The following is a 60,948-nucleotide window of genomic DNA, read 5'->3' as shown; positions in this document are numbered from 1 at the left end:
TTCACACTGGCTGGGTGGCGTATACCTGATTGCAGGCTCTGCAAACTAGCAGCTGTGCTATCAGGTATGAATCGTAATTATTGTTCAAAATTCCTATGATAACTTGAGTCCTAGAATAACCCCGTCCCTACTCACACTGCAGCCAATCATTCACTGTAAGCATGCCTCAGGCGATGTCACTAGATACCAGAGCTTAACCATATGCTACCGTGTTTCCCCGATAATAAGACACTGTCTTATTTTTTATTTTCAGTCCAAAAAACACCATAGGGCTTATTTTCAGGGTAGGGCTTATTTTAGCCCCTCAGTCCCTGATTTTATCCACATCATGCCCCTCAATCACCTTATACTTTAAGCACAACTGACGCTTTCCTTTCCTTCTGCATTTTTCAGCCACTCAGCCTTTCCGGCGCCGCTCAGTCTCTCCGCTTCCGCCTGTGTACAGATGCCAATCAGTCCCTGAGGTGCGCATTGACGTCCTATGCCCAATGCATCCTTGCATCAGCAGAGGCTTCAGAGCTGCAGCAGCGTCCATTTCATGTGTGTGTGTGTGTGTGGGGGGGGGGGGGTAGAGCTGGTAGTTTTGCTCAGGGACTGGGCAAAATGGGGATTTAGCTAGGGCTTATTTTAGGGGTAGGGCTTATTCTGGACCGTTGTCCAGAAATGAGGGTAGGGCTTATTATCAGGGTAGGTCTTATTATTGGGGAAACAGGGTACAGATGTTGTCCAAAACCAAATCGCTACCTTCACTGGTGACCGAAACAGTTTCAGGCAAAAAAAATAGACTAGAAAATGGCAATAAAAGCAGTCGTTCGAGAAAATCAGTTTTTATTTGTCTCTGAAGTTTCTCCTTCGGTAGAATTTGTTTTACACTAAAAGAAGATGATGAACACAAAGATAGAATAACAGATTCTTGTTTTATCTTAAACGGTCTCTATATGAAGATCAGAGCCTCCATTACATTAGACCTACACCCCCGCTTCCAAGTTACATACAATTCTCTTTTGCTCTGAAAATGCACGTAAAAGTCTGTTTGGGTGCTCACCACAGCCAGGACGTATTTTGTCCATGTAACATGTATGCTTTCATGTATTTTCCTTTGATGGACATTCACAAGAAGTGTGCTGCCCTCTACTGGCCAACACGGTGCACATCTTCAGTTTACTCAAGTGACTTCAAGCAGCAAGACCGCTGGAAGGAATGGATTTGTTAATAAATCATATATACAGTAGGCATTAAGTCCTGTCCTTGTTAGAAGGGTTTGGAGGTGCATAATGTGGTCACTCACTGCTGTCCGCTCCATTTTCCTTAAGCTCTTCCTCTTCTGCTTCCATTTTTTCAATATCGCTGTCGTCGTCAAAGTATTTTTCTTCTTCATCACGGGTGACTATGTCCAAGTTATCAAAATCCGGGTTATCGTCGACTTCCCTAGAAAAGGAATGGACAGTACATACAGTGGGCTAGAATGAGATTAGTGTTCATTCTAGCACCCGCTATTTTTGAAAACCAAAATTGCTGTACATCAGCACTGATATGCAGACCAGACCTGTGCTAGAAACACCACAGCAGACAGCGACACTCCAGGCAGGGAACAGAAACTGCATGGGTTTTCAAAGATAGCGGGTGCTAGAATGAACACTAGAAATCATCTAATTAGATTGTATGCTCTTCAGGTAAAACATTTCCTCACGTCTGATTCCTTGCGCTTAATTCACTTGAGGTTTTCTTTTGTTAATGTGAAACTTTTATAATTAAAAAGGACAGATACAAAGGGGACTAAAAACCCAAAAGCACAGCTATAGCCCTTTCAGATCTCAAACACGGGTGAGACCGGGATCGTGATTCCGGGTCCGACGCATTCCCATTAAATTCAAATGGCCCATTCTACAGACGGTGACCTGGATTTAACCCCTCTTATAACCTAGGTCGAATTGCTGGGTTGCTTGACTCGGGTTGTTATGTCAGCAACATCCCGGGACTGAGGTGCGGTGTGAGAGAGGCCTTATATAAACACTGCTGTGTTTAAAAAGGGTTCCTACAAATGTTGGTAATGCTCACTACTAAACCATTTACTGAAGCAAGAGGCAGAACAGAACCAGACTGCACAGGTTGAGGATCCCTAATCCAGATATCTGGTATACAAATTATTCCGAAAACCAGAGTATCTGGAAAGTACTTTTTTGCTATTAATAGCACTACTGGGGACATATGATCCGCAACTGGCGCTCCCGAGGGAACCTGATGCGCAACTGGCGCTCCCGAGGGAACCTGATGCGCAACTGGCGCTCCCGAGGGAACCTGATGCGCAACTGGCGCTCCCGAGGGAACCTGATGCGCAACTGGCGCTCCCGAGGGAACCTGATGCGCAACTGGCGCTCCCGAGGAAACCTGATCCGCAACTGGCGCTCCCGAGGAAACCTGATCCGCAACTGGCGCTCCCGAGGAAACCTGATGCACAACTGGCGCTCCCGAGGGAACCTGATGCACAACTGGCGCTCCCGAGGGAACCTGATGCACAACTGGCGCTCCCGAGGGAACCTGATGCACAACTGGCGCTCCCGAGGGAACCTGATGCACAACTGGCGCTCCCGAGGGAACCTGATGCGCAACTGGCGCTCCCGAGGGAACCTGATGCGCAACTGGCGCTCCCGAGGGAACCTGATGCGCAACTGGCGCTCCCGAGGGAACCTGATGCACAACTGGCGCTCCCGAGGGAACCTGATGCACAACTGGCGCTCCCGAGGGAACCTGATGCACAACTGGCGCTCCCGAGGGAACCTGATGCACAACTGGCGCTCCCGAGGGAACCTGATGCACAACTGGCACTCCCGAGGGAACCTGATGCACAACTGGCACTCCCGAGGGAACCTGATGCACAACTGGCACTAAATATGTGCAAGACAATGATTGCTTAGCATTCAAATTCAGTGTCTGGGATAGTACAAACTTTGTGTCATGGTTTGCAACCTTGTTTCATACACAAATACATTTTATATTTAATATTTGTTTGGATTTCATGTGTTTATACAACATAAATGCACTTTATGTTCACACATGGGTCCCATCCTCAAGATACCTCATTGAAATATAAAAATATTGTGAAATACGGAATAATCTGTTAACCAAAATGCTTCTGGTACCAAACATTTCGGATAAGGGATACTCAACATGTAATTAGATTACGGTGAAATAAGTGATATTAAAAGTACAAGAATGCAGAGACGGGGCAGTGCGTCCGCTATGGGTATAGGTGATTACATAACATATAATGGACCGGAGTACAGACGACACATAGCTTTATCTTACGGACAGAAGCGCAAAGGCTGATGGAACAGTGCATGCTCCTTGACTACAAACCCTTCAGTTCTACTAAGGGGAAACGGTACTTGTGAGTTATCCGGGCGCCCGATTTCAAAATCGGGTCGGATCGGGACATCGCATCGCATCGCATGCGACCATCGGATGCGATGCGATGCGATGACCCGATTTTTCCATAGGAATCAATGTTAAAATGGACTGAGTCCATTTTAACATGGAATTCAATGGGAAAAAGGGGTCCTTTTCATACCCCTACTATCCAAGTGGGCATGGAGTTGGATATAAACCTGTGGCGAGCGTAGCGAGCCACCGAGCCCGAAGCGTGGCGAGCGTAGCGTGCCCCGCGAGGGGACACGGAATACCGTCCCCTCGCGGGGCTCGCTTCGCTCGCCACGCTTCGGGCTCGGTGGCTCGCTACGCTCGCCACAGGTTTATATCCAACTCCATGCCCACTTGGATAGTAGGGGTATGAAAAGGACCCCTTTTTCCATAGGAATCATTTTAACATTGATTCCTATGGAAAAATCGGGTCATCGCATCCGATGGTCGCATGCGATGCGATGCGATATCGCATCGCATCTGATTGTATGCCTTAACTTAAGGCATACAATCAAAAAATCGGGCGCCCGGATAACTCACAAGTACCGGGGAAACAAACAATCAACCACATTAATGCTGTGGGAGAAAGGACCATCGGAATCCTGCTGAAACAGCGACCACCAGACTTGGGAGCTACCGCTTGAGTTCGCTAAACTAAATAATTCTCCACTGGATCACCAGGAACACTTTGTCAACATTCTAATCATGTCAACATGAAGAATGCCAACCTGGTCAATGTTGACGTACTGAATATCAATACTATGACCATGTCGACATGATGTATGCTAAAAGACAACACCACAGAGCGGATAGTGATAGAAACATAGAATTTGACGGCAGATAAGAACCACTTGGTCCATCTAGTCTGCACCTTTTTTTAAACATGTTACCTCAAACCATATTTGATCCTTATTTTTTTGTAAGGATATCAATATGCTTATCCCAAGCATGTTTAAATTGTACTACTGCATTTGCCTCTATTACCTCTGATGGGAGGCTATTCCACTTATCTACTACTCTTTCTGTGAAGTAATTCTTCCTCTCATTTCCCCTGAATCTTCCTCCCTCTAGTTTCAGTGCATGTCCTCGTGTTCTGTTGCTCCTCTTCCTGTGAAGAATGTCTCCCACCTGTACCTTGTTAAAACCCTTGATATATTTGAAAGTTTCTATCATGTCCCCCCTTTCCCTTCTCTGCTCTAAAGTATACATATTAAGATCTTTTAGTCTTTCCTGGTACGTTCTGTGATGTAGGCCATGCACCATTTTAGTTGCCCTTCTTTGTACAGTCTCTAATGTATTTATATCCTTCTGGAGATATGGCCTCCAGAACTGAACACAATACTCTAGATGAGGTCGTACCAATGACCTATACAGTGGCATTATTATTTCTTTCTTTCTACTGCTGATTCCTCTCCCTATGCAACCAAGCATCTGACTTGCCTTCTTCATTGCTTTGTTACATTGCCTACCTGCTTTTAAGTCCCCTGAAATAGTGACACCTAGATCCCTCTCTTCCTCAGTAGTTTCCATGCTCAATAGCCGCCTGAGCACTTTGATTCTAGGTATTATTAAGTATTATACTCTGGAACCTTAATGAGCGATATCACCAGCAGCATTCCAGGCAGACACTACTGTTACTACAGCAAATGCTCATACTGCAGACCGCCATTGTATATACTGTACAGAGTCACACTACTCAGTGTCTGTCAATATACCGCAACATTATATTAAAACATTACATATTTGAAGCATTAATATTCCAGGCTAACTGGATGTAACATTACATACAGGCATATATGTTCTGTAGCAGCCTGTAAGGGACACTGCCCAGGAGGTACAGCTTTCTTACTTGTAGTCGAAATTTTGATCGTTTCCATCCAAAAACCTCTGATGCATGCGGCTGATGAATTCTTCCCGCATTAGCACCCGCTCCTCGCTGTCCACTTCCCGCTCCTCATCTGACAGAAGCTCGGACTCTGCGGGAGAGGAGATTGATGAGGTTGGAAGGAGACCTGCTGGAACTCTTCAGAAGAACAAGAGCTTTTAGGTGGTACATTTGACAAAGATGCACTTAGTCCTTATTCTGGCGGTCATCTAAAGTGTCTCATAGTCATCTACCTGAGAAAACCCACCTTCCTCTGCACTGTCATCCTCCTCTTCCTCAATGCAGCCCTCCTCCAGATCCCGCTGGGCCTCCAGCCTCAGCTGTAAAGACTGCTCCTGGCAGGAGTTGAGGAGGACATCTGATAGGCAGCTGGCTTGCGCCAGGTCTCGACTGTTCTGTGACATGATCTCCTCCTCGCTCAGGTATTGGCCCACGTAATGCTCATACATGAGAGGGTCTCGTTGCCGCATCTGCTCATCGCTGAAATATTCCCCAGCTGCAAGAAGAACACACACAAGCTTCAATTCCTGGACGGTCCAGTACTGTGCACATACCACACATTGCTATTGAACCATCATGCCTACATAAAACATCCATGTGTGGATTAGCCAATTACCCTGTTTGCGTTCACCTTAGGATACTTCCCGATCTCCCCCTTAAAATGCCTAAGGATCGCAAACCCCTTCTAAGTGTTAGCAAAGGTGTACGCAATTGCGAATGCCATTGAACACTTGGATTTGCGCATGCACCAAGAGAGTTCGAGAACCTTTCCAGTAGCAAAAAAAATGGTCTCATCTGGAAACACAGACACCATGTCGGTCTCTGAATCAGACCTGTCTGTACCGTCTCATGTAATGTGTTGGTATGATATAAGAATAATACCATTAATATTTCCCAAGTGTGGTACATAGGTGCAAGCAATTGATTTGTTGCATTCCTCACTCTCATCCGGTCGCAGAAATGTCAGTAATACTGCTTTCAGACCGCAAATGCCGGGTCGCACCTGGGATTAAGACACTGGTCCGACCCGGCATTAGCGGTAAATGCAGCTCCCAGCGTGCGTCACAGTTCATGGTGTTCATCATCTGGGTGGTGGGACGGAGGCGTGTCAGGCGGGGGTGGGGGAGGAGGTAGAATTGAGCCTACGCTGCTGCTTCCTCCATAGAAGTGACCGGGACCAGGGTTGCTTGTTCACACTGCCCAGCAACCTGGGTCCGACCTGAGTATATCCCTGTTTCTCTTTTACCTGGGTCGGATTGCAGAGTTGCTGGACCCGGTATTTTTCAAAATGCCCTTTCACACCGCACAGTGACCAGGGTCGACCCGGCAACCACCCAGGTCGGCCCCGGGTTATTTGTGCGGTGTGAAAGGGTTATAAGAGACAAACAGAGATGGGTAAAGGTGCATACACACTGGGCTCTTTTGCCCAGTGTCTATGCACAGTGATGGGTGGGGTGGGGAGGGATGGCTTCCAAAGAAGGACACTATGGAAAGTTGTCCGTCCACCCCATTGCTCATCTGCTGATAAGCGGCGTCAGCCAGCGATGATGCGGGAATACGCATCAGCGCTTACTGCCCGGCCACACACGCTGGGTGGGTTTCGAGCTGTAAGCAGCTCAAACGGTAAAGGAAGGCCAGCTGCTTCCAGCTCAAAGTCGCACAGTGTGTATGGCCCTTTAGTTTAATACATAAACCTGTTTCTCAGAACGGAAAACAAGCTAGCCTGCCTTTATATTGCTACAACTTTACATTTGAGAAAATCATAATTTCTCACTGTAACTGTCATTGTTAGTAACTCCTGTTTTGCAATTCATCACCACTTCCGATCAATCTGTACCTGCCATAACCCACAGGCAGCAATAGGGTGAAAAAGTAGGGTGCAAGCAATTTATTTATAATCAAAAAGAGGTGTCACAACATAACACAGATAACCTTTTTTTATTTCTATTAATCCAATTAAATTAAGTCTGCTTATTATTAATTTAGCACAAAGCTGGCAGCTGTAAGTGAAGGCTTGCCAAGGTGCCGGTTCCACCACTGAATTGTACCACTACTGGGTGCGAGCACCTGACTATCGCTGCCGTACAATTTGTAACATAGAAATATAGTGATTCTACACTGGAACGATTTTGCACAATTTCACCCAATTACAATGTTTAAGGACAAGTCGGCCCCTGACTTCCCCTGAGCTCCCTGTGGGAGCTTGATAAGATTTGGCACTTGATGTGCCATTATTACATATGATAAATCGGATGCGATTTTTCACATGCAAAAAACCCAGGGAAGAGTCAGCAGAGGAGGGTCCAGGCGAGCTGCTGGAGAGGTAGCGGGCAGGGTCAGTTCTAGAGGCAGGCAGGGATAGGAGAGCAGGGTCTGGTCCGGGGGATCAGCAGCGGCATCCGGCAGCGGTCCGGGGGAGCGGTAGGAGATAGAGCGGCAGACGGGGACCACAGACGCAGAGCAGAGACCAGCAGTGCGGCGGGAGAATAGGAAGAAAACCTATTCAAAAGACTGGTTGGCTGCTGATTGGCTGAGAGCTCAGCCAATCAGTGGCCGCCCAGTCTTTTGAATAGGATGGTTTCTATTCTCCCGCTCGCCGTGGGGACCAGGGTAGCGTCGGGAGAATAGAAACCATCCTATTCAAAAGACTGGACAGCCGCTGATTGGCTGAGGGCTCAGCCAATCAGCGGCTGCCCAGTCTTTTGAATAGGATTTCTTCCTATTCTCCCGACGCGCCCCCAGTCTCTGCTCTGCGTCTGCGGTCCCCGCCTGCCGCTACATCTCCTGCCGCTCCCCCGGACCGGTCCCCGAGAGGGGGGGGGGGTCAGGCTAGTGCCCGCACAAGGAGGTACCCATAGATATATCGGATCTGAAACATCGTGGGTACCCACCATGGGTCAGATTCCGATATATCTTATGTTCAGCAGGTCCGACGCCCTTATCTGATCCGATGCGTGCGGGAACGTGCATCAGATCAGATGTCACAAACTTCCGATTTCACTAAATTTATCTGCCCAAAGTGACGAAATCTGCCCAAAATCACATAGTGTATGGGGGCCTTTAAGTACGCATGCATGTGAATTTCTACATGGTAATGTGAAATCATTCTGAGAAACTAAAAAGAACCAAAACCTGCTCCCAAAGCAAAGGCCAAGTAAAGTACCTTCAGCATATACATCATGCAGTAAAGTGTGGCGTGAGATGTAAAAAAATGAACACGTCCTACCTGAGATGAGCTGCTGGAGGGCGGCATAGCGCTTGTTCCGGACCCTTGTGTGGTTCACCTTCTTGAGGGAGGCTTTGCGGATCTCCTTGAAGTAGAAGTCAGCGGTGTAGTCACCGGACAGGTGGGTGAAGCAATCAAGGTGTTCCTCTTTTAGAACTTTCGCAAAGCGCTCCAGAAAGATGACAGGCTTAGACTTGTACAGGTCCAGAAGCATAGCCATCTTCTGCTCCTGGCTAAACTCCGGGTCTCCTTTCTGCTGGCTGCGGATTGGCAACTGGCTCTCCACTATGGTGGTGAACATATCCCGAAGTTGGCCAGTTACCTGCGAAGGTTCCACGCTTACGGGGTCTTCTCGGCTACTCAAATGCCTGAACACTTTTAAGGTTTTCGCTAGCAATTTACTATCCTCTGCGCAGGTGTCCATCTCCTCCCCACACACAGAGTTTTCCCTTTTTGGGCTTTCATCCAAGACCTGCTCACAAGATTCTGCGGTGTCATCTTATAGGACAATATAAAGTATGTTACAAGCAAACAATTGCAGGCAGGAGTATCAGGGGTGGCCAAACCTGTCCTCAAGATCTACCAAGGGTGCATGTTTTCCAGGCAACCTGTGGATCTATAGTAGGAATGAATGCAGCATGTTTTAAAAATGTGACAGTTAGTAATGACTACAGCTGTGCACCAGCTAGGTAACCTGGAAAACGTGGACTGTTGGTAGATCTCGAGGACCGTTGGCCACCCCTGGTCTATATCATATATCTCTGTGTATTCTACTGCAATGTTTATTACCTGCCTTCATCTTTCTGGTAACCTTGGCACTTTTCGGCAAGCTTATTACAATCACACTGGCAAAATAGAGCAATTTAATAACTTTGCTCTGACCAAAAGCAAAAAGGGTCGTGAAGAACTCAATAAATCAAACTCCCAAGAAGGAAAATCCTTCTGGACTGGAGCAGAGACACCAAAACCGGACACTCACTATTAAATCCTGCTGCTTTAGAAAACACAGGCACACCATACAGGATTCTGCTTGCCCAATTTCAGTCCTGCCTAATACAGTCGTTGAATGATCTGTTTGAACCAGATCATTACCAGCCACATATTTTGGGAACACATACACTAAATATGCCGCCGGTTTGGCCAACTTAACTTAAGCTTTAGAACCAGCCTTTACATAAAGAGAATATGAAAACAAAGTAAAATACCACTTTTCCACCAAAACCAGTGTTCCAATCGCCGGGTTACATCTTGCGTGCTGAAGCGGGGGAGCGTAAACTCCCCCCTCCGGCGATGTACCCCTCCTGGAGACAGCACATAAGTTCACACTGATGCACTGTCTCTGCCTGCCCGGTCGGCTCACTGCGCATGCCCGAGATCTCGCTACTAACGCAAGATCTCAGGCGCAGCCTGGAGCCAGCAGCAGAGCTAGCATTGTCCCTGCAGTGGCCATAGGACAACACTAGCCCTGAGCTGGCGAAGTGGAGGGCGCTTTAACACCTGGGCAGCTGTTAATACATCACCCCGGGCTGCTAATTGCTTTGAGGATTACAGGGGTCAACGATGAGGAGCGCTACTCCGTGGCCTGTCCCTAGTGCAAGTTAAGTGCCCTAGTAATACATTTTAAAAAAACATAATCCCCCCATTTAACTAGCGTTAAGTGCAGCATATGCACTTAATGCTAGTTGATACATCTGCCCCAATGTTATTGGGTGATGAGGTCTCTGAGCAAAATTTGGGAACCCTTGATCTAGACATGGGGTAGCCAACACCAGTCCTCGAGAGCTACCAACAGTTCTCGTTTTCCAGCTCACCTCGCAGGAGGTGCACTAACACATTTTCCATCTCACCTCGCAGGTAAACAGGTGCTCTCATTACTGATTGACACATTGTAAAAGATCCACAGGTGGAGCTAAATACTTTACTTGTGAGTCTGTGAGGAGAAATGGAAAACGTTAACAGTTGGTAGCTATCGAGGACTAGAGTCACCTATTCTGAACAGGTTAAATAATAAGAATGGTGTTTCACCACAGGTGATGGTAATAATAAATTAAGAGAAAAGCCCAGCAGTAGAGCATTCTGTCCCTCATGGGTCATGTTGGGAGGTGGGTAGCTGTGTGTTATATATATATATATATATATATCAGGGTTGCCTACCCTCCCGGAATGGCAGGGAGGGTCCCGGAAATCGGGTCCCCCTCCCGGTCCCCCGGAAAGGGTGGCAATCCTCCCGCATATCCCCCCCAGCTCCTGCGATGTCATGTGTCCCTTGGCGGGGGGTCCGCAGGTAAAATGCCGCGATCGCGGCATTTTAGCCCCGCCCCCCCGCAGTGCAATGACTGAAATACCGGCATTGCACGGCGGGGGGCGGGGCTAAAATGCCGTGACGCTGTAGACATGCCCCCAACAGGGCATCATCTGTGTGGCCACGCCCCCTGCCTGACAGAGCTGGCTGCCCTCTCCCGGAGAGGGCAGCTCAAAAGTCGGCAACTATGATATATATATACACACACACACACACACACACACACATATATATACACACACACACACATATATAGACACACATACATACATATATAGACATACATACAACACACACATACATATATATATATATATATATATATATATATATATATATATATATAGACACACACACACACACATCACTGACAGAGACTTATATAAATGGTAGACATATAGATTAATAGACAGTAGCCAGGCAGAGTCACATCCTCCTGTACAATCATCGGTACTTGTGTATTTTGGCGGCGCCCATCGCATCGCATACCATAACGTATACGATGGTATGCGATGCGACGCGATATCGTACGATAGTGCACGATGGCATACAATTTTGAAATTGTATGCCATTGTACATGGCATACAATGCCATACGATGCGATGCGATTAAACATTGTATAAGCACCCTAATGGGTGCTTATACAATGTTAAGCACCCAATTGGGTGCTTACAATGTTAAATGCACCCCCACGCCACCCCCCCACTATAAACGTGAACCCGAAGCGTGGCGAGCGCAGCGAGCCCGCGAGGGGCGGCGGTACGCGTCCTACGACCTTTTCATACCCCCACTATCCACGTCGGCGTGGAGCTGAGAATAGAATAGTGTGGCGAGCGCAGCGAGCCACCGAGCCCGAAGCGTGGCGAGCCCCGCGAGGGGACGCGGATACCTGTGAAGCCCGCGAAGGGACGCGTTTACCTGTGAAGGTATCCGCGTCCCCTCGCCACGCTTCGGGCTCGGTGGCTCGTTGCGCTCGCCACACTATTCTATTCTCAACTCCACGCCGACGTGGATAGTGGGGGTATGAAAAGGTCGTAGGACGCGTACCGCCGCCCCTCGCGAGCTCGCTGCGCTCGCCACTCTTCGGGTTCACGTTTATAGTGGGGGGGGTGGCGTGGGGGTGCATTTAACATTGTAAGCACCCATTTGGGTGCTCAAAAGCACCCTTTAGGGTGCTTATACGATTTTTGGTCGTATAGGGGGTCAAAATCGCGTCGCATCGCATCGTATGCCATCGGGTGCATGGCATGCGATGCGATGCGATCTGTCCGTCGTACGACGGACATCGGGGGCGCCGCCAAAATACACAAGTACCCAATCATCTATATCTTGTCACATCCCTGACACTGACATAGATAAATATACAGTAGATAAGACAGGCAGAGGCACATGCCCCTGTAGTCATATATTTCATATTACAACCCTGACCTATAGCTACATATAGAGATACTGTAGTAGAGAGACAGACGCCTCTGTAGACAGGCAGAAGGCAGACACTGGGCCAGCAATAGGTTAGTAGTATACAGGAGAAGGGTTACAGTAGGCACTACCCCATACACACGCAGACACAGACACTGATCCCAGGTGGTAACTCTCGTTCCGCTCCTCACCCTCAGCAGCCGATGGTTCCAACTCCGATCTCCCAGGCAGCTCCTGGGAGCCCACGCAGGGCGCCGCCATCTTTCTCTACCCTTAAAACAAGCTCGCTGTTCTCACCACGACGTGAAAGACTGGAGCGGCCATTTTGCTACACCCAGTGCTCTTGCTGACTCCAAGCTACGCAGCACGTCCGTACTGCAGCTACCTTCCCCCGGAAGTAGCCAGTCGCCATATTGGGACTCCCAAGCCCGACGTCACTCGCTTATATTGTTTACTTCTACCACATGATCTTGGCTAAGTGTATGCAAAGGCCAAAGAAAATGTAGAAATCATACAACTGGTAACTGTCACAGTAGGAAGGCACCATATTTTATAATATTTAGGCACTACTATCCCACCTTATGTCACATATATTAAATTGGGTTCTATAGCTTTTGCATTTTACATCCCTCTTTTCCAGAACTATCACTGTATAGAGCCATACTTGTCTACTTTTCAAAACTAGTTTCAGGGAGATTATAGTTGGTAATATAATTTAGCAAAGTGCACCATTTAGGGGGCGTGTCATGCTCCACCCAAAGGGTGTGTCTAGTTCCATATACGGAGAGATTGTGAAAATAGATTGTGAACGTGGCACCTAGAGGCGTGGGTGTGTAATTTAAAATGACATATATACAAAAGTGGGTTAGCCTTCAAGCAGTTAGTAAGAGCTACTATACTTGGTATAGTGCTGGGAAATGGTGCTGATGATTCAATGTAACTGTATCTGTCTCTCATTCCTTTTTTCCCCATAAATGTAACAGTGTAATGTGGGCTAGGTGACATGAGGGAGATTGCTAGACTAATGAGGGAGAGAGGGAGATTGCTGCTATGTCAGGGAGTCTCCTGCAGAATGCAGGAGGGTAGGTAACTGTGATAGAGCCCAGTGTGTACACCATACATACACTAGCTTGATTTGGGCCAATTTCTCCTGTTCCCGACAGAACGGGCTGAGAAATCTGCACAAATTGGGTCAGTGTATTAATGTTGTCCCATCAGGCCTGATTCACAGTTCCGTGCGCATCAGACCTGAGTTGGAGGTTGGACAGGCATGCAGGTCCGACCTGCGACCTCCCTACCAGCGGTGGGGAACAGGGGTCGCATGTGATCCATCAAAAGTTACAGGACAACTTGTGATGGATCACATTTAACCCTGTGGGCAGCTTGGGGGTGATCGGCTGGGCATACACTGCTGTGAGGAATTGCAGTAGTGTATGCCTAGCATAAGAATAATATATTGCATTTTAAAAATATTGTATGTGCTGCTATAGTAAAACTAGTTACCAACCTGACAAGTTGATGGAACAATATTACAGTAATGTCAGCGAATGGAGCGACACTTAACTTGTTCTGTCAGACACCATCTAGTGGTTGCTGGCACACACTTGAATTCCCCCCTATACAGGTGAGCATCAGTGGCAACATTTTGTTATACAGGGCTAGTTACCAAGCCTGTCAAAATGATGGAACTACAGAACCGTAATTGTCAGTGGGTGCGCTCACCTGAATGGACCAACATTGCTCCATTGGGTGCCATCTATTGGCCACCAGCATGCACATTTGAATTCCCCCCCATAGAGACGAGGAGCAGCGTTTGCCCTTTATTATCTAGAGATAACAGGGTCGATTCCATGAGCACGCACTGGAAAAATCATTGCTATTGAGGGCAGATGAGAGGTCTTCCCTTGTTATGGGACCTACATACAGCAGACCTACATCTCTCAATGTGTAGGGGCCATAGCAATGCCCAGCGATTACAATCCAGCATGCTTGATAAATCTAGTACTATTGTCGGGCAGGGACAGCGTTCTCACCTCAGAACAGTGGCACCATATAGAACACTCAGCAAAATCTCCCTGTGTGTAGGCCCAATTACGCTTCAGTTCCAATTAGCCAAAAGATTCTTCACTGCACAGGATTTTGCAGATAAAGTTGTGGCTACATGGGCCGATTTGGTGGGTTGCTGGCATTGGCTGTCAGGAAGGGAGGGACACTGCGGCAGGGACCATACTGCATCGAGCAGCACGGCTCTTCTTTCGTTCTAGTAGAAATAGCCTGCACTGCAGCCTTATTCCTACATTCGATTCCGATGCCACGCATCAAGATAGGGTGGTGCATAGCACGGTATTGGTCACAGCTTAAACATTTTAGGGAACTCAAATTTGCCACTGTTGTTTAAACACCAGAAACAGCACCCCATCTCGCCAAATTCACACAAAAGTGCTTACAACTCTACGCCTCTTTGTAAGAGATCGAGCTGCCTTGCCACACCAGTTCCGATGGGCGAATGGTTTTCCTGGCAGTTGGATACTCATCATTTTCATAATAGAGGCACATCTGATTGCGATTAAGGCCTGCATTCCTTATCTCACTCTATTCAACTCTATATAACTCTGCAGGGAACTGTTCTGCACATGCCCTAAATCCTTGATGGCTAACCTTGACACTCCAGCTGTTGCTGAACTACACATCCCAGCATGCTCTGCATCAGATTTAGCATGGCCAAGTAGCAAAACTGAAGCAGAGCATGTTGGGATGTGTAGTTCAACAACAGCTGGAGTGTCAAGGATAGCCATCAAGGCCCTAAATCATGGGTCTTCAAACTGTGGCCCTCCAGATGTTGTGAAACTACATGTTCCAACATGCATTGCCACCTTTTTTCCTATAAGAGCATGCCAAAACTGTCAGGGCATGCTGGGACATGTAGTTCCACAACATCTGGAGGGCCACAGTTTGAAGACCCATGCCCTAAATCAGTGGTAGCCAACCCTAGCCCTCGAGAGCAACCAACAGTGCACATTTTCCAGACAACCTAGCTGCTGCACAGCTGCACTCATTAATCACTGACACATTTTAAAAGATACACAGATGGAGCTAATTAGCTCACTTGTGATTCTGTGAGGAGACCTGCAAAACATGCACTGTTGGTAGCTCTCGAGGACTAGGGTTGGCTACCCCAGGTCTAGATCAGTGGTTCTCAACTCAGAACCCCCCCAGCAGTTTACGTTTTCGAAGTCTCCACACAGAATTACAAGTGAAGTAATTAGCCCCACCCGTGGATCTTTTAAAATGTGTCACTGAATAATGAGTGCACCTGTAGGGTGACCTGGAAAACATGAACTGTTTGGGGGTCCTGAGGACCGAGGTTAAGAACCAGTGGTCTAGATGGATATTTGCAGGATCGACCACTCTTTGGTTGAAGGTGTCTAAAAGATAGTCGACGCATCTAAATCAACAGTGATGGGAGTTCTACGCAAGCATTAGATCGAAAGACACAAAGTCAACCTTCACGTCGTCAAAAGTTTTTCATGTTTTTCTTTTTTGTGCAGCCCAACTTGGTACTTGGTTTGTACTTTACTATCCAAGTGAATAGTTAGAATATAATAGTGTGATTATAATACTGTTATACAATGTCCACATGCACCTGCGACATTCAGCAAAATAAACTCATGTCGACGCGTTTACGGTCTACCTCGTGTCCATCGATTTAATACCTGCATCTAACTCCCATCACTGTCGATCTAGACGAAGTCTACTAACCAAAAGTGGGCGATCCTGAAGCTGTCTTGTTACATCGAATGGCTCCTGATAATATTGCATGGTAATCCTAATAGTAAGAAGGACCAAAGGGCGGAGGGCGTGGCCTGGACTTCAATGGAGTAGGCAGCAAATCTCCTGAGCTCCCTCCATAAATACTCAAAAAAATCCTGCTCTGCCGACACAAAAGACCCTGACCCCTGCAAAAGCTGTGGGATATCCCACCTACAGTTCTGCACCCCCGCTGCCGGATCTCCGTGGCTTTCTGTTTGCTGGACTGGAGGTGGAGGAGACCGCGGCCTGCAAACACACTGAGCACCGGGCGCTGCTGTTGATCTCCTGCATCCCTGAGGTATCTTGTGACACTGCCGCTGCCCCTCTGGGTGTCGCAGCGGACGGGAGTGACAGGTGCCGGCCGCTCTCTGTTCACTGAGCGGAGTGAGCGGGAAGCGCTCCCGTTAGGGTAGTGCTGCTGCGGACCGCGCAGGGAGAGCCGGCGCCATCTTGCCCGCGCGAATCCGGGGCTGTGGCACCTGCGGTACAATTCTCCTGTGCCCGGCTGAAGTTGATGCTTTGGGCTTCTTAACTTGCACTCTGTACAATATCTGAGGGTGTGTGCCACGATTGCCCAGTGGCTCCCTTCATACTGTGGGAGACGGCTGTATCCCACAACCATCCTCTTGTGCCACTGGTTACTTGGCTAGGTGCACTGGATTAAGGTGCTCTTTCAGATATCCTGTCTATCCTTGCTCCTTCACATATGACTGTATGCTAGGCTGTGTGCTAGCCACAGCCATCTCATTGCCGATCACCTGCTGCTATATGCTTGGATCCCCTCCGTATGGTGATATCCTTCTTTCGGAATACTACCTATACTATGGCCTCGTCTCTGCAGCAAATACTGCAGGCTATCCATACCTCCACTCACAGACTCCTCCATGAGCTGGATGCGGTTCAATGGGATATACATTCCTGTTCTTATAATCCGGAGACAGGTGATAAGAGAGTTTGCAGATGCTGAACCTGTATGTTATGACCTGGTAGCTTATTCAAATCCTGTTCCTGCACAATTCAATTCACCCTTCTCCTCATGTACCCCTGAGCACTTTGACAAATGTGTCATGGAAGCTGTACATATATGTCCTATGCCTGAAATATACTCAACTACACCAGCTTCACAGATATCTACAGTGTCACCTTCCTTTATCTCTATGTCAAGTGGGGGTGGGGATGGGAATTCTGAGCCCCTTGGTGGCCTTTACCACTACATTTGATAATCCGGATCTTGCATACCCGGCTGGAGTACCTCTCTCCTCTGCTAATAAGGCAGATCTGTTGCCCTATCCTCCTGCATCTCGAGCCTGTTTCCACTCTGGACCTGTCCACACCCTTGATACTGCCTACAGCAAAGGACTATAATCGTAATATGTCTGGCTACAGTGGGTCCACTGTGTTTTCGCCAAATATCCCCAAACTGCGTCCATTGCTGGCTAGCTATTTTGACAGTACCATTGACTAACCTAAAGTGTTCTGGGACGGATGAGAACGACACTGGTTTACTATCCTGGCATGTTGGTTGCAAGCTGGCCGGGCTAATACCATATATACATATTACTTGTACCTCATTGAAGTTTGATGCATACTAAGTTATCCTTACTATTTTTTTTAGATAACTTTTAATATCTCTAATAAGTGAACCTGTGTACTATATACCATATATGGCAGGCGTTAAAGCGTTATTTATGTTGGCGGGGAAACTATCAATCTTGATGTAACTTAATTCGAGGTTTAAGTCCACTGCCCCTGATATATCCTTTCTACAATACTGACATTACGAGGGGGGGGGGGGGAGGGAAGTTTAGTAGTTTAATATAGTCTAGGGAGGGCACAGGGGTAGTTAATGGGATCCAAGTACGCCTCAGTTGGGGGTGGGTTGTACAGGGTGGGGGGTTTTATGGTGGGTTTGCTTTGGGCTTTTGGGTGGTTTACTTTATTAGATTAGTGGGTTTAGTATAGACTTCCCGACAGATGACTATTTCCTGATTTATCTTGCTCCTATGGGGTTGTAATGTCGTTTTAATCATAATCCTGTATATGTGCTTCAGTATCTCCTGTTGAGGTGTGTGCCCGGATGGCGCCTTCGGGCCAACACATTTCATCTATAGTGGTAAAAGGAACAGATACAACCCAACTTAATTTTCTGTATACATTATCATATGTCAATTCAAGATATTGCTCATACCTATATGCTACTTGACCATTTTATCTCTGTCGAGAAATTGTTTATATGGTTCTTTTGTATAATGCAAAAATCTCAATAAAAACACTGAATTAAAAAAAAAAAAAAGGACCAAAGGGCCCCAGATTCAGCTGAGACTGACGAGCCGCAACATCCATGTGAGTGACAGTCAGCCAGCTCTCACGCGGCAGTAGGCATGGATACCATTGTAAGCCATGCCCAGCCTGTGAGTCCACTTATATTGCAGATGTAACATGTGTAGAAAGAATTAGATGCAAGATAGGTCATAACTGAGATCTAAATGGCAGTGTACAAATACAGCTGATCAGTATTTGTTGGCTACATGTAAAAGCAGCAAGTACCCACCCTGCCTGCAAAATAAAAAAATATTGTATTTGCATACCTTGTATTACAACGGTTTTGTACAGGTGCAGGCACCTGCTCCCGTGATCTAGGAACCAAGCCCAGAACTCTTTGCTTGAACATGAAAAAGGAACCCTTTCACTACCATTTGGATGAAATCAGATGTTTCATGCAGGTTTATTCATTTAAAAAAATCTGTCTCCAAAAAACAGTATTTTAAAACGAATACTAAAGAGAATTGTATTTACCATCCCGCAGCACGGTTACTATGCTAAACCCTTCACAGTAGGAAGTCAGAGCATTCTATGAGCCAAGGTTAAGGCTGCTGTTCTCTACCAACAGGCCACTGACACACAGCAGGATCACCCATAACAAAAGTAACAGGGAGCTGTGGAACACAAGTGTGGAGGGAACTGTAAAAATATATGGAATTAGACATATTCGTCCTGCTTTAGACCTTTATATTGTATTTTGTAAAGGATCCAAAAGACTCTATGGCAAAGACTCTATGGCAAGTATTCAATGCCGGTGCGAGCGGCCGGCGAGGGGGTTAAAAAACCAGTGATCCTCGCAGTTTAACCCCCGCGCCGGCCGCTCGCACTATGCAACGTTCCGGGGGAATCCTCGCAGTCACAGAACGGCGAGGATTCCCCTAAACTGCGAGAGCCGCGGCTAGTGCAGCAAACTCGCTGTAATTAGCCTCGATTCTTGAAGCTTTTGGAGGCACATTCGCAAATTCCCCCTCGCTCAAAAAACGGAGCGAGGGGGAATTTGCGAATGAGGGGGGGTCAGTTGAATACTGACAGGGTGAGCGGTGACTGCGAGCAAAAAGTCCTGCTCGCAGTCACCGCTCGCCCACGGCATTGAATATATGCCTATGGGTTACTGTAGATATTTACAGTGTCAGATTGTACACAGGACTTTAAGGCCTCCCCCCCCCCCCCAATACACTTGTCCAACATAGCTCAAACACGTCGGACCAGATTTCCCTTGAACCCCTCCGGCAGCTCCCCAGGCTTCCTCACATACGATTTGGCTTTTTTTTTTTTTTTTTTTTTATATGCGATTTATTGCTTGTAAAAGCAATCCCGGGGAGCTGCTGAAGAGCACCCACCATGTGCACCTGATGGCTACACATATGAATTCTCTCATGTGCAACAAGTCTGACCTTCGACCTGATGCACACTGGATCTTGCATTGGGTTGATTCGGATGTCAAACACATGCAATTGGCCCGACCCGCCTTTACACCGAATGTTAACCCTTTGAGTGCCAAAGTGGCTGTGAGAGACGTGCAAAATATCTGCTAAAAATACCAGGGCCAATGTCGAGGAATAGAAATCATTTAAGTTATTGCCAGGAAATAATAAAACTTCAATGAAATTACTTTAAATTAACACTCCCAAAAAAAAGAACAATAGTCGTGAGCGAAGGCGGCATTTTTAGCAGATATTTTGCGCATCTTACAGCAACATTGGCACTCAAAGGGTTAATGCTGCTTTATCTTTACAACAGCGGCACGCTGAGAAGCAAGCCGTCACTTCTTAAATGTAGGCCCTTGCAGCGTTGAGCAGAATTTCCCCCCCAACACCATCCAAAGTATATTTATAGATTTGTATATAAAAAAAAAACAGAAAAAAACAAAAAAAAACCAAGCAGACCATGTTTTTCCCTTAAAATTCAATATTCACACCGGTCCACAAAATTATACAAATGTCATCCATCACAGAATGTGCAATGAAACAGGAGAGACGGAGAAGGATGTGGCAGGTTGTAATGTTAATGGAGAAAACAGAAAAGACTGCTGGGGTGGCGGTGCACTCAGTGAGGATGGAAAAATATATTTAATTTAAAACATAACTTTTATTCAATTTTTATTAAAATAGATGCAGCGAATATTTTGAAGACATACATAAACATGTAGATGTGGAATCAAAAATAGGTAGAGGATAACGTTGTCTTTTCCTTCACACCTATCAAGGATACAGAGTATCCTAATTCCTCCACGGGGGGGGGGAGATTCAGTATCAGTGTTGTGTCAACTATGTGCTTCACTGTACTACTTAATCACACAACCTGGTGTGTAAATAGGTCATGTATTGAGGTGAAAGGTGAAACCTGTATTATCTTTATGAGTCGTTATGCTATATCAAGGCAACCAGTCCAGCCCCAGCACACTGAGACTCAATTCCACTGGGTATAGGCATTCACTTCCCCAGAAATAGTTACTTGGGCGGTATAAATTCACTATATCAGAGGACTGTGGTCAAATTAAGGGATAGAATTTCCCACTTATCCACAATCTCCCAGTGAACTGAATAGACCACCTTAAAACTATATTAAGCGCTACAGGACCAGTATGGGTTACTGACAGTATAAGAGAGATTAATCTCGTGCATGGGAGTCACTACGTGCTGAGGATTAGTGTTTGAATAACATTTTACAAATAATCTTCAATGACAGCTGTCGATTAATCCCAGCATCGTAATAGAGCTGTAATAACTGAGTCAATAGTTCTAGTACTGACTGCCATATGTAATGACTCCACACTCAGCATAGGGTCCAATCATACACAATATACTGGCTCTCCCTGTCCTGTAGCGCATATAGTTAATAACAGGTCACCAACATATTCAAACTCCCCTCCAAAATAACATTCCCCCCGCGGTTAGCTAACGCCAACGCGCGTTTCGCTGCCCGCTTTTTCAAGGCTGAACCAGACTGTCAGCCCAACCATCGTATTTATCCTCTGAAAATCATCCATTAGCATAATAGCGGGCGTGGACAGTTAATCATGCGGACCAATGTCGTCTGGTAACGTGTATATGGGCGGGTATACGGCATATTTAGCCAATCACTCGCCGCCACGTCACCGGGGGCGGACCGGAAGGAATGTGTCGTGGTAACGTATATGCGCGTGACAGTCTACCGTGTTTCCCCTCCAATCCTCTCACAACACGGATAGAGTGGGCGTGTACAAAGGCTGAGTTTGGCTGTGGGTACGTACTGGTACCGCCCATCTCCAGGTCAAATCTGTGTTGCCTGCGATCCCGTGGGCGTATACGTATACGAAGGCGGATCCTACTACGGAGGCTGTCAGCGCTGTCATAACAAACAGTGCTATGTAAACATCAGTGTGATGCCTGAGGCCATCAGTGCTTGTCATGACTGGTTTTACACTGCATTATTCAACTGATCGTCATAAGGGACGATGTTTTTACACGTTAGTGTCTACTTGCAACGGCATTGTATCGCAGATTTAAAATAAATGTAGGCATCAGTTCATGACAACGGCGATTGCATGGTATGAATATTTCGCCCTAGACTAGTAATGTCCACACATTGTATACTGACAATACAACTCTTAAGTGATGACGTTAATGGCGAAATTGAATGATATCACAGAATCTGACTTATATTCCTACACTAACGGGACAAAGGTTGAAATGATTACAATGAATCTATCTCTGCCATGACGCTGGAATTGCACAGGGGTCATGACTGTGGTTTGTTACGTCTCACTACCTGCTAGTGGGTACTGAAATGATATGGATATCTGTGGTGTTATATTATTATCTCAAAAAAGAAAAGTGTTAGTGTAAGGGGTAGGGAAAGAGAGAGAGTGTATTCCACTGTTGTTGAGAAGGATAAAATGGTCGTGACGTGCAATTCCATGGGAAACTTCATGTAAGTGTGTCTCTTAGATCGAGCTGAAAAAAGATGAGGCCGATTGGTGCTGATATAGTGATCACTATATCAGCACCAATCGGCCTCATCTTTTTTCAGCTCGATCTAAGAGACACACTTACATGAAGTTTCCCATGGAATTGCACGTCACGACCATTTTATCCTTCTCAACAACAGTGGAATACACTCTCTCTCTTTCCCTACCCCTTACACTAACACTTTTCTTTTTTGAGATAATAATATAACACCACAGATATCCATATCATTTCAGTACCCACTAGCAGGTAGTGAGACGTAACAAACCACAGTCATGACCCCTGTGCAATTCCAGCGTCATGGCAGAGATAGATTCATTGTAATCATTTCAACCTTTGTCCCGTTAGTGTAGGAATATAAGTCAGATTCTGTGATATCATTCAATTTCGCCATTAACGTCATCACTTAAGAGTTGTATTGTCAGTATACAATGTGTGGACATTACTAGTCTAGGGCGAAATATTCATACCATGCAATCGCCGTTGTCATGAACTGATGCCTACATTTATTTTAAATCTGCGATACAATGCCGTTGCAAGTAGACACTAACGTGTAAAAACATCGTCCCTTATGACGATCAGTTGAATAATGCAGTGTAAAACCAGTCATGACAAGCACTGATGGCCTCAGGCATCACACTGATGTTTACATAGCACTGTTTGTTATGACAGCGCTGACAGCCTCCGTAGTAGGATCCGCCTTCGTATACGTATACGCCCACGGGATCGCAGGCAACACAGATTTGACCTGGAGATGGGCGGTACCAGTACGTACCCACAGCCAAACTCAGCCTTTGTACACGCCCACTCTATCCGTGTTGTGAGAGGATTGGAGGGGAAACACGGTAGACTGTCACGCGCATATACGTTACCACGACACATTCCTTCCGGTCCGCCCCCGGTGACGTGGCGGCGAGTGATTGGCTAAATATGCCGTATACCCGCCCATATACACGTTACCAGACGACATTGGTCCGCATGATTAACTGTCCACGCCCGCTATTATGCTAATGGATGATTTTCAGAGGATAAATACGATGGTTGGGCTGACAGTCTGGTTCAGCCTTGAAAAAGCGGGCAGCGAAACGCGCGTTGGCGTTAGCTAACCGCGGGGGGAATGTTATTTTGGAGGGGAGTTTGAATATGTTGGTGACCTGTTATTAACTATATGCGCTACAGGACAGGGAGAGCCAGTATATTGTGTATGATTGGACCCTATGCTGAGTGTGGAGTCATTACATATGGCAGTCAGTACTAGAACTATTGACTCAGTTATTACAGCTCTATTACGATGCTGGGATTAATCGACAGCTGTCATTGAAGATTATTTGTAAAATGTTATTCAAACACTAATCCTCAGCACGTAGTGACTCCCATGCACGAGATTAATCTCTCTTATACTGTCAGTAACCCATACTGGTCCTGTAGCGCTTAATATAGTTTTAAGGTGGTCTATTCAGTTCACTGGGAGATTGTGGATAAGTGGGAAATTCTATCCCTTAATTTGACCACAGTCCTCTGATATAGTGAATTTATACCGCCCAAGTAACTATTTCTGGGGAAGTGAATGCCTATACCCAGTGGAATTGAGTCTCAGTGTGCTGGGGCTGGACTGGTTGCCTTGATATAGCATAACGACTCATAAAGATAATACAGGTTTCACCTTTCACCTCAATACATGACCTATTTACACACCAGGTTGTGTGATTAAGTAGTACAGTGAAGCACATAGTTGACACAACACTGATACTGAATCTCCCCCCCCCCGTGGAGGAATTAGGATACTCTGTATCCTTGATAGGTGTGAAGGAAAAGACAACGTTATCCTCTACCTATTTTTGATTCCACATCTACATGTTTATGTATGTCTTCAAAATATTCGCTGCATCTATTTTAATAAAAATTGAATAAAAGTTATGTTTTAAATTAAATATATTTTTCCATCCTCACTGAGTGCACCGCCACCCCAGCAGTCTTTTCTGTTTTCTCCATGTTTAATCACTGCATGGGCGGTAGCACACCCCAATATTTATGAGCAATTAATTTACTAAATATTTAATAAAGGGGTTTTGGTAATAATTTACTATTATTGTCCTGTGCGGTAGCCCTATCCCTATCTCTGTATCCAGGTTGTAATGTTACCCTCTGGATAATGAAATGAAAAACTCCAAATAATTTTTCAACAGCAAAAACCATTAAACATTAATATTCTACAATAAAATAAAGTAACTTTTCTTCATTATTTTTTTTTGTGACATAGCAAAAAAGCAAGTTAAAGCCTATGGTACAGACATTTCATTAGGGATCCATGCAGGCATGAGCGGGTACTGCTACGCTGTAAGTACATACATATAGTAAGGGTGATAAAAAGGGTCAAACAAAATTTTTAAAACTGAATAGTGCAGCCGAGTCTTCTGCTCAGTTACATAGCTTGGAATGCACGCTGGAGAAAGGGGGGGGGGGGGGTTCCCAGAGACACAACTTCCAAAAGGACAATTACTAGCTAAAAGGTATAACATTCACTTTATGTATTCTTCTTGAGACACAATAAAATGATTATATGTATATAGTACTTGTCGTGGTACCAGCAAACCATCATCCCATAATAGGCCCAAGCACAGGAGTCCATTCTTGTTAACGGATGATCAGAAAAGTAGGAAGTTTAATCCAATGTGGTTGAGGATCTCAAATCAGTCCTGGTGTGAAACCAAAACAAACGTCACTTTCCTCCAGGATCTCACGGTGCTCCACCATAAGAACCGTATCTAGCAGGCTGATCGTAACCACCGCTGCTTCCGCCTCCTCCGTAATTCCACTGCCCTTGACCTTGTGACTGACCAGGACTTTCATTCTGGGCCTGACCCTGGTTCCACTGCTGATTTCCATACGAGGAGAAGAAGAAAAAAAAAGGTCACAGGTGCACAAGACAGGAGGAGACTGCGACAGATGAAACCGCATACATATCTAAAGCACAGAGTACAAGCTGCTATAACTACTCCCAGACTCCTTTAGGGCTAGGCTGAGGAATAGACCACAGATTTCAGAATATCATTGGAGCCTGTTTAGTTGTATGTCCCCCCCAGAGCAGATACTGTAGATATTCTGCATACAGGACATTGGGATAGTTCCCTGTGATCAGAAATACAAACATAAAGCACCAAAGATTATATTTCCTGTACAGTGCTTGGAGATTTACTACGTTATATCGCCGGCCAAGTTCATTTTGAGATGCTGAACTTAATTCAAGGATTCCCCTCAAGACAACGTTAGCCCCAGACTTGAGTAAAAGGTTACGGAAAATAAGCAAGGACTTGACCCATCTTAAATCTGTTTACACACGTGCCGCAATTTACAGATTCCATTGGTCTGATGAGTACTACAAATTGTTATTTGGTTCCATAGATTAAATGTCTGGGACGAATGGTACTTACCGGCTGCTGACTGTAGCCACCCTGGTTGTACGATGACTGAGAAGAGGTGGCACTTGGAGGTGGTGGTTGGCTGTAGCTTTGCACACCACTATAGCTTTGATTGTTGCTGCTGTAGCCACCACTGCTGCTGCTACCCTGGCCGTATCCACCACTGCTTCCGCTGCCCTGGCCATATCCACCACTGCTTCCACTGCCTTGGCCGTATCCACCACTGCTTCCGCCAGCCTGGCCATATCCACCACTGCTTCCACCAGCCTGGCCATATCCACCACTGCTTCCACCAGCCTGGCCATATCCACCACTGCTTCCGCCAGCCTGGCCGTATCCACCACTACTTCCGCCAGCCTGGCCGTATCCACCACTACTTCCGCCAGCCTGGCCGTATCCACCACTACTTCCGCCAGCCTGGCCATATCCACCACTACTTCCGCCAGCCTGGCCGTATCCACCACTACTTCCGCTGGCCTGGCCATATCCACCACTGCTTCCGGTGGCCTGGCCGTATCCACTACTCTGGCCATAACCTCCACTGCTTCCGCCACTCTGCCCGTAACCTCCACTGCTTCCGCCACCCTGGCCGTAACCTCCACTGCTTCCGCCACCGCTGTTGCCGTAGCCACCTTGCCCAAAGCTTGACTGCTCAAAAAACAAATGGAAACAATGAGTGAAGAGCTTGTTACACTGTAAGGTAGTGAAGAAAGCACATATTGCAGACATGGATTAACATACCTGCCCTTGGCTATAGCTGCTGGAGGCATTAGGAGAGGGATTTGAGGAGTGTGCACCCCCACCATAACCACCACCTTGGCTGCCTGTAGTGTTGTAGCCTAGATGCTGACTGTTCTGGCCATAGCCACCTCGATGTTCCGAGCCATTATCCTGTGAGCCCCCAGACCACCGACTTTGAGAGGTGCCCCCGCCACGGTTAAACCCTGCAACATCATAGGGAAAATTAAGTAAATAAGCTCAGGAAAAAAAAAAAATAATATTTAAAGCAAAATTGTGTAGAATATAGATGTATGATAAAAAGAAATAAAGGGGAAAAAGGGAAGCATAGCGAATAAGAAAAATAGGTGCTCACCACCGCCACCTCGGAATCCACCTCCTGAGGTTCCACCTCTGCCTGGAAACCCTCCTCTATTACCACCAGGAGAGCCACGGCTGTCAAATCGTTGACTATCTCCACGCCCTCCATCGCCTCTGCCTCTGTCTCCACCAGAGGGTCCCCCACCACGGCCTCTGAACTTCTTCTCCGGGGGCGGTCCTAATTTCTTTCCTTCCTCATTGTACTGGCGAACCAGCTGCTGTGCCTCCTCCTTCTGCATCTCGATGTAGATCACCTCTTCGAGAAAGTCTCCCGCTTCTGGGAGGCTAAAATTGGCTGAAAGAGACGGAAGCCAAACATATTATAACTGGCTTGAAGAACATGGAATTAAAAAAAGGAATGAGGTGCTAGGTTATAGACACAACAGCAATATGTTCCCTGGAAAACTAAAAGCACCAAGAGCCCCTCCTCCTGCCAGGTCCTCTGACAGTGCTTAGCTTCCTTCCTGCTCAAAACATGTATCGCATGTAGAGTTCCACAGGAAGAAAGCTAACAGTCTATGAATGGCTTTTTCAGGAGCTAAAAGAACTTTACAGGCAGTGATCAGAGTACAAATGACACATGCCAGTTGCTGATCCTCATTATATAGGAGGTAACATTCCCAATCTGACACCGTGCAGACCTGTGTTGTTTTCCTTGTCTAGGAAGCATGATCTTTGGGTGGCACAGATGCCAGGTACTGACCATGGCACTATTTATATGTTCAACCCGTGTTTGCTTCGATTTCGTCAACATTTCCAAAATCCTAGTGCTAACTAAATAAAATGTTAGTTTGTATGGGTCAGAAATCTATACAGTAGGATCCAGTAATGCTGGTAGAGCTATACAATTATATAAATACTCTATAAAGTGCTATGTAGAACATAGGTGCCTTATAAAAGTCTCACCCATGGTACTAGATGCACAACACCAAAGCACCAGATAGCATATTTTGTCAGCAGACATGGCCAGAACCACCCAATTAACCGTCAGGAACCTTTTTTTTATCCAACTAGATCCCCGCTGTACAGACAAAACATATGCAAACTTTATTTTCTCTCACTTTGCCATCCTCCTGCCCCCAGGCCAACATTGCTGGGTCACCACTTCATACAGTCCACCATGAACCTTTGCAATCCCGTGTACTATTATTATACCTTTGTGTACCAATGCCTTTTTCCCTATGGTGTAAGCTTACAAGCAGGGCCCTCATAAGCACAATGAGAACTTGCTGCGCTATATAAGAGGATACGGTCATTGGGTCACCACCAAGTAGGTCGACAGGGGTCGTTAGGTCGACAGGAGTTTTATTTACTGTTATTTGAGCCAACATGTGCCGACAGGCGGTATTTCATGCCGTACCATCCACTAGGGCGTGGTGGGAGAATAGAATAGTGTGGCGAGCGTAGCGTGGCACCATGCCCAAAGCATGGCGAGTGCAGCGAAGGGACGCGGTGGTACGTTTTAGTGTTTATGTTGACTGTCGACATAAGGGTAAAAACAAACAAACACCATGTTGATTTTTTCACTGTCGGCTTTACCCATGTCGACCTAGACGCATGTCGACCTAAAGATTATCGAACAGCTTGTTGGTGACCAATTGATCCACACCCTATATAAGAACCTGTGAATAAAGGTCTCCCCTTTTTCTATATTGGCAGGTATGCTTGGTCTTTGTCTGCCACCAGATGTTATGGTGATTTGTGCTCCAGCTCCAGGAATAGGGCTCCGCTCTGTACTAATACACTAACACTAGCCACCATGTGGTACTAATATACTAGCAATATAAGTCTGTATACTGGACAAGCATAGCATGGCTACATAACAGTCTGCAGGGCATATGGAAGAGCCCAGAGTCCCTCAAATGTAGCATGCCCATTAAATTTTGTATCGACTTGGAAGACCACGATTGGTGTGCTTTAATAAGCACGGTTTTCTTGCCTATGGTGGTAATCCTGCAGTATGCAGATATAAAACTACCCCTCTTTAAAAACACCATATTGATTATATGAACAGACCAGATCAGTGCTGGTCATAGTAGCAAAAAGTGTGGCAGACAAGTCCTGAGTGATTGAGAAATATCGACAGCCTTTTCAAAAGGTAACTTCCTGCATGATGTTCCGGATAGAAAAAAAACAAAACACAGAACTACCTTATGGCCCCATATATGACGCCACTATTGGAGTAGTTTTCCGCTCTGCTCTAACTGGGGCGGGAAACCAGGAAAATACAGATGGGGCTGGCTCACACGCCCCCTGGGCAACGGAGCCTGCCTCCGGTCCCCGACGCCTATCCCTCCCCCCCTAACCCTGCCCGTCTCCCTGAAGAGGAGATGGGCAGGGACACGCAGCGTCCCCGCCGAGAGACTGGGACGCACGCGCGTCCCAGTTCAGTGTAGCCCCTGCCGCCGGCGCTCGCCAGCGGGGAGGGTCTGGCGAGCTCTGGCCAAGGATGGCAGGGGCTCCATCTGTACAACATGCTGGAACTCCCACATTCAGACCAGAAATTAATGGGAATCTTGAAATGGAGCTTTACAGTACTTGTCATACGATAAGGATTAAAAGGCCATGTTTAACGAATGTCCCTTTAATATACTAGTAAGCTAATCAGATAGGATCTAAAACAGGCATGTCCAACGTTGGCCCTCCAGATGTTGTGAAACTACACATCCCAGCATGCTTTGCAATAGTTTTAGCATTCTCTAATAGCAAAACTGTGGCAAAGCATGCTGGGATGTGTAGTTTCACAACATCTGGAGGGCCAACGTTGGACATGCCTGATCTAAAAGATTAGGAAGAGCTGGCCAGACCATTTACCTTTCATTTCCAGCACAGCGTGGTCAGGGACATCCTTCCCTTCCTCATCAGTGCGTTTTACAATACGGTCCTGTAAATCTTCATCTGTGGGGCAGATTATAACCGCCTTGCGTTGAAATCCTTCAAATGGTCGCATCTTCCGGCGCTGGGCTGTGCCGTAGACATTCGTCTGAGAAAAGACGACAGGAGAGAGACTAAGTGGCTGTGCTGATCATTCTGCGTATTTTTCCCCTATCCTGTCCGCCCAGCTTACCTGATCTAGGATGTAGTTCCGTTTCCTGCGCGCAGCTATCTGGATGAGCTGATTTAAACACTTTGTAGCTTGCTGAATGAGAACATCCCAGCGGCCGGCATAGTTACGCTGCCGCCTAAGTCCCATGACCTGCAGGAGAGCTTACAGTCACAATGGCTCAAAAAGGAATCATTCACGGTCATTAACTATATTACCAACTATTAATACGATGCCACCTTACCTTCATCTTCTCCATAATGGCATTAGTGCCAAGGATGTTGTATTTCTTTTCAGGGTTGTCCACCAAGTGCTTCATCGCCCAGGTGGTCTTACCAGCCCCAGGCAGTCCAACCATCATCAAAATCTGGGAAATAACACATTATGCAAGGTCTGTAGAATTTCATACAATAAAATACAAACGGGTAATGATCAAAATAAACTGGAGAGCAACTTCCAACCAATCAGCTCATGTCATCCAATTGAAGCCTGTAAACTGAACAGAACTGATTGGATGGTATTTTCCCTCTCCGAACTTTGACACCCATAGTCATGAATACCCCCAAAAAGGATATACTTCATTGTCGCGACTCACCTCACACTCGCCTTTGTTTTTAGGGGGTTCTGTTCCTCGTACTTTTTCAAAGGGAGGCACGTGCTGTATGAATGTAAATCCCGGAGGTATGGTGCAGAAGGGCTCAACATTTTGCCCGAAATTGAATTCAACGCAGCAGTTCTTCACCAAAATGTGAGGGAAGAAAGCCTTGTTACCCACGGAACTCCTGCTTATACGGAAGGCTGTGCCAAAATAACGACCATCCTTGGAGAAGGATATCTCGATGTCTGTTCGAGAGTCAAAATCCTGTAGAGGATGACACAAGAGTCATGACAGCGGACAAGTTGCAAACTGGCGCGTGGAAACATTAAACGATAGCACACACTATGATGACATTTCATTGTGCTGTAACTATTCATACTTATAAATAACTTCTCGATTGACAATTTTTAACCCCCCCTCTCCCACTGCAAATGTCAATTATTTTAAACAATATAGAAATCTCTTCATGTGTACACTGCATCAAAGAAAACAATGTGGTTTCACAACTTCAACCCCTGCTAATTATAACTAATTAAGACATTAGCAGTATCTGCCTAAAAAAAAAAATAACCCAGATATATGAGTGGGATACACAGGTATTTGAGAGGTGATGGTCACAATCCCAAATTTGCCAAATGACAGAAATTTGAACTTACGATATAACACCCGATGACGCTGTTCTCTCCAAAGATCTCCCCGTAAGTCTCAAACTTGCAGTTGGTGGATTTCTTCGCTGTGCCACCATAGCCATAAGAAAATGGCTCCTCACCTGAAAGTTGACAGTAGACAATGAGGAACATGAGCAGAAGCAATACAAGATTTTTTTTTTTCTAATTGTGTGAAATACTTCTAAATCTATCCGATCGGACCCATCAGTTGCACATCGCACCGATGGCACACACCTATGTGCAGAGGCTGGAAGCTAGTTGCATTTGTCGGGAGGCGGGAAGCAGCTGGTGAATTTGAAAAGATATTTTGAAAAGACTGGCCGGACGCTGATTGGCTGAGAGAATAATCTCAGCCAATAACTGGCCAGACAGTCTTTTCAAAATGTTTTTCAAATCAACCCCGCCTCCCGGCAAATGCCGCTATGAGCTCCCAGCTGCCGCTCCGACCTAGCCGTTGCCAGCTCCCTGTGATTTTTACATGCAATAAATCGCATGTACAAATTATATGCGAGCCTCAAGGGCATATTGGTCTTGGCTTGTCCTTAGGACAAGTTGGACTAATGTATGGGGGCCTTAATTTTGATCCTTTGGCAGTGGTGATGTGTTTCAGAGATCCAGAGTATGGATGGTGTACTGTTTAGCATTACTGCCTCACAGCACTGAGTCATGTGGGTATGACTTTCAGATACAGTTCAGATTTTTAAAGTACAGGTTGAGTATCCCTTATACAAACTGCTCGGGACCAGAAGCATTTTGAATAACGGATTATACTCTATTTTGGAATATTTTTGTATTTCAATGAGGTATCTTGAATTTCTGTATAAAACACATGAAATACACACAAATATATTTTAGTTGAGCATGAAACAAAGATTGTGTAATCTCAGGCACTGAATTTGAATGCCAAGCAATCATTTCCTTGCACATATTTAGTACCAGTTACATATAATGGGGCAGATGTATTAACCAGCGTTAAGTGCAAAAATGCACTTAACGCTGGTTAACTGGGGGGGGATTACGTCTGTCCCTAATGTATTACTAGCGCACCTAACGTGCGCTAGTGACAGCCCGCCGAGTTACGCTCGGCGGTGCTGTCCCTGCAATCCCCCCCAGGGATTAACGGCCGGGGCGATGTATTAACAGCCTTCAAGGCGTTAATTCGCCCCGGCCGCTTCGCCAGCTCAGGGCTAGCGTTGTCCTATCCCCCACTATGGGGACAACGCTAGCCCTGCGTCTGGCTTGGGCTGCGCTGGAGATCTCGCGGTTTTTGTGAGATCTCGCGCATGCCCAGTGCGGCCGGCCGGGGGACAGGAGATAGCGCATCAGTATTAACTGATGCGCTATCTCCAGAAAGGGACATCGCCGAAGGGGGGAGTTAACGCTCCCCTGCTTCGGCAGACAAGATGTTAATACATCTTGTCGATGTCCCTTCCTGCTTCGCCTCGCTATTGAGGTGAAGCAGGAAGTATCATAGCGGCGCGATAAGCGCTGCTATGATACATCTGCCCCAATGTCCCCAGTTGTACCCAGTAGGTTAGAAAAAAAAAAAAAAAAGGATATTTTTGTTTTCCGACTAATTTGGATAACGGATATTTGGTTAAGAGATACTCAACCTGTACCAAACTTCTGGCTGAGTTTCAGTACACCTACAGTATGGTCTAGTATACACAGAAAGGAAGAGAAATGAGAGTCTGTAGAAAAAGTCATGACAAGTAGAAATGGGGAGGAAGACCTGTGGTCTCCAACAAAATGTGGATAACGAAAGCAAGCAGCATGAAAATCCAGACATAATATAAATGTAAGAGAGCATGCCCAAGAGCACAATAAGCAGGTGAGTCCTTACCTAACTGAGTGCTGCAAGTATCTAGGGACCATCCAACACGAACTACGTGTGGGTCTGGCTCGCTGGCTGGCAGGTGCCCCACTGCAATTTCCTCCTTGACCTGAGCATTAGGGGGAAACATAGTAGTAATAAAACACATAACTGGTCATCCAATGGCCACACATTTACACAGATGCATTGGGTGGAGTATCCGCGGTAGGACTCACCTTTATCTCAAAGCACACCCGCCCCTTATTGACACCATGCGTAGCCCGGGCTCCAGACCACAGGTAGGCGAAGCCTTCCATAGTCAGTGGGAAACCCGTATTCCGGTCTTTGCTCAGCTTGAAGTGCAGGTCACTGTTATCTGAAAGAGGAATGCAGGTTAGGCTTCTTATACCACCAATACATAGTATAGGAAATATATGGAAATGCTATGAAGGAGTAGCAATTATTTATTAAATACGGCTTATGGATGTCAAATAGAACCAAGTTGTGAAAGAATATTGTTGCTGCATCATTAACTCCAATTAAAAAAAGATGGCCTGACCTGCCTGTAGCTAGAATGGATTATGGGGGTTATTCACACGCATCCCCTGTGCGTTCGCATTTCTGCGCATGAGAAGACACAGGGTGCGTGCACCAATGGTGAACAGTCTGTTCGCCAGGTGCACACACCCAGGACAGGGGGCGGAGAGGGGTGTCGGGCAGCTCATCAGCATATGGGAACCCCCAGATGTCTGTGTGCCCGCCCATTTCCTTCCCAGCATGCACGCATATGTAAATGACTTGAAGGTCACTTCTATATGCTTGCACCTTCCACATCTTTTGATGGTCGGTGACCATCGAAAGATGTGGGTGTTCCCCGCAGCATGCAAATGGATTATTATGCTGCGAGGGGGGGCGGGCAGCCTGCCATTCGTCGGGTGGGCTTTGGTGGACCCGTAAGGCTGCGAATTTTTCAGAATAACGCCCTATATCGGTTTGTTTTAACCTTCTTCTATTTAGCAGAGAATGACATGTTGTCAGCTGGTCTTTCTATATAAAGGCAAACATGGAGGAGAGTGTGGTGCATCCTTACTGTTGCTTGCGGCATAGCAGGAATCAGTGCTAAGCATCGCTGACCTCCTCCATCACCCCCCCGCTACATATTGGAACAGCTCTGCACTGGGACTTGATATTACACAAGCCACCTCCCAGACCATATCACCCAGTAACACGGTGATCTAAAGGGGTGTACACACGGGGAGATTTTGGCTAGATGCACTGGAGATTTTGACTAAGCCATTTTGTCTAAGTAATAGTTTATGATCTAGTCAAAATTGCCTTGCCAATCTATGCTAGACAATATTGACTAAGCAGGAGAAACATAGGGAGATTTTGGCTAACCTTCTAGGAGATTTTGACTATCTAGTCAAAATCTCCTGCCAAAATCTCACCGTGTGTGCACCCCTTTAGGTTCATTACTTCATCTTTTCTACTCACAGTTATCTAGGACCACAATGCTATCGTCGAACGCATCATCCTCATCGTCGACGCGACCTTGCGGTGACCTCGCTCTGCACAACATAAGGATTACATTTAACACCGGTTTCAGACAATCAAAACATCTCTACGTTCTTGCAGAGATAAGCACACAACAAGAGGAAGCCTCGATGATTGTTTATATGATATCACTGAAAAAGACATAAGCCTAACAAGCACACTTATCCAACACACACACTTAATTGTAAATTAAAAGGTTTTATTAGGTTTTCACAAACTGGTCTGCAAACATGACTCAGCACGCCATAAGCAACAGATGTAGGATTGTTAGTACATAGAATAATGAGCAGACTTAACGCCTTTACTTTAGCCAGTGTGGTTCCCTGCAGTGCCAGTATGTAGCAACAGGTAGAAGCGCGGTGTGCGTACAACCTGCACTATACATATTACAAAGATGGGGACTTGCTAAAGCATTTAAAAAACTCTGGGGGAAAAAAAAATACCCCCATTCTAAAAATGAAGTAGACAGATGAGTCACATTCATTTCTCACTATGGCCACTGGTGGATCTCTTACTAATGTGTCAGGTCCCATACTCTGGGCAATACCAGCTTATTGTAATCTCAGTAACCAAGACCAAGTTACGCAATGAGAGAATGAGCATCTGCTCACTTTGGTGTCAGTTTGCCTTCCCCACTATGCTCCATTTCCACGGGACAGTCACAATTGTTGTGACTGTCCCACATCTTCTCATAAAGAGATGGTTACTAATACCACTCAGTGAGCTGGGGGAAAAAATGTCTTGTTTTACTTAACCAGTATTAACCCCTCCCTTGCCTGCACCTGAGTAGTATTACTGAACTAATTTGAGCATCTACCACTATCTGTACATAAAGAGATGTACATGTACCTTGGGTTTAGGAGTCCTTTCAGGGGTTAGTAAGTGCTATAATGCCAGTCTAACCCAGACGTGCCCACATTTACTCACCGTCTGTCATCACGGTGCTCAAAGGACGGACGCCCTCTGTCCTCAAATGACCTTTTGCGGTTCGGGAAGGACTGTGGAGGTCCCGCAGCATTGCCCCCTCTGTAACTGGGATCAGGATCCTCCTGTTTAAGCTCTGTTTTTAGAGCTACAAAAAGAAAAAAATATTTACAAGTTATGCATACAATATACAAGAAGCCAATCATACAAGCCAATAACAATCTGACGTCAGATCTACAGATTATTCCCCTTTTGCGACCACATGAAGCTAATGCTGCTTTCACACCCCAAAACCTGCTTTGACCCCGTTTTTGAAACATTTCTTAAAATGGGTCAAAGCAAGTAAAATCCCTTTCACATCGCATGTTGTAAATGGTATATTACTGGTAAATTACGGTTTTTGTACCTATCACATTGAAGAGACTACATTATCTCCCAGATATCTTACCACCAGAACATGAGACATAAGGTTGCACACAACTGATCTGACCAAAACACAGGAATATTTCCTATTATAGTTATATTACCTAACCTCCAAACATATAATAATACGGAATAATGGTCGACCTGAGTTTATTGTGAATGGGCCAATCCCGGGTCTGACCCGTGCTTGCAATGTGAAAGCAGCATCAGTTAGAGCAGTGGTTCTCAACTTGGTCCACATGGACCCCCAACAGTGCATGTTTCCCAGGTCACTTGGCTGGTGCACTCATTATTCACTGACACATTTTAAAAGATCCCAGGTGGAGCTAGTTATTTCAGCTGTGATTCTGTGTGGAGACCTGGAAAACATGCACTGTTGGGGGTCCTTGAGGACAGAGTTGAGAACCACTGAGTAAGGGATTATGCAGCAAGAGCAGACGCTAGACTATCACTAATTGCACTCCAATATCTATGGTATCCAACAGCCGCAGGGAATCGGCTGTGCAATACCGTACATGGCTATGCTACAGAAGGCGCCAGCAACTGAGATCTGTGTGCTGCATCCAGAGCAGCAGCATCGGATGTCGCGATGGTAGCAGCCGATGCTCTCAGACTCACTTCTGCACCTCCTCTGCGGGATCCAGGAAGTCTGTGTCCGATGCAGACCTTAGATGTTGCATGCCTACAAAACATGGGAAACGCACCCGGGTTTCGTAGAATGGTCCCCTGGCGCCACCCACACTTCCAAAATGCCAAACATGCTGAGAGGCCACAAGTGACCACACAGGACTTGACTTGCACAATTACACAAATCCTTTGTCCAGTGGCTACTGAAAATAACCTGCAACAAATTGAAGAGCCAAGATAGGGAACAATAGGAGTTTGCAGCACTGTGATAGCGTTCTGCAGGATAAACAGGTGTTACTGGGTGTATGAATGTACTACAAGGATATTGAGGACTGTATCTGTAACCTATACTGGGCACCAAGCTTCCAGTGTGCAAGACCTAGTTGGCCCAGTCATCATCTCATGTGCAAAAACCATGTATCCAAACAAAGCAGGACCTGAGTATACAGAGGAGTCCTCCCACATCTATTCTGTAGTCACGTTACACAGCTTCTTCTAGTCTGCCAGCTATTTATGCAGTTTTAATTTAAAAATGTGTCTTATTTTCATTGCTATGCAAATAAGACGCACAAGCAAACTCTGCTGATTAAAATAAGTGATGTGTCTATACTCTGCATGCAACTGCCAGTGTAGCTGCATGCGTACACAGAAAATAGGCATGCCACATAACATTTCAATCAGCAGATGCTGCTTGTGTGACTTATTTACAAAGCCAGGCAAATTAGACATTTTTGCTCGATGCTAGCGGTGTCCACTAACTACTTGCTCACTAACCCCAGGCATCTGGTGATGCATGGCATATTGAGGCTAGATGTATGAGTGCACATCTTAACATGGGATGTCCCCTTGATATAAAACTTCCGCTGTCCACCGCATTGGTCTCATGTAGGTGAACACTCCCTTGAGAAGCAATGCAATGTGTTGTGCAGTATTGGTCTGTACACCAAGCTCCTTATAGTCTGCAGGATCACCACAGAGGGGGCAAGCATCATAGGGGAGAAAGATGCGAGAGGAAAGAGAACATGGAGTACAGGGAGAGCTCAAACAACAGACCAACGCTGATGTATGTTTAGGACTATCAATACAGTGTGTTTACCATGTATTGGAGTTAATCAGCATTATAGCTCACAATTGGGATGATAATTTAAGGTGTTTTGCACAACACTGACCACATACAATATAGTGTTCCCTCTAAGCTTCTTTCGCAGAGCGCCGCACCCAGTCCATTTTTAAAACCTCACCCTGCCCTTTGTGTGTTGCGCTGTGCGGACATGCTGCTGAGAAATTTCAGAGTGTGCCATAATGTGCAATTGTCATTACGACAGAATATGTAATGGGCATAGCAGAGTATGACCATGTTTAATGGGTGTAATCCTAGTGCAGTGTGCACTTTTTTTCTAATGTAAATTTCTAACATAAAATGTGCCCACCTGATTGATAAAAAAAAGGTGCCCTGCCTTGTGGTCAGCACCCTGCCCTAAAAAAAAAATCCTAGAGTGAACAACTACAATTATCTATCAAGCTCTTCGACCCGGCCCCAACTTGAGTGTGATCCGGCGTTTAAACCCTTTTACACAGCGTCCCCACCACAATGTCAGCGGACGCAGGTACTGGGTGGGCGCTTGGAGAAATCCGCCAACCGGGACTCCCACGATGCCACTGAACAAGCCTCTGTCCGTGAGGGGAACGGAAGGCATCCATTCAGCTCCTCCCCCGCCGCCTCTATAGTACAGCAGCAGAGGCTGTACCCATCCCCTGCCCGACCTCCGGACAGACCACAGGACACTGTGGTCAGAAGGTATTGGCTCTCCACATGGTGTGAACAGGTTTCGGGTCGAATGACCCGTTTACACTGCTCCTGAAAATGGGTCTCACCTGCGATCAATCTGAAACATTTCCTGGGTTGATTAGTCGGTTCTTTGGACCAGGGTTATTTTTAAGGGGTGTCCATTTCCACCGAGCCCCGACCTGCATGCAGGTTATTAAATCAACGGAGAACTCTGCCCCGACACCTAACTCAGCACTGTTTGCCGAGAGACCTGAGCGACACAGCATCACTCAGAACGCTCTCCCTAAACGCATCGGAACATGTGTAGGGCAATGATAATTTCATCCAAAGGGCTGGACATAATGACACCCGAGCTGACCAGACAGAGGTCAGGTTCTCAGCCAAACTCAGATTTTTTTAAGCGACATATAAAGGATTGCCACTTTAAAAAATGTCCAAGATCATTACACCTGGCCCATAACCATTACAAATAACAACAATAGGTTTCTGGGCATTTGTTAGTTTTTTAATAAGGCGGCCTCTCTAGGCTGAACACTGTGAAACACCAAAAGTAGGGTAACATTCCTTGCCCCAACTTTCTTCGGTATACAGATGCAGCCATGTTCATCCTTGCGGTCACGGCTACATCTGTACATTCAGTATGTGATTTAAACGCCTGACTTTATGCATTAAAAGAATTTAACAGCAATTACCCATATTATGTACAGGTGGTCCAGGATCCATGGGTCTCCGGTCATAAAACGGTTCTCGTTCTTGTTTAATGGGATCTTGTCTGTGAGGTGGGGGGTAGCCACCTCCCATGGGACCATAATGATCTGGTGCATGATGTCCATAATCTGAAACACGAAAATGAATACATTATCTATATATGCCGTGGTTCATGCACTTGGGTCCACTACCTGTCAAAACACCACTCTACTTTCCTAACTGTAGTTATAATACAATTACTTTCTACAGTATTTTGTTTCCATACAGTGCAGCTATTCTGTTGGCTGACCCTGCAAGGATTAAACGACTAGTGCTGGGTACACAACCAATCATCCAGTGTGTGCGCTCAATGCCGTTAATGGATCACGCTGCCATGTATAGTTAATTACAAACTTTTTTTTTCTTTTCTTCAAAGTGCCGGGACGAGGAGCATAGCCCAACCCCCCCATTCTGATTGGCCTACGGATGATCATCCATAATTAAAATTATCAATGGTCACCCATCACAAAGTTTATTACTATAGATAGCTGGTTGTAGTATCACCATCGATGGTGACTGCACCGATGGCCATCCTTAGTACATATCAGTGGAGACTCAAAAGGGTTATATCTAGTCATCTATGGAACAGGGGGCGGGTGACATCACTTTAGAGCAGGCATGTCCAAACTATGGCCCTCCAGCTGTTTTGAAACTACAAGTCCTATCATGCCTTGCCACAATTTTGCTATTAGGGAATGGCCCGGAATGCTAAAACCATGGCAAGGCATGCTGGAGGGCCACAGTTTGGACATGTCTGCTTTAGAGTAACACTGGCTGCACCGCTAAAATAGTCAACAATATCACTCAGTGTGTACCTAACATAGTTCTGCCCATAAAGATTTAATAGGACCTATGTAATGTCCTGTCTCTTTGTGAAAGGTCCTATCCATTACATCTAACACATACAGTTTGACTCCATGTGCACAATCTGACCCAATCCATGGATATGCCCAAATTGTCATGACCCGTGGATAATCCATGTGCGGCATCTTGTGCTCCATCCTGCAGAACTATGGTCCTACTGCCCATAGAATAGTATGCATCTTCACACATTGGCCTATTTCTGCATCCGGGCCTTGTCCCATTCATTTACATAGTGCCCCATTGCTTGCACCCACTAAAATATGACCTACCCCATGCATCAATTGCAATGCCCTACCCCATGCATCAATTGCCCCATCCCATGCACCTGAGCAAGCTGCAGCCAGCTATGGGGTGCACATGCTGCTCTCCATCACTAGCATAGCAATGGTAGGGCCCGGCTCAGGCGTAGGCATGCAGCAGACTTAAATGCAATGCCCCTATGCTTGCTCCCCACCCCGGCCATTGTTCTTCCTGCACTGTAAAGGCCATCCCGTCCCAGCCCCATCACATCTCAGGCATTGTACATGCCCCATGGGGTTTTTCATACGACCCCCATCCCAAAAGCTGCCCTGTACTTACATCTGCTGTCCCCATCCCTGCGGAAATCCCTGGAGGGTCCGGGCGGGTACCCTCCGCCTCGGTGGTAGTGATCCCCCATTCTCTATCCTCAGCTCGCTGCCCGAAACGCGGTAACACAGAGACTACCAAACAAAATGGCGGCGCCGCGGCACCAAGCTCCCCCCTGATCGACACTGCGCAGCGAGGCCCTCTGGTGACAAAACTCGGCACGAATCAGCTCCCGACCAATAGAAATCGTCAATAGGTATCTCTGCCTCCCCTCGTTGGATAATGCGGCGTGGGCGGTGACGTAGAAAACGAACGGAACTGGCGAACCCCTGTCTCCCTTGGCAACATCCGGCCTGAATTGGTTAATGGGACCGCCATCTTGGTACACTCACGGGGCTCCGAGGTCCATTTGGCGCACGCCCTCCTGGGGTTATGCGCCATCTTGCTGCTCTCAGCATATTATATTCCTAAGGCTTTTTTTTTTTCATTTTTGCATGTTGGTAGTCTCTTAAAACCATACTTGCCTACCTGACCCTCTCCTCCAGGGAGAAAATGCTCTGTTCCTGGTCTTCCCTGGTAATGTATGATTGCCATCCCCTGTGGTGAAACACCTTTCTTATCAATTACCGGTACTTGTGTATTATCTGGGCGCCCTATTTTTTCATCGGGTCAGAAAAATCGCGTTGATAACATCGCATGCAACCAAATCGCATGCGATGCGATCAACGCAATTTTTCCATAGGAATCAATGTTAAATGGTCCCTGAGACCCGATTTCCCATTAGGGTCAATGTTAAATGCCCCCAGGCCCCCCCATTGTTTGTATGCCCCCTCATTGTTAATGCCACCCACCATCAACGCCAACCCGAAGCATGGCGAGCGGAGCGAGCCCGCGAGGGTAGGGTTACCACCTAGTCCCTTTAATTCCGTACACATGTTAATTACACAGGTTCTGTGGCTGGCTGACTTCAAGACTCCACTTCACCTGATTTTAAACTGCCACAGAACCTGTGTAATTAACATGTGTCCGGAATTAAAGGGACTAGGTGGTAACCCTACGCGAGGGGCGGCGGTACGCGTCCTCCGACCTTTTCATACCCCCACTATCCACGTCGGCGTGGAGTTGATTTTATATAATGTGGCGAGCCACCAAACCCGAAGCGTGGCGAGGGGCTGAGGAATACGAGCCCGCTTTGGGCTCATATTCTGCGTCCCCTTGCGGGGCACGCTGCGCTCGCCACGCTTCGGGCTCGGTGGCTCGCTGCGCTCGCCACACTATATAAAATCAACTCCACGCATACGTGGATAGTGGGGGTATGAAAAGGTCAGAGGACACGTACCGCCGCCCCTCACGTGCTCGCTGTGCTGGGTGGGGTGGCGTTAACAATGAGGGGGCATTTGGCCTAATACACCTAATGGGGGGGGGGCTGGGGGGCATTTAACATTGCCCCTAATGGGAAATCGGGTCCCAGGGACCATTTGGGACCATTTAACATTGAGTCCTATGGAAAAATCATGTCGATTGCATCGCATGCGATTTGGTCGCATGCGATGCGATCAACGCGATTTTACCGCAAAAATCGCGTCGATCACATTGCATGCCTTAAGTTAAGGCATGCAATTAACTATATCGGGCGCCCGGATAATACACAAGTATCCAATTACCTAGCTCCGTGACTAGGGCAATATTGCATTCAATCCGGTACTTGTTTCCTAGCACGGCGCCACCGATTTCAATTGTATGAAATTGGGTCGGAAAAATCGGTCAGATCGCATCGCATGCAACCAAATCGCATTCGATGCGACCGATTCGACCGGATTTTTAATTGTATACCCACCCTGATGGGTAATTACCAACCCAAAGTGTGGCGAAAGCAGCGGCACGCGTCCTCCGACCTTTTCATTCCCCCACTATCCATCGGCATGGAGTTGATCACTCAATGTGTTAGTGGCCTTAAATTCTTAATCTGATAATAATAGATGTTAATTGTCCTTAATTGGAGGGTGAAGTCCAGAAACTGGGTGAGATGCCAACAAATGGTTAATGAGCACACGGGGGAATCCTTTTTATAAAAATATCAAGGTATTAGAACCGGATGACACAGAATATATCGGACGTCCTTCCTGGACCACTGTTATATTTCCAGCAAAGCCTACATTATATATCATTGCCCGGATGGATCCTAATTATACAGCAGGCATGTCCAAAGTTTGGCCCTCCAGCTGTTGTGAAACTACAAATCCCATGATGCCTTGCCACAGTTTTGCTATTAGGGAACGCTAAAACTATGACAAAGCATTCTGGGATGTGTAGTTTCACAACAGCTGGAGGGCCACAGTTTGGACATGCCTGTTTATACAGTACTCTTTGTCTATAGGCCAATTGATTGGGAATCGTTCATGTATTAGCTGTTTTGTAATGCGTATTTTTATGCTCATATTTCTGTATCCTGAAAAGTATTTTCATACTGAAAATGTTCTCAATAAATTGCATTTGAAAAAAAAAAAAAATCAAGATAGTGAGTTATATTATCTCCATATATGTATGTAAGCGACACCAGGATGAGGTATCGGGAGCGTCCACAGTTGTCATTTAATGTAACAGGCTGCAGGTTCCCACATTGGGTGAGGCTCGCACAGCCTGACGGTGTGCTGCTGCTTAGTAGTGTGGAGGCGCTCCTTACTGCGAGGTGTTAGGACAGGTGATTCGGCTGCTGTTATTCCTTTGCCGGGCGTGGATGCTTTGACTGCTGTGAGGGACCTCTGGCTGTTTGTCTGCCAGTGGCGTGGGGGATGGGTGTTGTCTTGGGGCGCAGTCTTTTGTTCCTGGCCTGTGCTGTGTGTAGGGGTGTTGTGCTGTGCAGTAGAGCGTGCTACTGTCCTCCTGTGCTGTCCAGTGTTCCATAGAAATAAAAATACAGGGTTGCTGTCATGTGTGCTGTTGCTGTAAAGGGGCGCTACCCTGTGCTGTAAAAATAAAGCAGTGCTGCCCTGTGTGCTGAGTAAATAAAGTGCGGCGCTGTCCTGTGTGCACCGTAGAAATAATAATACAGGATTGCTGTCTTGTGTGCTGTAAAAATAAAGGGGTGCTGCACTGTGTGCTGTAAAAAAGAAGGGGGCACTGACCTCTCCTGTATAAATAAAGGGGCGCTGTCCTTTGTGCACCATAGAAATAATAATACAGGGTTGCTGTGTTGTTGCTGTAAAGCGGTGCTGCCCTGTGCGCTAAAAATATAAAGGGGCGCTGTCCTGTGTGCTCTAAAGAAAGGGGATGCTGCCCCGTCCTGAATAAATAAAGCAACGAATACCCTCTGTGCTGAGTAAATAAAGGGGTACTGTCCTGTGATATAAAGGGGTGCTGTCCCATGCTGTAAAGGGGTGATGCTGTCCTGTACTGTTAGGGGTGCTGTATATAAGTCCAGCGGTGCTGCCCTGTGCTGCCGTATAAGTGCAGTGGTGGTGCATATTGATACAGGATTGGAGGAGGAGGACACACAATTTAAAGATCAAGAACCACTTCCTAGTGCTGAAGATGCTACCACTAGTCATAGCATGACAATGCAATTTCAACAACATTATCTGCTAAGGCCAATGCCAAATATCATAAAGGGCATGTAAAATCCAAGATACTAAATGAATAACCCCCCAAAATGTAAACTATCTGATAGGAAATATAAAATTGGCAATATGCCACTCAAGACCCGAAGTGACAAGGAAAGGCTAAGGCCTTGACCTATGTTCATGACTGGTGGTTCAGCTTCTGATGAAGATGGAAGCTCTCCTCCCTCAAGAGGAAATAAATATAATAAAACTGGTTAAAGCACAGATATCCCAAAATCCCCAAGGAGAGTCCAAGTGTGTCCGCGGTTGTGATGTCTAGGTCTGACCTTCCCAAAACGGTACTGAGGAGGCTCCTTCCACCATTTGCATGTCCACTGCAAGGTCTGGGAGGAGCACTGCCAGTCCATTTGCTGACATTGAGATTGAGGATGTCACTGTAGAAGTACACCAGAATGAAGAGGATATTGATGTATCTGGCGCTGAAGAGGAGGTTGATGATGAGACTTTTGATGGTGATCTGGTTTGTTTAAATCAGGCACCGGTGGAGAAAATTGTTGGCCGTGGGATGAAAAAGCCCATTGTCATGCCTGGTCAAAAGGCTAAAAAATCCACCTCTTTGGTCTGGAATTATTTCTATCCAAATCCAGACAACAACTGTCTTGTCACATGTAATTTTTGTAAAAGCTTAATAAGTAGGAGTAAGGATGCTAACCACCCAAGAACATCCTCCCTTATAGGTCACCAACAGCAAATTCATCATAAGTCATTGTCAAGTTCAGGAACTTTGGCTAAGATTGTAAGCAATGTAGTAACAAGGCTCAACTGGGACACAATAGTTCTGCGCAAACTAGATCACTGAAAAAATGTTTTGGGCTGCTGTTCGTGAAGTCCAATCCCCAACCGCCTTCCCAGATGGCGGTAAGACAACGTGAAACAGGTGAGTGTCAACAAAGATACAAACGGGGGTCGGTCCTCACTGCCAGCGCTCACACAAATAAAATTCTACCACACCTCCCTTAGGGTTTTGTGGCGATCCTCTTCTCCAAATAACAGATAGCAAGGGTTAATGACCATGGACCATTTTCGTAATCCAAATCCGCACACACTCCATCAACAATGGATATCCCACATAGGAAGAGAGGAGAAGAATATTGCGCAATACCACTTTTTTATTTTTTCACACAAAGTAAAACAAATCAATGATAAAAACAAATCGATGATAAAAACACACAAGTCCAGGCGAGAGGAGAAGGGGTAGAATTTACCATAAATGATGGAGAACCAGGTAAAAGGCTCTCAGATTGGGCATAGACGGTGACAGATGTTAAGAAACCCGGGTAGCCACAGCGTCAGTCCACAGAGAGGTCACTCCTTCTCCAAATCCCCCAGTTTGTAGGTGCAGCCGCTCCAGTGACACCTAAATCACTTTTTCCTGTTTTATCCAAGCGCCTACAATTCACACCACCAACTCCCACCTCATCAAGTTCTTCCTCGATCAGGATCGGAAGTAGTCCTGCAGGCCCTGTCACTGGTTTGACTGACTCCTATCTATGATTCCTCCAGAGGATCCTTGAATGCTACGCCTATTTCTCAACGCGTTTCTCTGGCAATACCAGCTTCCTCAGGAGCTGGTACTGCTGCAGAAATGCGTTGAGCCTAATACTGTTATAATGGTTGCATTGAAAACTGGGACACCCATCTTCAGTTGGACACTTTTTACCAGGACATCTTATGGGACCTTGCTCCTACCATCGCAGCAAAAAGTGATTCCCAGACTGTACATGGACACTAAGAAAAGTGTCCTTAGAGTCCTCAATGATGCCGCTGTACCCACTGTCCACTTAACCACATGTGGACAAGTGGAATAGGGAAAGCTAAGGACTGTGACAGCCCACTGGGTAGATGTATTGCCTTAAGCAGCAGCAACAGCAGCGGCACCAGTAGCAGCATCTCTCAAACGCCAACTCATTCCTAGGTAGGCTACGCTGTGTGTCACCGTTTTCTGTAAGATGCACAACACGAGAACCTCTTAGAGAAACGGAGGGACATCATCGCACAGTGACTTACCCCACTTAGACTCTCCTGGGGACTTGTGGTATCAGACAACGCCACCAATATTGAGCGAGTGTTACATCTGGGCTGGATATCGAAAGTGGCCCGAATTTTTTTGCGCCACCGACAGCATCTATTAAAAAATGAAGGGGGCGTACAGGTAGGGTTGCCACCTCATGCATCATCGATTCCTGGAGAAACATGGCGGAGCCTAATTATGTGAGAGGGCGGAGCAACAATCGCAGCTCATGATCAGACAAAAGGGGGGGGGAGGTCTGAGGACTGGGAAACCCTCCTGCACCCCCTGTATACTAAAAATAACAGGACAGCACAGGCTGCTCCCCCTGTATACTAAAATAACAGGACACCACAGGCTGCTCCCCCTGTATACTAAAAATAACAGGACACCACAGGCTGCTCCCCCTGTATACTAAAATAACAGGACACCACAGGCTGCTCCCCCTGTATACTAAAAATAACAGTACACCACAGGCTGCTCCCCCTGTATACTAAAATAACAGGACACCACAGGCTGCTCCCCCTGTATACTAAAAATAACAGGACACCACAGGCTGCTCCCCCTGTATACTAATAACAGGACACCACAGGCTGCTCCCCCTGTATACTAATAACAGGACACTATAAGCTGCTCCCCCTGTATAATAACAAGACACCACAGGCTGCTCCCCCTGTATAATAATAACAGGACACCACAGGCTGCTCCCCTGTATAATAATATCAGGACACCACAGGCTGCTTCTAGTGTTGCCAGAGTAGCAATCAGAGAATCAGAAGGAGAGATACTAGTTTAACATTGCGTTTATGGAGCCTTCATATACAGTACCTCAAACCAAAAGGACAGTACCAGCTCAGCAGAGCACAGGCACAGCAGACGGACCCCACTCAGTCACGAATAGTCCTCATCCTCACAGCCTGACCAATTGCTGCAGACACTTGGGGTGAGTCGCAGGATAATGACATCATCAGTGTCTAGCTCCACAGTGGCAGACTGCAGTGAATCCGCAACGCATGCGCGCTGCCTGCTACACGCTCTCTCACGCAGCCCATTAACCTCTGCCGGGCTACACCCCCCCCCCCTCGCGTCCGGCGATGACCCCCCCTGCCGACGCCACACGACCTGCCGGAGCTTACCTGCAGAACTAGCACCACAGTGAGTCTGTCCAGGCTTTTCCAGTCACCTGGATTCCGGAAGAATCCCAGAATCCGGGTGACTGGAAAAGCCTACTGGAGGTTTGGCACCAAATACGGGAGAATCCTGGAAATCCGGGAGAGGTGGCAACCCTACATACAGGCACTGCCGGCTCTACCACTAGGCAGCTTTAGGCAGCTGCCTAGGGCGCCAGGATCTAGGGGGGCGCCACCAAGTCTGCCTATCAAAAAATAAAAGATGTCTGTGAGGATCCTTGTTGTACTTAATGCAGGCGGTTGCTGTGGAACCTCTACGACCTCACCTCCAAACTTTCTCTTGAGGCATACTTCAATATTTTGCTTCCCTCTCTTCCTGTACTCTGTTGTGGGTGGCAAAGGGGAGATTGCTGGGGGCCTCCAAAGAAAGCAAGAGTCTTGCCCACCTACCTGGGGGGGCTGGGAGGAGCACTCAATTTTGGGAGGCTCCCTGCTATTCCAGAATGTTAATCAAGTATGCAGGTGATATGGGTTATGCACTAGGGGGAGGTGTAGGGTTAGGCTGCAGGTGACATGGGTTATACACTAGGGGGAGGTGTCGGGTTAGGCTGCAGGTGGCATGGGTTATACAGTAGGGGGAGGTGTAGGGTTAGGCTGCAGGTGACATGGGTTATACACTAGGAGGATGCGTAGGGTCAGGCTGCAGGTGACATGGGTTATACACTAGGGGGAGGTGTCGGGTTAGGCTGCAGGTGACATGGGTTATACAGTAGGGGGAGGTGTAGGGTTAGGCTGCTGGTGACATGGGTTATACACTAGGAGGAGGTGTAGGGTTAGGCTGCAGGTGACATGGGTTATACACTAGGGGGAGGTGTAGGGTTAGGCTGCAGGTGGCATGGGTTATACACTAGGGGGAGGTGTCGGGTTAGGCTGCAGGTGACATGGGTTATACAGTAGGGGGAGGTGTAGGGTTAGGCTGCAGGTGACATGGGTTATACACTAGGAGGAGGTATAGGGTTAGGCTGCAGGTGACATGGGTTATACACTAGGGGGAGGTGTCGGGTTAGGCTGCAGGTGACATTGGTTATACAGTAGGTGGAGGTGTCGGGTTAGGCTGCAGATGACATGGGTTATACACTAGGTGGAGGTGTAGGGTTAGGCTGCAGGTGACATGGGTTATACACTAGGAAGAGGGGTAGGGTTAGGCTGCAGGTGACATGGGTTATGCACTACGGGGAGGCGTAGGGTTAGGCTGCAGGTGACATGGGTTATGCACTAGGGGGAGGTGTAGGGTTAGGCTGCAGGTGTCAAGGGTTATACACTAGGAGGAGGCGTAGGGTTAGGCTGCAGGTGACATGGGTAATAAACTAGGGGGAGGTGTAGGGTTAGGCTGCAGGTGACATGGGTTATACACTAGCGGGAGGTGTAGGGTTAGGCTGCAGGTGACATGGGTTATACACTAGGTGGAGGTGTAGGGTTAGGCTGCAGGTGACATGGGTTATACACTAGGGGGAGGTGTCGGGTTAGGCTGCAGGTGACATGGGTTATACAGTAGGGGGAGGTGTAGGGTTAGGCTGCAGGTGACATGGGTTATACACTAGGGGGAGGTGTAGGGTTAGGCTGCAGGTGACATGGGTTATACACTAGGTGGAGGTGTAGGGTTAGGCTGCAGGTGGCATGGGTTATACACTAGGGGGAGGTGTCGGGTTAGGCTGCAGGTGACATGGGTTATACAGTAGGGGGAGGTATAGGGTTAGGCTGCAGGTGACATGGGTTATACACTAGGAGGAGGTATAGGGTTAGGCTGCAGGTGACATGGGTTATACACTAGGGGGAGGTGTCGGGTTAGGCTGCAGGTGACATGGGTTATACAGTAGGTGGAGGTGTCGGGTTAGGCTGCAGATGACATGGGTTATACACTAGGTGGAGGTGTAGGGTTAGGCTGCAGGTGACATGGGTTATACACTAGGAAGAGGGGTAGGGTTAGGCTGCAGGTGACATGGGTTATGCACTACGGGGAGGCGTAGGGTTAGGCTGCAGGTGACATGGGTTATGCACTAGGGGGAGGTGTAGGGTTAGGCTGCAGGTGTCAAGGGTTATACACTTGGAGGAGGCGTAGGGTTAGGCTGCAGGTGACATGGGTAATAAACTAGGGGGAGGTGTAGGGTTAGGCTGCAGGTGACATGGGTTATACACTAGCGGGAGGTGTAGGGTTAGGCTGCAGGTGACATGGGTTATACACTAGCGGGAGGTGTAGGGTTAGGCTGCAGGTGACATGGGTTATACACTAGGGGCAGGTGTAGGGTTAGGCTGTAGGAGACATTTGTTATGCACTAGGGGGAGGTGTAGGGTTAGGCTGCAGGTGACAAGGGTTATACACTAGGAGGAGGCATAGGGTTAGGCTGCCGGCCACTCTGCAAGATAGGCATCAGATCTCTAACAATATTGCTTGGATTGCATACTGGATGATGTTGAATGTGACCGCGCATGGGTTTGATGCACATTGAGTGTACACACTGAGCGAGGTAGGCGATATGACCGTCCAATCCTCCTGATCAGATGACATATCGCTCTGTGTTCACCCAGCGTAAGTTTTATGTACAGCTCTGTTTTATGAAGAATAATCTAAAGTACACAGTGTTGCCTGTGTTTAACTCTTCAGTTTATTAAGTGATCAATGAGTTGGGTGTAACTGTCAACATTTAAAAAATAATAAACAGCTTAGCAGCTCTTCCAACACACCCATGAGGTGGCTGCGCAGTGTCGTTTTTTTTAATGGGGTGTCGCCAGTAGCCCTAATCCCCAGATCACAGAGAAGGAAAGTAGTGACTGCTTAGAGTCTTTTTAGCAGTAGTGTACAGTTGGCACATTACATCTTCAGAGACGTAGCAGGGCAGGCAGCAGGTACAGGATGTTTCTAGTGTGTTTTGTGCAGGTCGCCGTTAAACGATGAAATAGTATCCGGCTCCATTGGCACGTTATGATATGTTTTACCCCATTTAGGGCCAACAAATTGTATGTTGTCAAATAGGATTTGGTCGGTGGCAGGAATTGGCTCTTTGAAAGCTTCACTGTAGGAAACAGGAATTGTATCTAGATTGTTGAAGCGTTTGTGCGGTTGGACAACTGGGGATGCAGCTTTTCCAGTTTCTATTCTTTTCCAGTTAACTGAAGAAAAGAAGGGGTGTTTTCGCACATTGCCATTTACCCCGAGCCGGAGGGTGGGCTTTTTGCACAGGAGTTCAGATATAAAGTCCTTTGCTACGAGATCAGTAAGCCCTTGATATGATGGTTCTTGGTAAAGGACCCTTATATTTATCGCTTCATTATTGCATCCAGGAAAAGGGTTGGACTTTAGGATGAGGGCATACAGCATAACACCAAGGGCAAACCAGTCTACACCTGCATCGTATGACTGGTGTGTTAACAGTTCTGGAGCCATGTAGCCAGGTGCTCCAACTGTGGCATTGCTTGTTCCACATGCATTCACTAGGGACAGACCAAAGTCAGTGATTTTTACATGTCCGTCCGTGGTCAGCAAAACGTTGTCCAGTTTCAGGTCTCGGTGTATTATTCCGCTGGAATGCAAGAACTGCAAACCGCAGACCAGTTCTGCCGCTATAAATGTTGTTGTGACTGGGTTCAGCGGTGAGTTCTCTTTCATAAAATCAAACAGGTCCCCGCCGTCAGCCAGTTCCATCACATAGTATAGATAGCTGTTTGTGTGGAAGGCGGCATATCCGTGGGTCAGAAAAGGACTCTTATGTGCCAACTGTAGTACCCGATGCTCGGCAAAAATGTTCTCCTCTGCCGACAGCTTTGAGTCCCAAATGAGTAGTCTCTTCTTTAAGATCTTAACTGCCACTTTGTCCTTACGAACGGCATCTGTGGCGAGCATCACTTTGCCAAAACTTCCCTCTCCAAGTAGTGAGTGAAAAGTTAATGCTTCCACTGTTAAGGGAGCAGTGCCGCTGTCTCGTTGTCCTCTGCCAATTGCTGTTAGAAATTGATTTTTTTTCTTTTTAAGAAAACCAGCAAATCTACTCCCGCGTCTATGTTTGGCTCCTTTGGGTGATTTATCTCTGGTTATCTCTCGCTCCGGCAGATTTGTTTGGCCTGCCCAATGGCTGCATCCTTCACCTGGATCTTCAGCAGTGGGCACGATTTTCCGGTCTCTCACTTGCCAAAATCTGGGACAATTGCTACATAATTTTAAGAACTGATCTCGTTTTTCTTTAAGAAACCCTGCCATTCTCTCAAAACCTCTCTCTTTACCTGCAAGAACTGCGTTTTGTTTCCGTTCTTTCGCTGCCTGCTTTCTTTTTCTGCTCTCTTTTCTTTTCTGTAATTTCTTTCCTATATATCTCCATGCTTTCTCCTTCGCTTTCTTTCTCTCTGTAGTTCCCATGTTATGTCCAAAGACAATAATAAGGCTCTTCGAGGAAAAAATCACTAGCACAATCACAAGCTGCAAGCTGCAGTCAGGACTTTAGCTAATCTGACCATCAGTGCCTTTAGCAGCTGCATAAGTAGCTCCGTGATGTCATCAGTGATTGTGATGTCACAATGGTGCAAAAGAGCATAGTCTTAAAGGTCACCTACACTATTGCAGCTGATATATATGAAATAGTTAACCTTTTCAAATGCTATTTTTTTTTAACCAGTTGTGATTTTTACTACAGGTTGAGTATCCCTTATCCAAATATCCATTATCCAAATTATTGTGAAAACCATAGTTCCCAAAATAAAAAAAATGAAAATTCTAAAAACCTACTGGGTACATTTGTAACAGGCAGTACTGTTTACAACTGTCACTGGCAAATGATATGTAACTGCCACTAAATCAATAAATTGTATGCTGGCGAGCAGGGCCTTCCTAGTCCTTTGACTGTCTGTAACTACCCAGTTTTTTATCTCCCTATTTTCAATTGTAAAGTGCAACTGAACTTGCTGCGCTGTATAATCAACTGGATATATAAGCTGGTTATATAGTAATATCAGTCAAAATAAATGTATGTACCCCGAGCCTTCATTTCCCATAATTATTATTTATTAGTGTTGGAGAATTTTTGGTTCCAATTTTGATTGTAGTTACAGAAGAATTGAACGTATTAACACTACTCTACTAACACAGAAGATTGTAGTTTCAGTGCTGGCCAGGGGCGTCAACAAAGCGGTGTTGTGGGGCAGCCGGTCATGTGCGAGCGCTCTTTAGCAGTGCCCTATGCCAGGTTCCCCCGCAGCCCGCCTTACTTTGAATCAGGCTCTGTACATGGCATCCATACTTTATCTTCCTTTAGAAAGTTTGAAAAAGAGATGATTTGCCTACTTAAGCTGTACTTGTTATTTAACCCCTTCCGTGGTGGGTATTTTTTTTAGGAAGCGCTCCCCACTGGGCGAGTGTTTTCTGGGGAGCGCTCCCTAAAAAACCCACCGCTGTCTACCCGGGCAGTGCAGCTGAACCATCAATCAGCCGCTGCCAGGTTCTCTGTCCCTACATGCGGCGACTGGCTTGTCGTCATAAGCCGGCGCTGCAGGCTGTAATGCAACAGCTGGGGGGGGCGGTGTGAGCTGGAGCGGTGTGTCCGGCTTCATCGGCTGCTGTTTGTCGCTGCATTGTTCGGACGCTTCCTCCTGCTGGATACTGGCTGATCCTCGACGTCTCCTTCTGGTGCCTGACTGTCTCCTGGGATGCTCGGGTTCCCTCTGGCTGGTGAGCTTTAGTGTTTTGGGTGCGTCTGTAGCCATTTTGACACCGTGGGCCTTATTCTAGTTCACTTTTTCTGACAAAATCCTTCTTAGATTGACAAAACCATGTGCACTGCAGGGGGGCAGATGTAACATGTACAGAGATAATTAGATTTGGGTGAGTTATTTTGTTTCTGTGCAGGGTAAATACTGGCTGCTTTATTTTTACACTGCAATATAGATCTCTGAATTAAAACCCCACCCAAATCTAATTCTCTCTGCACATTTTACATCTACCCCCCTGCAGTGCACATGATTTTGTCCATCTTAGAAGGATTTTGGCAGAAAGAGTGAACTAGAATAAGGCCTTGTGTGACTTTGGCCCTTATTGCAGTACAAGTTTGTTCTCAAAATGGGCAAAACCATGTGCACTGCAGGTGGGGCAGATGTAACATGTGCAGAGAGAGTTACATTTGGGTGGGGTGTGTTAAAACTGAAATCTTAATTGCAGTGTGAAAATAATGCAGCCACTATTTAGCCTGTACATAAACAAAATAACCCACCCAAATCTAACTCTCTATACAGGTTACATCTGCCCCACCTGCAGCGCACATGGTTTTGTCCATTTTGAGAACAAATTTGTACTGCGATCAGATCTGAATATGCGCCTTAGTGTCTTTGCGAGCAGTGTGCAGCATACCCTGGGATTAGGGAGGCCAATCCCGGGATCCCGGGGTTTTGGCCTAAAATAGTCGGGATTTGAATCCCGGGATTGAAGTTTTCAATCCCGGGATTCCAGGATTAGTACCTCCATGCAAAAATGAACTTTTTGTTTTAAGCCGGGCAGCGCTGAGCACCTTAGAATATGGCTCAGATGCTGCCTGATTGATTGCTCCTTACCCCCGCCCGGTACCACTGTTCTGGAGTCGGGGCAGTGTGCTGTGATGACAAGCACGGCGGCGCCCAGGCTGTGCGGCGTGACCCCTGACATCACGTCAACCTGCGCAGCCTGGCCACCGCTATGCCTGTCAGCACAGCACACTGTCTCGTCCGCCCGCCGGGGATAGACGTGCTGCTGCTGCCTGTGACCTGTCACCACCGCCGCCGTAAGTGACGGGGCAGGGAGGATGGGCACGGGGAAGATTAGTGCTGTGGGGGAGGGGGGGTAGGCTTATAAATCCTTTTATAGTGACATTTGGAGGAGGGGCCTGTTTTTTTAATTAGGGAGGCCAATCCCGAGAATCCCGGGATTGATAAAATGCCCCGGGATTGGCATCCCCACCTGGGATATTCATCTGCTGCTGTCTCCTGGCAACACTGACTCTAACTGGGTATATATTGGATACATAGCCTTACTTGGTGGTGTGCTAGCCACCGCCAATTCTGTCTGTACCCTTTTACAGCGGCTGGCCTGGTTTCTCCACCACTCTCTACATCTCACTGGAACTATGGATGTAAAAAAGCTCCTTCAGGCTATATATGCCAATACACAGCTGTTATAGCAGTGGGCGCCATGTCTCTCTCTGGTCACTCTGGTATACCGCTACAGATAGGCCTTACACTTCTACTGCTGATCTTCAGAGGGATATCCTTCCTTTCTCACATACACCTGAGCAGCATGTCAATGGGGCTGAGGGGGCTATACCTGTGCTGGAAGCCCATGCAGTACCCACTGCTCCATTATTTGCTCCTACCCTGGATATTTTTCAATAGTCTTGTCCAAACCTGCCAATCCTTATTTCTTCATACCTGAATGCTTCAATGTTGCTGTGGTCCACCCATACTGCCTTTGACTTGATTCTGGTGCAAGCTATGTGTCTCTGGGATTATACGATTATATATCCTGGGCGCTCCCCTGGGTCTCTCCGAGTGACCTGAGCCACAACCATTTGTTTACTTCTGTCATTCCTGGCTGGACTAGTGATCCCAGGTCTATTATTCACATACCCTGTTCTTCATTTTATTTTATGTTTCTCAATTGCACTGCATCTTATATATCCTGTTTTTCTTGTAATTCCCTTGTGTGATGTACAGTATATTTTCTGTTATTATACCATGTTTTATATGTGCAAACTTCTCTATATATGGTGGTGAAAAGGGTTTAGTTATCTAAGGGATGTTAGGTTGACGGCCCTCTCTGCCACGTGCCCTGTTATCCTTTATGTGTAATCCTTTAGTCTTCATTCTAGCACCCTGCTCCTTGTAAAATCCTTGCAGTTCCTCTTTCCTGCCTGGGGTGTCACTCTCTGCTGTGGTGTTTATACAACAATCTGATTTGTATTTCAACATTGGCATACAAACCAGCAGCAGCAGTTTCCATACACTAGGGGGAGGTGTAGGTTTAGGCTGCAGGTGACATGGGTTATACACTAGGAGGAGGCGTAGGGTTAGGCTGCAGGTGACATGGGTTATACACTAGGGGGAGGTGTAGGGTTAGGCTGCAGATGACATGGGTTATACACTAGGGGGAGGTGTAGGGTTAGGCTGCAGGTGACATGGGTTATACACTAGGAGGAGGCGTAGGGTTAGGCTGCAGGTGACATGGGTTATACACTAGGGGGAGGTGTAGGGTTAGGCTGCAGGTGGCATGGGTTATACACTAGGAGGAGGCGTAGGGTTAGGCTGCAGATGACATGGGTAATACACTAGGGGGAGGTGTAGGGTTAGGCTGCAGGTGACATGGGTTATACACTAGGGGGAGGTGTCGGGTTAGGCTGCAGGTGGCATGGGTTATACAGTAGGGGGAGGTGTAGGGTTAGGCTGCAGGTGACATGGGTTATATACTAGGAGGATGCGTAGGGTCAGGCTGCAGGTGACATGGGTTATACACTAGGGGGAGGTGTAGGGTTAGGCTGCAGGTGACATGGGTTATACACTAGGGGGAGGTGTAGGGTTAGTCTGCAGGTGACATGGGTCATACACTAGGAGGAGGCGTAGGGTTAGGCTGCAGGTGACATGGGTTATAGGCTGCAGGTGACATGGGTTATACACTAGGGGGAGGTGTAGGTTTAGGCTGCAGGTGACATGGGTTATACACTAGGAGGAGGCGTAGGGTTAGGCTGCAGGTGACATGGGTTATACACTAGGGGGAGGTGTCGGGTTAGGCTGCAGGTGACATGGGTTATACACTAGGAGGAGGCGTAGGGTTAGGCTGCAGATGACATGGGTTATACACTAGGGGGAGGTGTAGGGTTAGGCTGCAGGTGACATGGGTTATACACTAGGAGGAGGCGTAGGGTTAGGCTGCAGATGACATGGGTAATACACTAGGGGGAGGTGTAGGTTTAGGCTGCAGGTGACATGGGTTATACACTAGGGGGAGGTGTCGGGTTAGGCTGCAGGTGGCATGGGTTATACAGTAGGGGGAGGTGTAGGGTTAGGCTGCAGGTGACATGGGTTATATACTAGGAGGATGCGTAGGGTCAGGCTGCAGGTGACATGGGTTATACACTAGGGGGAGGTGTAGGGTTAGGCTGCAGGTGACATGGGTTATACACTAGGGGGAGGTGTCGGGTTAGGCTGCAGGTGACATGGGTTATACACTAGGGGGAGGTGTCGGGTTAGGCTGCAGGTGGCATGGGTTATACAGTAGGGGGAGGTGTAGGGTTAGGCTGCAGGTGACATGGGTTATATACTAGGAGGATGCGTAGGGTCAGGCTGCAGGTGACATGGGTTATACACTAGGGGGAGGTGTAGGGTTAGGCTGCAGGTGACATGAGTTATACACTAGGAGGATGCGTAGGGTTAGGCTGCAGGTGACATGGGTTATACACTAGGGGGAGGTGTAGGGTTAGGCTGCAGGTGACATGGGTTATACACTAGGGGGAGGTGTCGGGTTAGGCTGCAGATGACATGGGTTATACACTAGGGGGAGGTGTAGGGTTAGGCTGTAGGTGACATGGGTTATACACTAGGAGGAGGCATAGGGTTAGGCTGCAGGTGACATGGGTTATACACTAGGAGGAGGTGTAGGGTTAGGCTGCAGGTGACATGGGTTATACACTAGCGGGAGGTGTAGGGTTAGGCTGCAGGTGACAAGGGTTATACACTAGGAGGAGGCATAGGGTTAGGCTGCCGGCCATTCTGCAAGATAGGCATCAGATCTCTAACAATATTGCTTGGATTGCTGTGCAGAACATCATACTGGATGATGTTGAATGTGACCGCGCACGGGTTTGATGCACATTGAGTGTACACACTGAGCGAGGCAGGCGATATGACCGTCCGATCCGCCTGATCAGACGACATATCGCTCTGTGTTCACCCAGCGTAAGTTTTATGTACAGCTCTGGTTGGGGGGGCGTGGCCACGGCGGTGCGGGTGTGAGGAGGTCGGTGCGTGAGCTCCTTGGCAGCTAGATGGACCCTACCTTGTGCTGACTTGTATGCCGCGCCAGGAAGCCATAGCCCGGTCAAACCAGCCACAGATGTCCGGTCTCTGAGCGGCCCTGACTGAGTGATGAATGCTGCTCATGAATCACGTGGGAGCTGACACGGCATGAGGGAGAGGTGAGCGACGTAGGCAGAGAGGACGTCATCCGACTGCGCTACAGCCACGTCTCTGACACCGCTCCGAGTGAGAGCCGGAGATGCGGGAAGAGACGCGGCACACGAGCAGAAGCCCTACAGCTCACATCAGTACCTCCGACATCGCTCTGGGTGAGAGCCAGAGCCGCCGGAGGAGACATCGTCCGTCCCCGCTCAGTCCGCCCGCAATTCAGTGCAGCCGGCAGCAGGTGTCCTCCAAGGCTTATCCCCACTCCTGACAAAGCGTCCTGGGTGAGAGCCAGTAACGGAGGTGAGAGCAGCAGACACCGGGAGAAAGCCCCGACACAGCAAACTACCCCTGTTAGCGGACTGGGGGTCCCTGCAGTAGAGTCCTGGCGAGATAAGGTGGAGCAGTATACAGCAGGAGAAAGTGAGAGAACCCTGCCATATCGGCGACCACCAATCCTGAGCAGCAATCTACAATTAGCCTGGTCTGTCTGGACTTAGCCCATCAAGGTCCAGAGCCTACCCTCTCCGGTGCAGTATAATCTTTTTTTTTTCTTCCCTTAAACATCACTATTACTTGTCTGTGGCACAATCATACTGCTTGATGGGACTTGATGGGGTTGTTTTTCTTCTGAGACAATTTGATCAGGACTAAACCTATTATAACAACCTGGGCAGACACAGTTGATGGTATACAGACTTTTCATTGCCTGGCCCTCCGGCTGAGATCTTGCCAGCTTGAAAGAAAGTAGTATCTCTGAGCAAAATTAACTCTGAATGACTGCATAAACCCAGGGGCCGGCAGTGGTGATATTCATATAAATAGCATTCAGAATTATATCAAATAACTTTGTCAACGCAGGCGGCCTGAAGGGCAATCACTATTTGTCACCCCGGTGGTTGCATATCAGACCCGGCGCGGAGGTAATATAAGCTGGTCTGCTCACCAATAGCTGCAAAAGAATAACTGCGTCAGTTGGTTAGCTAAGCTGCTGTCGAAACATATAAGCCCACCCGGGGATCCAGGAAGAGGGTCCAAAATGGGCAAGACCGGCAATACTGCGGCGGCCGCCCGCCTTGAGAGATACGCCCGTGCCCAAGGTGGGAATCCACCGCAAACCCCGACGTCGACACCACAATCTACCCCATCAAAAAATAAAAGCCCCCCTAGTAATCCAGGAATCACGCTTCAAGAAGTACTAGAAGCAATAAATAGTAGTGAACAACGCTTATCTGATCAAATAACTAATGTACAAACAGAGATGGCATCAATCCGGGCTGAGCTTAAAATCACCACGGAGAGAATTACAGAAACCGAGGTACGAATATCAGCATTGGAGGATGCGAATAATCAATGGGCCCACAAGGTCAAAAATCTGTCCCATCAAATGACAGAAATGAAGTCTAAACTTCTGGACATTGAAGGAAGATCTAGAAGAAATAATCTTCGTTTCGTGGGGTTGCCGGAGCAACAGGAAGGAGCAGACGCCTCCAAGTTCATCATAAAATGGTTGACAGATAAATTCGGGAAAAGCTCATTTTCAGATCAATTTGCTGTAGAAAGAGCACACAGGGTGCCAACTCGACCTTTACCACCCGGCGCCCCATCACGCACATTGATCGTGAGGATACTGAACTTTCAAGATCGGGACGCTATATTACGACTTATACGGGCAGAGGGCACACTTGAATGGAACGGAGCACGTGTGTCGGTGTTCCCGGATTTTGCACTAGAAGTCCAGAAGGACAGGGCCAAATATAACGAGATTAAAAAAAGGCTCAGGGACTGTAACTATAAATATTCTATGATGTTTCCCTCCAAACTACGGGTCGTAACAGATAATGAAACTATCTTCTTTCATACCCCTAATGAAGCAGCCAAATGGCTGGATGGCCGGGCCCTGGGAGACCGGCAGCTGGCGATGGCTTAGTCAGTTGAAAAAATGTGACAGAAAATTTAGTCTCTCTGCCAGGGAGCTCCCCACATATTGGTGGCCTTATCAGTAGCCCTCCAGAATGTGGGGGATGTTAATGTTGCTATATATGTTGTTTTTGATGTATTTGTATTTGTTTCTCGTTTTTTCTTTTTTATCTTTTTTTTGCGCTTCTTTGTATGGGAGGGCAGGTTTGTGTCAGCAAGAGGGGTGTGTGGGTGGGGGTACAGGTATGCCGGGGGCAGATAGGTATACAGGGTGGGGGGTGGGGGTGGCCAGGGGGGGGGGGGGGTTGGATGTATGTGATATGTTTAAAAATTGTACAGGCATAACTCCGTCAGGGTGGAATACCAGGAATAGTGTTCCAGGGTACAGGGCAATTGTTAAAATTAAAAAAAAAAAAGAAAAAAAATATATATATATACATGGTCACCTTTACGGTCAAATGTGTGGCACAAAATTTAGTACCTCAAATATTAGATGATTAAGATATTGGCGTGGAACGTGAGGGGTGTTAACGAAAAAATAAAACCTTCTCTGGTCCTCAACCAACTCAAGCACTATGGGGCAGATATTGTTTGTTTAACCGAGACCCATTTGGTAGGAGTAAAGTTGATGACCCTCAAGAAACCCTGGGTAGGACATATATATCACGCCCCATTTACATCTTCCTCACGGGGCGTATCAGTCCTTATCAGGAAAACGCTGGCATTCACTTGTAACAGGGTCTGTGTAGACCCAGGAGGCAGATATGTGTTTATTGATTGTGTCATCAACTCCACTCCTCTGCTTTTGTTGGCAATTTATATCCCCCCCCATTTGCATTCGATGTGTTAATAAAAGCCTCTGAGTTCGCAATTTCCTCACCAAGTTCTAGTATTATGGGGGAAATTTACTAAAGGAAATTTGTAAAAAATAGGTGTATTTGTATCCAGAAATATACTTATTTTTGACATTTACTATCCTGAAAATACGGCAATTCGTATTCGTATTGATAGCACATCAATACGAATACGAATTGCCGTATTTTCGGTATAGCAAATGTCAAAAATAAGTGTATTTCTGGATACAAATACACCTATTTTTTTACAAATTTCCTTTAGTAAATTTCCCCCTATATGTCTGGGGGACTTTAATAATACGCTGGACCCTCAGATAGACAGATGGAGGAAAGGTCAGCCGGGCACGCCCCGGAACAATATGGGATTCACAGACTTTGTACAAGATATGGGGTGGGTTGATCCCTGGCGAGAACGTAACCCCAAGGCTGTTCAATTTTCTTGCTATTCGGCGACGTATCAAACATTCTCTAGGATTGACCTGGTCTTGGTCTCCAGAAGCCTCATGCCCCAGATTCGACAGACTGAATACAAGCCCAGGGGTGTATCCGATCATTCTCCTGTGGTGATGGAACTTTCAGACGCGGAAAATGGGGGCGGGGGCTTCTGGAGATTTAATGCCGGTTGGCTACGGTATATTGATGAGGGAGAAATGGGTAACAAATGGAGTGAATTTTGGGATATAAACCAAGGCTCGGCTGGTCCGGCAGTAACATGGGATACATTTAAGGCCTTTATACGGGGAACCCTAAAAAACTGTATATCTAATATAAA

The 60,948-nt window shown here is 46.9% G+C and overlaps 2 protein-coding genes across 4 annotated transcripts; both read right to left on the bottom strand.

The window, feature by feature from the left end:
- Positions 1-811: 811 nt before the first annotated feature.
- On the bottom strand, positions 812-12,660 carry CCDC97 (coiled-coil domain containing 97). 2 transcript variants are annotated; one of them, XM_083159830.1, is made up of 5 exons: positions 12,441-12,660; positions 8,529-9,026; positions 5,550-5,798; positions 5,267-5,393; positions 812-1,428 (listed from the first exon to the last, which is right to left on the bottom strand). In XM_083159830.1, the coding sequence occupies exons 1-5, from the start codon at positions 12,508-12,510 to the stop codon at positions 1,281-1,283; spliced, it is 1,092 nt and encodes a 363-aa protein (XP_083015956.1). In that variant the 5' UTR covers positions 12,511-12,660; the 3' UTR covers positions 812-1,280. The 2 variants fall into 2 exon arrangements, with proteins under 2 accessions (XP_083015956.1, XP_083015957.1); XM_083159831.1 differs by lacking the exon at positions 12,441-12,660 and adding an exon at positions 9,318-9,342.
- An 11,889-nt stretch (positions 12,661-24,549) lies between these two features.
- Positions 24,550-40,683, bottom strand: HNRNPUL1 (heterogeneous nuclear ribonucleoprotein U like 1). 2 transcript variants are annotated; one of them, XM_083159829.1, is made up of 15 exons: positions 40,475-40,683; positions 38,977-39,120; positions 35,449-35,593; positions 34,462-34,535; positions 33,204-33,343; positions 32,998-33,097; positions 31,143-31,255; positions 30,484-30,750; positions 30,133-30,255; positions 29,913-30,041; positions 29,660-29,828; positions 26,841-27,140; positions 26,489-26,691; positions 25,760-26,395; positions 24,550-25,200 (listed from the first exon to the last, which is right to left on the bottom strand). In XM_083159829.1, exons 1-15 carry the CDS (start codon positions 40,551-40,553, stop codon positions 25,066-25,068), a joined length of 2,757 nt encoding a protein of 918 aa, XP_083015955.1. In that variant the 5' UTR covers positions 40,554-40,683; the 3' UTR covers positions 24,550-25,065. The 2 variants fall into 2 exon arrangements, with proteins under 2 accessions (XP_083015955.1, XP_083015954.1); XM_083159828.1 differs by having other exon boundaries at positions 24,550-25,203; positions 40,475-40,680.
- Positions 40,684-60,948: the final 20,265 nt, after the last annotated feature.

The sequence above is a fragment of the Crinia signifera genome, chromosome 9 (assembly GCF_055691185.1).
Source record: "Crinia signifera chromosome 9, ASM5569118v1, whole genome shotgun sequence".
In the NCBI taxonomy this organism is placed as follows: domain Eukaryota; kingdom Metazoa; phylum Chordata; class Amphibia; order Anura; family Myobatrachidae; genus Crinia; species Crinia signifera.
The sequence above is the reverse complement of the archived record's forward strand: the minus strand, read 5'-3'. Positions and strand labels throughout refer to the sequence as shown.

Excerpts from the sequence above, each read along its gene's own strand:
- CCDC97 (XM_083159830.1), bottom strand. The coding sequence starts at position 12,510 with ATGGCGGCGCCCTGCGTGGGCTCCCAGGAGCTGCCTGGGAGATCGGAG. Across the intron at positions 5,799-8,528 it reads CCTCCAGCAGCTCATCTCAG|CTGGGGAATATTTCAGCGAT; the intron begins GTAGGACGTGTT and ends TTCTTCTTGCAG. Across the intron at positions 5,394-5,549 it reads GGATGACAGTGCAGAGGAAG|AGTCCGAGCTTCTGTCAGAT; the intron begins GTGGGTTTTCTC and ends CCTCTCCCGCAG.
- HNRNPUL1 (XM_083159828.1), bottom strand. The coding sequence starts at position 40,553 with ATGGGGGATCACTACCACCGAGGCGGAGGGTACCCGCCCGGACCCTCC. Across the intron at positions 39,121-40,474 it reads CAGGGATGGGGACAGCAGAT|ATTATGGACATCATGCACCA; the intron begins GTAAGTACAGGG and ends TTCGTGTTTCAG. Across the intron at positions 35,594-38,976 it reads ACCACCTGTACATAATATGG|CTCTAAAAACAGAGCTTAAA; the intron begins GTAATTGCTGTT and ends TTCTTTTTGTAG.